This window comes from Hakea prostrata, chromosome 6, assembly GCF_041222555.1.
Source record: "Hakea prostrata isolate BN-2017 chromosome 6, UWA_Hpros_2, whole genome shotgun sequence".
In the NCBI taxonomy this organism is placed as follows: domain Eukaryota; kingdom Viridiplantae; phylum Streptophyta; class Magnoliopsida; order Proteales; family Proteaceae; genus Hakea; species Hakea prostrata.
In genome coordinates, this window is record NC_142605.1 from 1989549 (window position 1) to 2061637 (window position 72089).

Consider the following 72089-nt stretch of genomic DNA (forward strand, 5'->3'; position numbering starts at 1 on the left):
ATGAATGACTAAGATTGACTTTGATAAGTTATATATGTCATTTAAAGTACTATCAAAATGTTTTCCGCTTACTAAGGCTTTTTCTGTAGGAGTTGTTGTTTGTTTTTATTCAACATTCTTTGACTTCATTATGAAATTTATTAATTAATAAGATGGTTTTCTCGTTTTCATCTTGTGTAACGATTAATAGTAAATAATGTAGATTTATATTTGCTACATTTGATGTTCTAGTGACAATGGCAGTATTTAGCCAATGTTTTAATGACAATGACGGTATTTAGCCAAAGTTCTGATTTATGACGGTATTTAGTCAATGTTCAGATTTATGACGGTATTTAGATTAAATCCTGGTCAGGTTTTGATTTATGGCGGTATTTAGCCAATGTTCTGATTTATGACGGTATTTAGCCTAAATCCTAGTTAACAATTTTGCCACAGGCGGTTATGCCAATAGGCGGTTTTTGCTAATGGGCGGTTATGCCAATTGGCGATTTTGCTAAAGTCAGATATTAATGTTAGATGGATCAATAATGGTTTGCCAAATTATAATATCTAAGTATTCTACCTATGAGGTAATCTAAGGTAGGCTGATCATTGATCAGGAAATGACCCACAAGAGGGAATGCTTTTGTGATCACATAAGGTTTTGCATTATTTACCTCTTGTATACACCCCAAGGATTCATATCAGCAAGTTGTTAAAGACTGTAATGATAGATAGTTGTGTTTCGTATATTGAGGAGCATCTCTTGTTGTCGTTCACATTAATTGTTTGTTGGTTGAACAAGGTTTTTGAGTGATGAAGGATTATGGGCATTATGACCAAATACTTAGGTAAATGTACTTGTGTTAATGTAGCCCAAGTGGGAGATTGTTGGGTTTTGTGGGTGGTCCCTTTATTTGGGCCCATATTCATTCAAGGGTATTATTGACCTTTATTATTGTGAAAGTGGTTAAAGGTTAGGTTTTATATTATAGATAACTTCTTGGGTCCCTGTAGCCGTCACACGATACATTTGGGTTTGAGGTTGTTTCCACATACACTCAAACGAAGGATTCTAAAGAGTGAAAGGCTACGGAAGATTCAAGGAGAGCAAAATGAGGATCTACAACAAGAACGCACTACAAGTATTTATTTCTACACTTTCATGATTATATTCATAACTATGATTTAATTATTATAGGAACCATATAGATCCTAGTGGATTCAACACAGTACACCTATCAAAGGCATTTGTAGTCACCACCAAAAACTGTTTTAGCTTTCCAACAGTTGAAATTTCATAAAAGGCTGGCTAGATACCCACCATTTTCTTCAGCAGAGTTGGAGAGAAGTGGAACAATATATAGAAGTTACTTCTATATTCCTTATGGTTCAAGCCATTGAACTGGAGCAAACCATTCGAATCAAACCAAGCGCACAAATCTGGTCTAAGATGGTTCACCTGATGCTTGTATCTGGAGCACTATCAGTATCGTATGAGATGGGATCGGTATGTGAGTTTGTTGGGGGAGCATCAATAGAGATAGTCTAAGTCATAGGAGTTCAATCCACCTAGGCACAATACTTGGAATTGAGAGTTCGAGATTTTATATGGTTGAATGACTCTATGTACTTGTACAATGAATTGTAGATTTTAGATGATTTGGTTTTTATGAGTTTTTAGATTTCTACTTTCGCAACTTTCGCCCGCATACAGTAAGACATGGGTCGATTAAAAACATTAGTTTAGGTGATGTTTTAGGTCAAAATAACACTCCTAATGTGTTTATTGGCCTCAAATTAGGCTACATGTCAAATTTCAGGTCAAAATGACTCCAAACACCCTTTGGAATAGGGGGTCGATTTTTCATCGAACCCCTGCACAAAATCGGGCGACATGTCGGTCCATGGTTGCACCACAACTCAATCCAACCCTAAGAGGAAGCAAATCAACCAACAGATAAGAGATTGAGCTAGGAGCTCGAGAACCAAAAGGAAAGAATAGATCATTGCCTAGGCCAAAGGAAAGCTGATTGGGACAAAAAGCAAGAGGGGAAGCAAACTTGAGGGAATTAATCGAAACTCAAGAGAAGAATAGAGATATGCTTTGACAGTCCAAAGCGTGTCCTCAAACCTCATAATTGGAATTTGGAAATTCAAGATAAAAAACAACAGTGCACACTAACGAGGGTTGGTCCAAGTGGTAAGCAGCTTGGTCCGCTTAAGCAAGGTTCCGGTATCGAAACCTTGTGGATGCAAAAAATCCCTGCTGGGAGACTCACCCACCACAATCAGGTGTGTGACCCGGGTCGAACACCGGATTAGTCAGGGTAAAGCCTTGGAAACCGGGGTTGGCAAACCAAAAAAATAGCGGCGCACGACCATCCAATCCTGGAGGGGGGAGAGTTTTGGATAAGAAAGCTAACCCTTAAAAAGCAGCATTCAAATTTATTAGATCTAGATATCTTGATTAATAGCAACCAATTAAAAAAATAAAAACATTAAAAGGCACATATTCAACCATAGGTCTACATAAAATAAATGCCAAATATGCAAATCTCAGATCATAATAAATGAAGCTAAATATTTAGGGAATTTCAAAAGCATCAATTCTATTATGCGAACTTACAACTAACCTGATATATTGACCACACTGACACATTAATACAAGCCTGACAAGGTAATGCATGCGATTTTTGCCAACTAATAATGCTTAAAACCATCATAAGCTTATTAGAAACATACAACAATTAGCAGCACAAGAGAAAAATAGAAGTAGATTATGACAAACAAAATAATATCTCATCAACTCCCGATACTATATCTCTGAACGATCTTCATAAACCAGACTAAACCATAGAGAACTTGCAGCAAACTAGGAGCGAAGCTAATGTCGGAAGTTTTCACCCTTTTTGGGAGTCTAGTTCTCTTTTGATTTGAAAGAGGAATGTATGTCATGAACAACTCCCATAGTTGCTTTCGGTCGTGCCTCTTGGGAGTTGGGTGTTTGTACTTGGGGGAAAGACTTCTTCTTCCTTGCTATAGCTTCGGCGGGTGTTCAAGACTTCCGTGGTCTTATTATCTCTACATAGAAGGTTACCACCGATGTATTGTATTGAATTTGAGATTTACCCCTTCACTGTTGCATCCTCCTTGCTGCCCTCTTAACATTCAAACATGCTTGGTTGGCACTATTTCTTGTTATGCTCTTCTCTTAAATAGTTTGTGGGGGAGATCTTGGAAGGGACTTGAGATCTTGTCATCATTTTAATAATAGCAAAGGTATTACTCTAAGTTAACAAATAGGAGTATTTTGAGATTTTCACTAGATGAGAGGGGGTGTAATTGTTATTATCCAACTAAGAATGAATTTGAATGTCATTAACTAAATAAGAGAGGAGGTACTATCATTTACCCCAGGAATTTTCTCCCCATGCACGTGAAGAATCCGAAATTGTGATGGGCATGGGCTCTAGGTTCTAGCGCTGCAACGCAGGTTTGGAGGCTATAAAGGATGGTGATCGTAATTTTCGCAGTGTAAATAACCTTAATCTTCCTGGCATAATTGTAATTTAACTGGCTGTAAAATGTAAAAACCCTAAATCCAACCATCTTTCTCCAATTTTTCATATTTTCTGTTCTCCGGAGGGCTACTGGCCTACTGCCAATTCTATACGGCGGAAGTTCCATGAATCCCCTAAGCAGCATCAACCAGTACGTAGCTTCGAGGCCTGTGACTGCTTAGAGCTCCCCCACACTCGCGAAATTTGTTAGATTCTTAAAGCACTCATTCCTTCAGATTGTGACTACACTGCTACAGATACCTTCAGGTTTGTGGTTTGTAGTTTGTACTTCCAGATTGTCGCTTAAGTATTATTGTTCATCTTCGGATCATCATAGACATCCTTTCAGCATTTGCCTAACGTTTCAAATTTCTGAATATTCTAGTTTTGCCTGGTTTTACAAGCCAAAAACCTAAATAAAATTCTAAACTGAATATCCACAACCACTCTATCCCCCATTTCTGTAACTTCGGAATTTTGACATGGGAATTTGATTAAACTTCTGTTGGCGTGCTTTGATCTTTGTGTACGAAGTTCATCAAAATTTTGGATTTCGAGGGCCTGCGGGCCTTTTCTAAGTCTGTTGTCTGTGGGAGTCTACTCCTGCGTTGCATATCGTTCCATCGACTGAAAAATCTGGACAACATCTGCCTTCTTTTTGGTAGTTTTAGTTGTTTTAAAATGTGGATGCAGGAAATTAGATCGAATTTATAGATTTATGTTGTCTTTTTGGTCACCTATTGTTCGTATTTGAACGTCTAAGACTCTTTAACTGTCCGTTTTCAGCTTTTAGCTTTTTTGCTACTCTCAATTAGCTACAACCCATTTTTGACCATCCCCTTTCATTTTTTATCATTTAGAACATGCCCATACCGAACAACATTTGTATGCCGTTTTGTTAGTCCTAGCTGTTAAATGATCTTGCCTGACGGAATTCTGTAGGGGAATCTTTTGTGTTTAAGTCAAGGGAAAATGAATAGACAATGCCTTATTTGCTCATAAGACTAGAATGACCTGTAATTTCCTTTAATCCTGTGTTGGACTTATTCATGTGTCATTTAGAGCCCCACAATAGGTTGCTAAGCTGGTTTCCTTTTTGTTATCTTACATTCCATCTTGCCAATGTGTCCTTGCACCTTGAAGATTACCACGTGGCGTTGATCATAACTGTAACATTAGAAGTGGGTCCATATATCAAAGAAGGCTACATGCAGGAAGGAGTCCATTGGAAGGGCAAAATATCCATGTTTATGCTCAACAGTTGATCCTCTGAGACTTGTCTGAGTTTCATATGTTAGCATAAGATTCAACCCTTATACTATAATTGAGGTTCCAAAAGTTATCCTGTAATATTTCTCTTGCAGATATTGTATGGTGAGCACCCGTGAAACCAAACCCTTCACTTAATTGGTTCATCCAAGTTATTGTTGATATGGAGTTCCCAATAGAAAAATCTGCATCTACTCTATTGCCTTATAATGGAAAGGTGATTTTTCTTATTAAAGAGATTATAAATCATTGCTCCATCTAGTGATTTCAGTGTCATACTGTCATGCATGAAAGTGATAGTCTTCTTTCCATCTCAGCTTAATGATGACATCGAGGGTGTACAAACATATCGGATTAATGATTTACCAGGAGACTTAAAGGTTTGTCTATTCCTTTGCATGCAATTAATGAATTTTAAATTGAAATTTATATACTCTCTCTCTCTCTCTCTCTCTCTTCCCTCTCTCCATATGTGCATACACACACGCATATATTTACTGTCTGTCTATCCATCTATTGATGTGCATGAACAAACTGGGAACAGTTGATGTGCTTGTTGCAGATATTTCATAATTGTTTGCAAAACCTTTAGCAGAATTCCTGATGAAATTGGTTGGAATAAATTAGAAATTTGAAAATGAATAAAAAGTAGAAGATATAGTAGAAAATTAACCAGGACTGAGTTTCTTATTTCTTTCTTGGGCCTTTCAACCTCAACGTTGGTGGTTTCAACTTCAACCGAATTGATTCTTTTTTCTCAAACTTAAGTTGGCTGGTTATTGACTGGTTGTTGGCCTGTTCCTTGATCTATAGATTCCACTTTTGAATCATAGGTTCTGAAAATATTTCATAACAAAAATACTAGGGATGTAAACGAATTGATTGAGATTGGATGGTGGCAATACCATATTCGCCTTCTATTATACTTGTACGAATTCAAATGATATCCTATCAGTTTTCCTAAATGGGTTTGAACATAGTTTGGATGGATTTTCAACTACCAATTGACATTTTACCATTTTATTGGTGAGGATTAGGATTGACATTTGAGAATTTAGAAAATTTTCTTCTGCTCTTCTTAGTCTTTAATTTTCTAATGTTTTTACTGGTATTTTCTTCTATCATTGTATTAAATGAAAATCCCAAAAAATAGTCACATAATCTTAAATTAAAAATTTATAGAAGGGTTACTTAATGGATAATTAATTGGTCAGAGAAATCGATCATAAAGGGTAATTACCATGTCCCTTGGACTAAAACTCTTCAACAACTTGACCATGACATAATCAATTCAAAAAAGGAAAGTAGATCTAGACTCCTGATAGGACAAAAGATCTTACTGTTTTTTCATGAGACACCAAAGAGGGGTGTAAAATGACCAAAATACCCCTTAGGGCATTTGGCTAGTTCTTTGGTGCGCCAATTGCGCTTCGTTCTAGGGCCCATCTGCAGTGGTTCTTTGGGGGGTGGGGGTGGGTTGGGACTGGGCCTGGGTACATCATTGGCGCCGTTAAAACCAGATTATCATTGTTATTTTACTTGTTGATATTAATTCTTGCATTGGATTAGCGGGTTTTTATTATTCTCCCTCTAAACATGACTGGCCAGTGGCTTTTCTAGATTAGAATACAGGATGGGAAACTGGAACTAAAGTACCCTATAATATGTGCCAATGTACAATTCTGCATCAGTATACACTGTGGTACCTAATCCCTTGTTTGCATTCCTACATATTTCCCCTCTCCCATGTGCTCAATTCCTCTACCTTCTCTTGTAAGCCATTGCTCTCCCTCTCAATCTCTCCTTCTGAAATATCTGAAGTCCTGCTGTACTCAATCTGTGTTATTTCTCTTCGACCTCTATTTCTCTCTCAATTTTGCACAAAAGATAGGCACTAGATATTCTTATGTGTTGGTAGTCCATTGAGTAAGCCTACCCCAATTAGAGCAAAAAGGGAACCTGACACATCGATGTGTGCTTTTTTGCCGCTATATGATATTGCTCGTATTTGGTGTTAGTGTTCAAATTAGCTTCTCCTAGTTATTCATGTGAACTGTTTTTCCATGGAAGTATTCATTTGCCTTATTATGAAGTCTCATAACGTAGAGTTCACAATGGAGAGATTATAATATGAAGTTATGCTATAGCAGTCGTGCATGTGGTGGGGATATTGTGCATGCATAAATGTTCCAAGAGATTCAAAATTCATATGTCATTACAAGTAATAAAGTTTATTCAAACTGAATTAATACATAAATGTTAGCCATTGTTATTTTGGTGACAACTAAGCTTGAATTGAATAAGTGGGTAGGTTATGCCAAATGGAGAAGATGGTGCCTGGCTTATTAAATGGTTGGCTAAATTACTGATTTAGGAAGAAAATAAATGCTTGTAATACAAGCAATGCTGGTTGTACCCTCATCTCCTTTAATAGCTCTTCATCAAATTGGTGAAAAGCTAGTTGTGATGGTAGTTCAATGTTAGGATCCCCAGATAATGTTGGGCGTGGTTTGGGATGACAAATGAGGATTAGGAGGATGTCGGCTTAAGTTTTTTCAGAGGATTGGTGCTTGATGGTGTTACGAGGAGGTAGGAGGCTTAGAATTGTAAAATGCATTGATTTTATGATGAATATAACATGGTTAGAAGGGTCCCTTCTTTAAAGTTGTAAATTAACTCTCAATTTTAGGGGTGGAGTTGTACTACTTTTAGAATGTGGAAGTGACATGATAGTAAGGTACTACGGGGGATACTTGTTATTGACTCATAGAAATATAAAGTCAAATTGCCTCAGGTTAAGGTGGTGGAGCTTAAGTGGAGATTTCTAAAAACCTTCACTACCGAAGTAGTGAAACTAGGAAAGTGGTAGTTTGAGGGGGACACTAATATGAAGTGGAAGGTCACTTCTTGTATTAGGAAATATAAAGGTTGCTAAAGATGTATTAGGTGAATCGAAAGGAAAATACCATTCCATAGAGGGGCAGAGTGGTGGGATGACGAGGTTTAGACAACCATTAAGATTGAGAAAGCTAGTTTTAAGAAATGGCAAAAGACTAAGGATGAAGAGGATTTATAGAGGTATAAGTTCACCAAAAATGAAGTTAAGAAAGTTGTGGGAGAAGCAATGGAGAACAATAAATAGGAAGATCATTATAATAAGCTAGGACAAGGGAAAGGGGTAAACACTATTTATATGATAGCTAAAATGACAGTTCTAAAAGGTAAATAGTAAATGATCTAGAATTGCTTTGCAAAGTGAGCAATCGGTAATTAGTCTGATGGTGTTGTTGTTGACGATGTGATGCTGTTTTGTTGTTAACGGCGTTGAAGAATGAGGAGCAACAGAGGAGCAGGCTCTCTTTCTATGCTAGGGCTTGTTCAGGTTACACATCCCTTTCACCGTTAATATTATCTACCTTGCCCACATCATCATGCCATTTCCTCGCCGAGTTTGAACTTTGAAATGTCCAAAATATGTAAATCCCATATGTCCACTCCTTTATTTGAAAGTAATTTCTCAATCCACATAAAATTGTCATAGGGTTGGGTCAGGCCTACTTAACCCTGGCCCAACCCTTGGGATGTTTACCTAATCGAAGACCAACCCAGTCGGGGACCTGATATACTCTCAACCTATCCTTGGTTTGATCAAGTGTATTCTTACCCTAACTTAGTTGTGATTGGTGTTGATTGGGTTAGGTAAGATTGGGTTGGCCTTTACTAACATTGTCTCATCCCAAGCATCCAAACACATTTGCAGAATACTTAATTTCTGTTGACTTTTCCAAGTGGATCTGTTGATGAGATAAGATTCTAAGTATATGTTTGGTAATGTTTCCATTCTAGGGTACCAATTAAAGTATTGTTCGACTTGGTGTAAGATTAAGTCACACCCAACCTTAGCCAAGGGCAAGGAGTTACTAAAATCAATTCTGGAAAATCCGATAGAGGCAGGATTGGACTGAGAGTGGGTATGGGCAAGTTTTGGTCAAGTTAGGCTTGTTTGACACCATATATCTGGACTGGTATAATATTTGGATGGGAAGATGCTAGTTTGAATGACTTGACTATGTATTTAGTCATTGAATTTGAAAGGATGACGTTTAGAACAATTATTTAATAAAGGATATTTGGGAATGTCATGCACTTGTGATGTAACCCAATTATAGGGTTAAGAATTCTTCAAAATAATACCCTAGAATTTAGGGTTGGCCCTGAATCTTCTTTATGGAACCACCAAATAATTATAAAATCCGAAGGAATGGAGAATTTGCTATGGGTAGGTTTTGGGATGTCAAAGGTTTAACAAGAATCTAATGGGATGATGTAAGGTCACAAGGAACCTAGGGAAGGGTTAGGGTAGTGCTTGTGAGATGTTAGGGTTTTGACAATCTCCCATGGGATGATTTTGAGATGCCAAAACTCACCCTAGGATTGAAAGAGAATAGTGGGGATTGATCTTGGGAGGAAAAGGATTTAACAGAAGTGGTATTGGAGTGATCGGGGGAGGTTTTAGGGATGATGAAAAGGGACGGGAGGAGTTTCTTAGGTTTCTTGAATGGATCTTGGGCAGTCTTCTTGAATCTTTCTTTTCCTTTCTTTCTTCTCTTCTGTTTTCTGTTTTCAGACTTGCTGCAAGTCAGGGAAGGGGAAAGAGAGGGGGCCAAGAGAGCAATGAAAGGTAGAGGGGTGGGGAAGGGGCTTAGGGATGATCGCAGGGGGTTTCTTGGAGGCTGTGATAGGTGGGGGAGGTCTTCTAGGGGCTGCAATGGTGGCAGGGGGTTTCCTAGGGTTGTGATGGTAGGGCAGGGGTGGGGGAGGTCTGCAAGTGAGAGAGAGGAGGAAGGGAAGGGGGATGGCATGCTGTACTTACTTGAGAAGGGTGCTGTGACTGAAAGAATTCTGCTGGAACATGAGTGTTGACTTGTTTTGCACAAGAGTCAATTCTTTATTCAATTCAGTCTATCCTTAGAATGAGATGAGTGGCTTATTTGTAGCCTTTACTCAAGGAAAAAAGACTTAAACTCTAACAAGGAAATAAAAACTGACTCAACTGGGGTTTCCTTTATAGGCTAGGATCTGCCCTACACTTAAGTCAATAACAACGACACAATTTAAGGAATTTAACTTGTACTAAAAGACCTAATTATTCACAAGGAATCTTTAAAATAGATTCCTAGTGGCACTAGAACTCACTTAACTGACTCAAACAAGGAAGTAAAAACAGTATTGGACTCCAAAAATCGATATTAAGAAGAGTAGATTGCATTGGCACCCCAAAATGGAGGCCTTAAAGCACTGACACCCCACTTTATGTTTAAAAAGCATAGAGACCCTAAAATTGGATTTTCATTGGATATATTTGTCAAATTTATCATTGAAAACTGTTAAATCATTGTTTATTTTAAAAAATATCTCTATAATAAACAGTGTCTTAAATATTTTCAGTGATAAATTGGACAAATATATCCAATGAAAATCCAATTTTGGGGTCTCTGTGCTTTTTAAACATAAAGTGGGGGTGTCGGTGCAATTTGGTATGATAAAAATTATGAAACTAAAATATTTAACTAACTAAATGGGGAAAATGACCAAATTGCCCCTATTGCACCATCTCGGTTGGGCTTTGGGTCCATATTAGGATTTCGGCCGGGGGAGATTTTGTTTTTTCATCAACATGTGCACAGTGATGGGCTATGGCATGCAACTTTACCCAAACACAACTTAGTGTGTGTTTTCCTTGCTGTGTCCATGAAAATGCATGGGTAGGGCAGTAAACTTGTGTACAAATGTGTTCACACATATTCACGTGCCACAAGCCTATCACTGGTGGCATTCTTTTCTTCTTTAATCAAATATTCTGCTTAATCTCAATTGTTCACATATCCACATCTTAAGAGTTCATGGATATTTGAATTTTTCTGTAGGAATGTAAAAGGTGGATGAATGAGTTATGTTAGAAAAGACAAGAGGACAAGGAAATTTGAGGTCTCCTTTATTGCCAAATTTTAATTCAGTGACTTGAGTCAACAAACTCTTGAGCTAATCACAGTGGTGGTCTCACGTCTCTCACCTGCAATGTTTATTTGAAAAGTGTATATAGATTTTTTTGTGCAACCAACATAGAGATACATGAAAATAGTACATCAAAGACCATCATACATTGGAAGGCAATATAACCGTTTTCTTTGTAAAGAGGTTCTTGACTACTTAGTCCAACTCAACCCCCCCCCCCCCCCCCCCTTTTCAATTGATCATTTTAATCAGTTGACAAGACTAGCATTTAATAGGATCATCTATACCCCTTGAGGGGGGTTTAACTATATGTAGTAACACCTCTATTTTGAGAAACATCATTTCTAAGATCTGAATTATGGTTAAAATTCATGAAATGAAAACTTGACCAACGTGCAAAGGACATGCTACTAATGTACTGGGTGTTAGCACCATATGGGTTATTGATTCTCATAATTATGTGCCTAATATGAAGAAGTTTGACTTGACTAAAAAAAAATTTAAGAAAATTTCCTTAACGTTTCACCACCACTAAGACCCTTTTTAAGGAATTTTCAAGAAAAATGACATTAAAAATCGGCGATTTAATTGGATGCAACTAACAGAGTATCTATTCCTCTCGAGAAACACTAAATAGAAGTTTTTTAAAGGCTATGAGAGTTTTATATGGTTGAAATGTCTGCTGACCATAGTTGTCAAAGCGGCAAGACGACTAAACCGTTTGGGGCTCCTCCTAGGCAATTAGGCGACAAAGCGGCAATAAGGCAACCGAAGCAGTTGGGTCAAATTTTTTCAATATAACTGCTTTTAATTTACTTTTCAATACAACTACTTTCTATAATAAGCTAAACAAATATTCAATAGTCACATTCATCCAAAAAAAAGCATTCAAGAATCATAATTATGAAAAATTATTCAAAAAAAGAACATAAACATAAGTTCATCTCATCAAACCATGCTTGTCAAAATGTTTGCCTAGGGATTTATTGATTCATTGATTCTTGATGTTGAGTATGGCTTATGCTTCACATTCTGTTGCCGACGGGCACGAGGTCTCGCTCCTGGAGGGGGTGTGGGGGCAGCGCCCTAGAGCAAAAAATAGGTTCTATGTCACTTTGGGCCTTGGAGTTCCTTTGCAGATTGGTCGTCAATTAAGCAATTAAAAAAAAAAAAACCGGTTGAAAAACCGCTTTGCCGCCTAGGTGGACGCTTTGACAACTATGCTGCTGACAAGCTTGCTCAGAGGTGTACAAAAGCAAAATAGGAGAAACGTGTTTCTTGGAGTGTGAAATTCTTTTCTATACAAGAATGATAGTGAGAAGGTCAGAACGAGTAATTGCCAAAAAATGAGAGTGAGAGTGAAAGGGATGTAATAGTCCTTACGTATAAGGGGGGGGGAGGATCTGGGTGTGAGGGCGGAGGTGTAGACAATGTTGGAGTCTCAGATTGAGTGCTCCGTGAGATACCTTATTATTATTAGATTGTGAGGTTGGAAAACATTTCTTTGTTTTTCATATAGTTTCGTTTTTCTTTGTGCAATTTCAAGTTGTGATTTGTTTTGAGCTCTCAAGGTTTTTGTTAGTTTTCACTTTGATGAAAATGGAAATCTGTTTTTTGCTTTTTCCCCTGTTATACATCCTGTGTAGTTTGGATTTCATCCCATTCATCAAAATGGAGAACATGGCTTTATCTTTTTTGGTTCAATTATTATTTGGCTTTGGATTTGCTCTTATGCAATAATCTTATATATTAACCTCAGCTGAAGCAAACAACTTTCATGCTGCATTGTGGCACAAATGTGCTCGCCCCAGCATGTCAATTCCTTGCATTGGGGAGAAGGTCGTTTACTTTCCCCAAGGACATAACGAACAGGTTCTGTTCCCCCCTACAATTTCTTTCTTTCCTTCTTTTGTTTTTATTTATATTTTTATTGAATATTTGATCAAAAGGATTTCTTCAATAGTTAATTTGGTTTGTTTCAAATAGCAGATTTCTGATTTAATGTACTTTCTACATAATTTGTTTCTACCTGCTGAAATTGGATTTCTTATAGGTTAGTGCATCCACATGGAATTTGTGCCTTTAGCGAACCGCCGAAGATGCAGTGCAAAGTCGTTCACATCCAGCGAAAGGTATCCTTCGTTGTGGTTTCACTGAGGTTCCGAATCTTGTTTAATAGGCTTGAAAGTGCGGCCTGCCAGAACATGTTCTGTGTTTTCAACACTGGGTTTAGCCAGCCTCAAACTGAGACAACTTCAGGCTTGTGTATGTGTGTGTGCATGCTCCTGAATGTGTGTTTAAATTTAAATTGGTTTTTGTTAATGTATTAGAATCAGGTTTTTGTGTGCATGTATCTGCTATCCAGTCTGTTAAATCCAAATCTGATCTTACTCCAAATTTATATGATTTTGCAGGCCAGTTTTCAAAATGGATGTATTGCCTTCAGCATTATTGAGATTGGTTTAGTGTGTTTTAGCTGTATTTGTTATGCGTTTATGTTATTAATATTATGGATCCTTCAGCAAAAGGCACCTAATCTGGAAGTTTTGGCTAGTCCTCTACCTTGAAGAACCAAATTATACTCCTGCAAAAAATTGACTGCATCAGTTACTAGCATACATGGCGGATCATCTATTCCAAAGAAATATGCTGTGGAATGCCATCTCTGGTCAGTATTTAGGTATTCCTCTGTGGATATGAATTGACAAGTTTTAGTGAATAAACACTTGTTTTATTTTCTGTATAAGCTGCACCAGATTCTCCATTGTTGTCATTCCATAGTTCCATTCCAGTTGCGTTGCCCCTTAATTGTGTTCTTGTTTGATTGATGATAACAACAGTGAACCCAATGGGGCAGTGGAATGAACTCACTGATACAATGCTCTTATTGTTGCAGGTGTGCCTCATAAATCCTGGAAGGTGGATTTTTTGCCTTGTACATAAAAGGATCGTGCCATTCGATTCAGATGGAAAGTGCGCAGTTAGATGTTCAAATCACAACACGTTATCAGGGGCTCCAGATTGCATCCATGTTACAGCTCGATGTCCATTGTGTAGTGTTGGACTTCCCCCACTGGAATCAGTTACTTCCTAGACCATCTCTGAGGATCGTCTGTTACCTTTTGGTGATTATCCCAAGTATGCAAGTTATATAAAACGAACATAACTCACAGCCGGTTGTCTCCCTAGAATTTCAAACTCTGGACATTTTGTATGATGGTTTATTTCACTTCAATTGTCAAATGTTTTTTTGGGACTCATTTTAACTACACCTCCTTATCATTGTCATCCTTGCTGTTCGCTTCTGTTGTTCCATGTCCTAAATTGAAGCTGCCCATCCCAAGGGGTTGTAGTTCGCTTGGAGCAATAAAGGTTGGTATTTAGTCAACAAATTTAGTATTTGATATTTTCATCTTCAATATAAAAATTGCTTGGGTTTGAGTAACATTTCTTTGATATCAAATGGGTGCTACAAACTATACTTCAAATGTTTCTTTGCATTTCTGGAACTGTCGGTGTACATGTTCTCAAACTAAACTTCAATTCATATCATGGAGAGTAATTCCATTTTGAAGCACACACCAAACATGTATGTATGGAAGGTTTGGCTTCAGTCCTTTGCCATGTAAGCTTTGCATGTATCTGAGTTTTAACCTGCCTCCATAATCAGAAGATTTCAGAACTAAAAGAACTTAGTAACCATTGAGTGTGGTCAGATACTCGCAGCTAACTTCCGTATTGATAATCCCTTCCGACGGAACTCACCTGCTCCGGCAACAATCTGAACCCAGAATAGAGAAATGGTAGCAGCATGATCGCACACCATCTTTGCAGTCAACTAGAGCTCGGACATGAATTCTTAGTTCATCGGGAGCCCATGAGTCCCAACTTCGAACCCACCTGCTCCGGCAACAATCTGGTAAAGTTCTGAACTTCCTAGAGTCTTATTCGGCTGCATGTGTGGCGATGACTGCTCTGAACTGCTTAGTTTTACCGTATCACCAAGAGAGTAACTGAGTAAGGCTTTTGCTGGGTTTCCATGGATTTGATTCCCAAAAAAGGAATTAGTTTCCGCTTCTGTAACTTGGTGGCCTACGATCGGATCTTATGAGCTGTTCTTTTGGGCTATCTGTTTCCTTTTGTTTGTCTTTGTTTTCTCTTTTGTGTGTATCTGTAAAGAAGTGACTCCTCATTGGCCATGGTTTAAAATCCGATTGCCCAGCGGTCTGTCCGGCTACCTCCTACTCCATCTGTATGGTGTGATTTAAATGCTCTTTACCAACCCCACTGTTTCTTAACCAATTCCAAAGAACCACCTACCAACCATTAATGCCTCAACGTCTGAACATTAAAACTTAAACTTTTTTTTTTTTTGGTAATCACATTAAAACTTAAACCTAAAGGCTATCTTTACCCAACTAGAATTTGCAAAATCACCCGTTAACTCAAATTCTGACCGAACCGATCAATTTGTAAATAGTCCATGGCCCATCAAGCCCATTTGAACCAACCTTCATGAATTCACAGCAAAGCCCACAAATGTCCAACATGACCCAAAAATCTCTAACCCATAACCCTTCAAGTCCATAACCTATTCACCCTCATATTATATCAACTGAGATAACCCAAGCTTATTACCCACCTAGCCCATCTGCCATGTATGAGGAGAGCCCCAGTCTACAGCACCACGGGATACAATGAGAGCTCTCAGCTGGAACTCCCAAGGTTTGGGAAATCCCTCGACAGTTCGAGAGCTTAAGAACATTTCCAAGAATTTAAGGCCTGACCTGCTTTTTTTGATGGAGACCTAGTGTACAGATAAAAAACTTGTTAAGCTTTGCAGAAGGATAAAAATCAATTCTTTCTTTAGTATTCCTCCTGTAGGCAAAGCTGGTGGCTTATTGATGTGCTGGAGTGATAATGTTAATGTACATGTTGAACTCAGTGATAAAAGAATAATCGGTTGCAAAGTTAAAAGGGGAAAGGAAGAACCTTTTTGGGTGACATTTGTATATGGAGACCCTGGCAAGTCAAAAAGAGAAAGAGTATGGAAAAAACTTATTGAGACTGGAAGAAACAGAGATGCACCATGGCTCTGTATGGGAGATTTCAACTCACATCTCGGGTGGTTTGAGAAGGCTGGTGGCTCGAATAGAGGATCTTATGATGCCCGACAATTTAGAGACATGCTTGATAACTGCGGTTTCATGGACTTAGGGGCTTAGGGTCCTCTGTTTACCTGGAACAATAGGAGGAAAAGGCCATGCAAACATTAGAGTCCGCCTTGACCGAGCTCTGGCTAATGCACAATGGCGATGTAGATTTGAAAATGCTATTAATTTTGTCCAACCTGTAGTGGGATCTAACCACAACCCAATTTTGGTGGATACAAATGGTGGGAGATGTAGAGGCCCAAAACCCTTCAGCTTCGAAGCCATGTGGATGACCCATCCACAATGTCATGAAATTGCTCACAAAGCATGGCATACCCTTGCTTGTGGTTCAGCCAGTTTTCAGATTACCGAGAGAACTCAAAGCTGCCAAAAACAGTTCAAGAATTGGAACCAACAGGTGTTCGGAAACATAAAGAAAAAAAATCAAAGATCTAAGGAAGACACTCGAGGCCTTGCAATCCCAAGACCAGAGAGATTTCTCGATGGAAGTAGTCATAAGTGTGGAACATGAGCTAGCAGTTGAGCTAGAGGGGGAAATCTTCTGGGCTAAAAATCTTGGTTGGAATGGCTGAAATGGGGTGACAAGAATACAAAGTACTTCCATTCAACTACATTACAGAGGCGGATGTCGAACAAGATCCTTGCCATGAAGGACAGCAATGGCACCTGGATAAATTCTGAATATGAGGTGAAGTCTCTTATTGAAGCACATTTTCTAATCTTTTGTACTGGATCAAGTAGACCCTATCGTGTCAAATGACATGAATAATATCCTCTGTGCCACCCCTACCCTAGATGAAATTCACTCTACCATTAAAGCCATGGCCCCTTGGAAAAGCCCAGGCCCAGATGGGCTTCCCCTAGCCTTTTATTAGAAGTATTGGAACTCGGTCAAAGATGATGTGCTGCATTTTGTCTTAGAATTTTTCCACACAAGTGCTATGCCAAGGGATCTTAATGGGACCTTGATTTGTCTGATCCCAAAAGTCCCTGGACCTGAATCAGCGGACCAATTGAGACCCATCAGCCTCTGTGATGTTGTTTTCAGAATTGTAACCAAGATCATGGCTAATAGGTTACAGAAGGTTATGGATGAGATAGTTGGTATCACCCAGTCAGCCTTCATTCCTGGCTGACTCATAACTGATAATGCTCTAATTGCTCATGAGCTTTTCCATTACTTAAAGAAAAAGAAAAAAGGTAAACAAAAGTTTGTTGGTCTTAAAGTGGATATGAAAAAAGCATATGACAGACTTGACTGGGTATTTGTGGAAGGAATGCTTAAGAGATTGGGTTTCCATGAAAAGTGGGTCTCTCTCATCATGGCATGCATCACCTCAGCACATTACAAAATTCTTATTAATGGTGTTGCAGGAGACACAATCATCCCATCCAGAGGTATCCGACAAGGAGATCCTCTCTCCCCAGCCCTCTTTATTTTGTGCTCACAAGCTCTATCTTCTGTGATCATTAAGGCTGAAGAAGTAGGCTTGGTCCAAGGAGTGTCGATCCGAAACCGTGGCCCATCTATCACTCACCTTATGTTCACAGATGACTGCCTCTTGTTCTCAAAGTTGAAGCTAGACTCTGTGAGTAACTTGAAGGCATGCATTGATATTTATTGTCAGGCTAGTGGTCAAGTTGTAAATCTCAAGAAATCAACCTTGGTCTTTAGCTCAACCACTCACCAAAAATTCTGAAGGTGGTTTGGTAGAGTCCTAAAGATACCCTATGGTGAAGGTCCATCTAAGTACCTTGGACTTCCTACGAAATTTGGCATATCAAAGAAAAAAATATTTAAAGAAGTGGTGGACCGAGTTGAGAAGAAATTTCAAGGCTAGAAGAATGCTTTATTATCTCAGGAAGGCCGAGAAGTCCTACTAAAGTCAGTGGCTTTTTCTATACCAAGCTACCAAAGCTCACATTTCAAACTTCCAGTAGGAACTCATGATGAGATAAGAAAGAAAGCTGCATATTTTTATTGGGGTAAAAAGGAATTGGGGTAAAAAGGAAAATGGATCTAAGATCCATTGGATCTCCTGGGAGAGATTGAGCAAACCAAAATCAAAAGGGGGTTGGCCTTCAAAGATTCTTAAATCCAAAACAAAGCTCTCCTATGTAAGGTTGGGTGGAGGATTCTATCGCAGCCCAAAAGTCTTTGGGCCCAGGTAATCAAGAATACGTATTTCCCAAAGAATAGTTTTCTTGAAGCAAAGTTGGGTTAGCATCCATCATGGGCTTGGTGTAGTGTGATTGAGGGTAGAAATCATTTGATGACTGGGATTTGTTACAAAGTAGGTGATGGATCCAATATTCGAATATGGGATGATCCATGGATACCTTCAATTCTTGGTTTCAAATGACATACCTCGAAGCCTCTCAACTGTAATACTCTACTTGTAGCAGAACTGATAGACAAAGAAAACATCTACTGGAACTACCAAATCATTGAAGCCATGTTTGAGGAGAAAGATGTAATAGAAATTTAGAAGATCCAGCTTAGCCTTTTCAGCAAAGAGGATACTTTTTTTTGGGCTGCAGCCAAGAATGGAAACTTCTCAATGAGGTCATCCTACAATCTGATTCTGGGAGAAGAAGAACAAAAGAAAAAAAACAAGCCGTCATCCTCAAAAGTGCACACTTGGAATGTAGTCCCTGATAGTACATGGAAGAGTATTTGGGGCTGTTCGACCTTGCCAAAAATTCAGCAATTCTAATGGCGAGCTTGTGCGCGTGGATTGCCTACAACCCAAGCTTTGCAGCACCGAAATATCCCAGTGGATTTGATTTGTCTGAGATGTGGGAAGGGTCCAGAATCGGTTGAACATATTCTTCTTGAGTGTGAATTTGCAAGAATAGTCTGGTTCGGATCTGAATTAAGCCATAAGGCAAATCAAGAGCAGATGATACATGAGTTCATTGATTCGTGGGGTGTCTTCAAAGAAGAGAGTAGAGAAAGTTACAACTGGGTCGCTGGAAAGGCCTCTTTCTTGCTATGGTACCTCTGGATAGCTAGAAATGACCTCATCTTCAACAATAATACTTGGCAGACTATTGAAGTAATCACTAATGCAGAGAGAGCTCATCAGGAATTTGTGGATGCCCAACCAACCTCCACTCTCAGAGACTCTAATCCTCCCCATCGCAGGAATGAATGGGCAGCACCATATGAAATGTTGGGTTAAAATTAACTCCGATGCTGCAACCAAAAGAGGCTCGAATTCGGGTGGAATTGGTGTTGTTATTAGAGACCACATGGGTATTTGCAAGCTAGCTGTCTCCCTCCCAACCCAATTCACCTGTTCCTTTATTGGTGAAGCTTTGGGCCTTAGACATGGAGTGCTCCATGCCCTCGGTGAAGGCTATGATGCAGTAGTCGCTGAATCGGACTGTTTGGAGCTCATCACCTGCCTTAGGAACCAAGGAAGAGGTTGTAGAGCTGAAGCTCAAGTGATTATTGATGATATTTTGTACCTTGCATCTAAGTTCGTTAGATGCTCTTTCTCTTTTATTTATAGAGAGTCCAACTCAGTTGCGGATTTCCTCGCTAGGAAGGCTATTTCTCTCTCGAGCGAGTTGATTTGGCCGATTTCCACTTCTTGGCTCCAAGACGCTTGTGTCTTGGATGCCTTGGCTCTCGTTCTGTTTTATGAATGCATGTTTGTTTACCAAAAAAAAAAATAAACATGGGTGCTGCAATTTTACCCAAAAAAAAGAGGGAGCTACAAGCAATTTTACAAGCAATTTTAAAAGTTTAATTGATAGAAGTTTGAGAAACATCATACCTTTTAGGAGGTATGTGTATATTTTTCATTTCAAAGAAGGCTACAAAACCCCAAGTTGTCCTTGGGGAAGTTGTATTTTAAGTTCTAACCTTTTTATGAGGAGAGCTTTTTGACTTTCGTGGTATTAGACTATAAAGACCGGTTCGGGGCTTTTGAATAAACATTTTTACTTTTTCCATTCGGTGGGAATACAATTATGCTAGGGGAGTGGTGTGGGATATCATCCTTTTTTATTTCCAATTTGACTCACATAACGAGTCTCAATTCAAATGACTCACAATTGTCCTCTAATATAATTTCGAATTTTTGGATATACAAGTAAGATTTTGAGTTAGAATCTTAGAGGATTTTACAGTTTTATGTGAAAAGTCGATTTTTAATATTCCTAGTTACATCATAGGGAGCATCTACAATTTTAAGTAGTGCCAGATGATATGACTTAGCACAACCTAGTTTTTTATTTCTGTCCCAAATTTTCAGAAGGTAATTTAACAGACGATATACAAAACCGAGGTTAACTTGAATATTTAATTCTTTAGGTGGAGGGACTACTAAAAATATAAGGTTTGTGGGCTTTGTTACTTAAACCCACATCCGGAGCCCTGAATAGTCTGGAAATATATGCCAAAATAAGAATGAGGTTAGTAATTATTCAATGATGCTTTATTGGAATGTATGGGATTTAATTTTAATATTTAATAATTTTGCACCCAGGTTGGAACCTTGGAGGATGGTAGAAGATCTCGCTCTCGAGCTAGATTTCTCTATCTTGAAAACCAAGATTTCGACCATCTCAGTGAGATCTCGGTCGAGATATACAATTTTTTGGCGTCAATTCGGTGGCTCATCTCGGTGGGTTTTAGGGTTTCATTTAGGTTGAAACTTGATATTTAGCCTATGTAAGGCCTTTTGAATATATTGACGACCTTGGATTTGTCAGAAAACAACCCTAAATATGATTTCTAAATCTACCCACAGTGTGAAACCAAAATGTTATAGGATTAGGGAATGCAAAGTTATACAGCATGTAATATAGAACTTCTAAGGCATATAAATGAAAAGCAAATGTATCAAATGCATCAAGTAACTTAAATGTTATCAAAAATCCATCCATAAGATATCACAATCTCAATTTTCAAGAATAGAATAATAAAATTTTACAACCATTAGAAGTTCTATATATATCATTAAATCATAAGTTCACAAAACAAGTAGAGAATGATTAATCTTCCTTTGATGATGTAGATGTGTTAAGAGTAGTTGCAAGTGAAAATCTAGCCGAAATCCACAAAAAAAAGGCAAAAATTAAGAATTCCAGCGAAATTCATGGCGAAATATGACGAGATATAGAGAGGTATGGCGAGATCTCAAGTGAGATATCCCAACTCTCTGCTCTCGATCTCCATCTCGTCTTTGCCTATTTGAAAAAACGAGATATCTCGCTAGATCTCCCACCATGCCCTGGAGTGGGCTTGAGTGTTAATTCGGCCTGTTATAATGATTCTTAAATATTTAGTAATTAAATAAATGAAAATAAATAATAGTTAGAGTGGGAAGAAATAAAAATGAATATTAAAAAATTGATACTCCAGTTATACCCATGTCGGTGCAATACTCGCCGTACGAGCCATAACCCGACAAACCCTGATACATGGGACAATAATTCATAAATTGAACCAAGTCCACGTAATATTAATATCGTGTTGAATTGATAGATCCTGGCCAGTCCAATTAGGAACCTTGACTTAAGAAGTGTAAAATAGTCAGTTTGGCGCTAAGTGGACCTTGGGACCCAATTTTAACCTATAAATACTCACTCAAAGATGCCACTCACACATTTGAATGCAGGAGAAGGAGGAATGAAGAAGGAGGAGAAGCCCTAAGAGAGAGAAAGCTAAGTTTTTCAAGTATTTCAGATGTAGATAAACTCTAACCACATTTGGAAACCTTAGGTTAGGTAATTTCAAACTGAACTCCACGAATCAAGCCCTAGTTAATTCAAATCTCGTACTGGAAACCTGCAGATTTTTTTTTAAACCAAGATTTTCTTCAACTTCAAAAATCCACTCCAACTGGTTCCTTCTAAAAGATCGTCATCTTGTAGGCAATCAATAAAAAGAGAAACTTTTAACCCTGCCTGGATGTGTTTTAGTTCGATCAAGGTTTCGACTGAACCGTACTAATGCTCGACGGCCTCCTCATGTCTAGAGACGATGAGACCTGCAAGAAAGGTTAGATGCGGGCCGGCTAGGATGCCGGGCAGCCGCCTCCGATTGCAAAGTAAGTCGATGATCATAGTAAGGTCTTGTGCGAGTGTGACAGGAATTTGCTAAGAAGTGGTCATCTCTTACCAAAGGGGTGAGTCCTTTAAATGGTATGCAGATTACCTTTTTTGGTTATAGGTAGGCTTCCTTGATGGTGGTTCCACCCAATCAGCCTTGGACAGGCTCCCTCGATGGTTGTTCGGCATAATCAGCCCTAGAGTTGACCCATTTACGGTGATGTTGCCATATAGGTTTAGCATGAGTGGAGCCTTCCATATGTGCGGTCGGCTAAGATCCGGACTGTGTTGTCCATGTGTTGGTCTAGACCCAGTTGTCCATGTTTGGGTCCGGACCATTTTGCCCATGTTCAGGTTCAGACCAGGTTACCCATGTTTGAGTCTAGATCCATTTGGGTATGATCTTTCCGTGTCACTAGCCCCCAACCCGAGTGTTCGGGATAAGCCCCCAGACCGAATGTTTGGTTTGTTTCTCAGTCTCGATCAGATGAAACGTCTGCGTTGCTTTATTGGGTCTTACTTGTAAAGTCCGAGGCCCAATCTCTTACGTCTTAGTCGGTCGGAACCGAAGCCTTGTTGGAAGGTCTTAGTCGATCGGAACCATAGCCTTGTAGGAAAGTCTCATTCAGGAAGCCCAAAGCCTTAAAAATGTCATTTGAGAAATCCGAAGCCTTTATGGGGTCTCATTCTGTGAAACCCGGCCCTAACCTTAACTCAGATACTCTATTGTTTGTAGGTCTGAAGACCCGAAGTAGAAGTGAAAGTCAACTATGGGCCATATCAGTAGAAGACATGGTGTTCGACTCCGAACCCATGAAGATTGACGATGATGGCCCATATTTGAAGACCTTGATGGATTTGGAAAAGAGACTACACCTTGATGAAGAGAAGATTGGTTGATGACCTTAAACCTTAGTGGGACATGATTCGAAGGCATTTCCCCATGCTAGGTGAGTTATAGTTCATGTTGTGAAAAGATCGTTTGATTCCGATAAGAGATAGGCCCTCAATTCCTTGATTCAGGCTTTCCTTGTCGCCTGGGTCGACTGGGCCAATCGACCCAGCCAATTGACCTAAGGAGACAGAATTTGTGCAAGATCTCCTGTTTGGTCTGTGTTGCTACATTTATATAGGATTTCATATTTTTAGTTTCCTTTGCCTCCAAAACACTTAGAGAACGAAAGGAACTCCTCTTCAAGCCTCCAATAGTGTGGAAGAAGATCAACTCTTGCAATTTTCAAGTTTCCTCTCTTGTTCTTCAATCAAAGGTTAGTAATCACTCTTGTATGGTATTGATCTACTCTTAATATGATTTATTCTCTATACTGAGATTAGGAAAAAGATGTTGCATACTTGCAATCATATCTTCTACAATTTCCATTTATTCCTTCATGCCATGATCTTCATATTCAATCTCAACCATGATTCTTATGATGTTCTTCATGAATCTATGATCATACTCTTATTATGATTTCTCTAGCATTATAGATGCATCTTCATGATTGTTCATACTCTTTATTTACTGTGTTAATCTACTAGAATGAGATCTCATCATCTCTAGTTCTTCTCTTGAATTCATAGCTTGTTTTCATTGAAAACAAGGTTTTCTACCAAATTAGAAAGTATGATTCTAAAGTAGTAAGTATTAGTTTTTATCGTCGTTTGATGTCTAATTTGTGCTAGATAGTCTTAGATTATTGTGTTAGACATTCCCTCCAAGTTTCGTAACATTTCGGATCATGTAGAATAGGTTTCGGATAAAAAATCAGATTTTAGATGCGTACTATTCACTGGGTCGAATGCCAACCAAGCCAATCTTCCCAGCATGACAGTATGGGATTTCTTCGTCCGTTTCGATTCGTTTGATGCTTATTCTTTTAGGACTACTTCCTAATGATTGTATGATGCTTATCTAGGGTTTGTTTGCTAACTTTGGATCCATTCTCTTGTCCATCCGAAATATCTTCTAATCTATTTAAGGTAAGGACAATTGTTACCATATTAACATAGATTGTGTGAATCTTAGTTTCTAAATTGGGAATCACCTAGATTTACTACTGATGTTGTAGTTTCTATTATGATATGAATGCTCTAAGTACAATAGGATCTTATTTTCATATTTCCGTTATGTACTTGATCATGTATGAATACTTACTCATGTATGTTGCTTATCCAATTGATCTTGTCTTTCTGTATCCTTTCATATGATGTGATATCAGTTGTGCATGTTATGACTGAATTGGGATTGTGATTGATTAGGTATGATTTGGGATTGGGGAATGTCCTTCTGTCCTTGAACCTTAGTGGGAATAGTATGGGATATTTTCGATGGTGCCCTTTGACGCTTTCTCGGATTAGTGGTTGTCATACCTAGGACTATCTAGTGGTGTATGGCTAGGATGTCCTTGTTATATCAGACCCAATTCGGAAGGGTATTGAGACCGAACGACCCGTGGTAGCAATGGGAATGCATGAGCGCTCAAGACTAGTAACCAACCCGTGAGAGGACATGAATCACATTGTGGGGGGCCATTCATTGGTAGGGTTGCATTTAGTAGACTTGGGCTTATGGGCGCTCAAGACCGGTAGCCAATCTGTGAGAGGACATGAGAGCTTCCCATTTATTATTTGTTGATGACCAATAGGGTTGATGACTCCGTAGTCCGGGACTATGCTGACTCTAGTGTGAAGGATACCTGAAAGGATCGCCCGGGGCAAGGAATGGACGTATCTAGATTTGAGTTGATATAACAAAGTAGATGACTTGCATTTGGCTAGGCTTTACCCTAACATGCGCCAATACTTAGACCAATGGTGATGTGAGAGAGAGGTGACCAAAACCCCAACCATAGAATGTCTAAGAGGGATGCAAGACCCAACTACCACCGGCAGAGCCCAAGATACCAAGATGGTTGAGGGAGAGTGAATGACCTTCCCAAAGAAGTATGGTGCTATGATTTAAAGCATGTCTACCTTTAGAGACCAGCATACATAGAGTTAGACTCATACATGCATTGTCTATCTCATATCATATCACATCATGCTATGTTTCTGCTATCATGTTATTTATGTTGTTATGGAATAACTTGCCTTGCTGAGTTCTCTTGAACTCACTCCTTTTGTACAAATATCTTTTGTTAGATTACCCTATAGGTATAGATGACTATGAAGGCCAATATGAGGAAGCGCAAGTTGAAGAAGGGTACTACACGCAAGGTGTTGGCAGTTATGAAGATCTCGGTGATGATCCCTCGAGTGATCATGCTATGTACCATGATTAGCCCTACCATGGAGTGGGAGTGTCCGAGCTTAATTTCTGAAGTCTATGTCTATGAAGACGTTCTTTATAAAGTAGAATAAATTCTAGCTTAGTTTAATTATTTCTTCTATCTTTTCTTTTGGAACCGGTTGTAATCTTCTTTTGACTTTCAAACTACATTCCACTGTACTCGTGGAGTGAGATTCTTCCTCACTCTACATTTTAATCATATATATATATATATATTGGTATCATTTCCACACTCTAATGTAATTTCGTTACTTTAGTTTGATCTATTAATTAATATTGATAACCTTGATTTAGTCTTGTTATTGATTATATTATTGTGAATGTGGGAGGTTGATTTCCTCGATACTGATCTTTGGGGCTGTGGATCACACAATCGGGTATGCCAGGTAGGGTACCGGCTGGGTGGATGTGACAAAAGATATCTCACAATCATCCCACAAAAACCCAATCTATCAAATGGGTTCAAACCCATCGTTCTTAACCTAGTTTCCACGAAAAGTCAATATTTCGCCACTGATTCGAAGTCGAATCGAAACAAAACTTTGAGAATGTCTAATCGACAGCAATAAAGGTACCATCAATTTGACCCAATTCATTCTAAATAAGAAAGGCCTAAATTTGGCTCTCGCGAGTGACCGCAGGCGTCTCAGAGAACCAAAACGTGAAATTGTTTGCAATGATTCGCACAAACTACTCACAAACTATAGGGAAGCATAAATACAACTATTTATGAGCTTTCAATATACCTAATATGCTTTAACTACCAAAATCCCACATTCAAAGTGAAGAACCCCACAAACCTATGTTTAAAGAAGAGGGTTTGAAGTATTCTTACCTTTTTCAATGTTCTCGCGACGATCCGGGTCACAAAGTACCTTTGGATGGATGGGATCTACTCTTCTCCTTGGCTTCTCCTCTTCCCCAAGCCTTAGCCCCACTCTAGCATTAGAAAATGCGTTTAGAGATGAGTTGCAACATAAAATAGGGTTTTAAAACCCAAAATCCAGATTTTGCCACGTCACTGGGGAGGGGCTGGCGGTTGAGTCACCCAACTGACCACTCAACCGGTCCATGCTTGGACGCCCATCCAGGGTCTAATTTTGGAGATTTTTGTCTTGAGAGAAAGGTCTTTCGATTATCTAAGTTTGGATATATTTACCTCGTCAATCGGACTCTTCATCGTCGGTCTACGGACGTGCCAAAATCTACTTTTAATGCCGTCGTGATTGACCTTCTCTCTCCTCTTAAACTCTAGGAGAGATGTCGAGTTATCACTAGGGTCATCCACCATCATTGGGTCCACTTCTGAACCTTTGGGCTCTACTCGAATGGCCCACAGTTGTTGCAGACTCAAGGCCCGGGTTTGTGGTCCTAAAACTATGGGTTTAATGGTTAGAAATCTGGGGGATTCCATAGATACTCTTAGATAGAAGGGGTTGATTATAGTGAGGTATTTTCATCTATTGCAAAATCAAATTCCATAAGACTTGTTCTATCTGTAGCAACTGCATATGTGAAATCCCTCGGATTTCTAACCCGTTAACCCATAATTTCAAGACAGCAAACCCGGGCCTCAAGTTGGCGACAACTGTGGGAAATTCGAGTCGAGCCTGAAGGTTTGGAAGTAGATCCAATGATTGTGGATGACCCTTGTGATGACTCGACAACTCTCCCAGAGTTTAAAAGAAGAGAGAAGATTAATCACGATGGTGTTAAAGGGCAATTTTGGCAAGTCCGTAGATCGGCAATGGAGAGCCCGATTGACGACGTTAGGTATCCAAATGAAGATCATCGAAAGCCTTTCCAACAAACCAAAAATCACCGCAATCGGAGTTTGGATGGGGGTCCAACTTGGACCGGTTGGTTGGACCGATCGACCACCCAAACCCCCATCCCTTTTCGAGCTCCGGGACAGAATAAGGATTTTGGGTTTTTAAACCCTATTTTATGTTTTAACTCACCTTTAAACTCATTTTTTTAATGCTAGAACGAGGTTGAGGCTTTGGGAAGAGGAGAAACCAAGGAGAAGAGTGAATCTCATCCAATCGAAGATGCTTTGTGACTCGGATCTTTGCAGGAACGTTAAGAAAGGTTAGAATTCTTAAACTGTTCTCTTAGATAGTTTTGTGGGAGCTTCTCTTCTCTCTAATGGTGAGATTGTGGTAGTGGGAGCATGTTAGGTTTATTGGTTTCTCTTGATTTCTTGTTTTGAGGTTGCTCTTTTGTATAAGTGATAATGGTACGAATCCTTGCGAAAGATTTCACATTTTGACTCTCTGAGACACTCACGGACGATTTAGGAGAGCCAATTGGAGGTACCCTTAGGATCCTTTTTCTGCCAATTAGACTTTCCAAAGTTTCGTTTCGATTCGACCTCGAATCGGTGGTGAAATAGTGACCATTTACGATTGAGGTTGATAACTACCTTTTTTAAACCTAGTTTTTAGATTGGGTTTTGTGGGAAGATTTTTGAGATATCCCTCGAACCCCAAATTGACTCTAATTTATGACTATTAATTCTCTTGCATGAATAGGTTTATTTACCTTTTAGTCACCAACTTGCGAGAGTGAATTTTGGGCTTTAAAGAAAAGAATCAAGTGAAAGGTGAGGAATGACTAACCATGTTTTATATAATTAATTGTTGGTATTTTAAATTCTATTGTTGATAGAATTTTTTGTAAATTTCTATCTACCATGATATGCTTGTGTGCGACTTTGAGCGAATGGAAGGTAGGATTTATTGTTTCAGTATTTCTCTTTGCTTTTGAATCCTCGATTATTGATATGAAGATGGTATGGCAATGTATGAAATGAAAGAGGAAGGATGATATTATTCTCCTTACCTTGTATTATCAACTAGAGTTGTGGGTTCTCCCATTACCCTAGTGACCTTATGTGGTTGAATTTAGACCCAAATTACATGATTGATAGGTGTTTAGATGTGTTAGGCTAGGAATCTCTATGAGTACTACTACCCTTCTGGTAGGGGTATTGAAGCCGGTTAACCCGTGATGCTAGTGGCTGAGTCATGGATGTTGAATAGGCCCACTAACATCATAAAGAGGTAGGGTTACATATAATAGATAAGGGCTCCTGGGTGCTCAAGATTGGTAACCAACCCGTGAGAGGACATGGAGAGCATCATGTCCATTATATGTGGATGACTGCTGGATTAAGGAATGGGGTCCAACAGATGCCTACCGTTGAGGATTCCATTCATAGGTGGGAAGGTATTGAACCAAAAGGACACTAGGCATGAGGGGAGATATCCAGACCATATGTAGTACAAGACCGTATAATCTTGCACCGGGATTAAGATTATCGTTGACACGCGCCAAATCACATACCTAATGGTGATGTGAGAGAGTGATGACCTATACTCCAACCACGGTTCGATAGGAATTTACCCAACAACCACAGAGAACCCAATAGACGTCTCTTGTTGAGGGAGAGTGACTGAGACCACCCATAGGAGATTGGTGTTTACATATAATGTGTCTACCTTAGAGACTACATGATAGAGTTAGGAACATCATATCATCATCATGCATTTGTCTATTTATATTACAATTATAGGGTTGTCTTATGAATTAATGTGGAAATGAGATGAATGTGTGACAGGGATGTTAGTTAACCTCAATGATTTTTGTCAATTCATTCCTTTATTTTGTGTATGTTTCTTAGATTTTCCTACAGATTATGCAACCCCTTTTCAAGTGGAGGATTCGTTGCAAGGAAGCTTTTTGGAAAGTACAAATGAGGAGGAGGTGGAAGCATGAAGCTACATGTCATGCCTCGACTACTCCTACGGAGCCGACTTTTATTGGTAAAGACCTTTTGTCACATCCATACTATTTTGTCACATCCACCTAGCCAGTACCCTATTTGGAATACCCAAGTGTGTGATCCATCGCCCCGAAGATCAAGTTTAGGAATGATCATATCCACTTAGCACAATAATATAATAAAAGCAAGAACAAATCATTGTATTCAAGAAATTTAATAATAGAAGTCAAGAAAGGATCTCAGAAGGATCACAAAAGAATATAAGAGTGCAGATAACAAGATACCAATCAAAAAATAACAGTAGAGTATAGCGGAAATATACTCCACAAACAAAGTGGAAGGTAGATCAGAAATCTACAGCAAGTTCTATGCTATCACAACTGAAGGAAAAGGAAAGGAAATTAAGAGTCATTCTAATACTAAACAAAATAATAAAGCTTCAAGATCCGGCTAATTCCGATGCGCTCCATCATCACACGAGTATGCTTCACTGCATTGCTCGTAGTCACCAACATCTTGGAAACCCAACAAGTCACCCACCGAGGCTTCATAGTTTTGGTTCTCAAAGTCATTGGTACTTGCAATAACATCTAAAAACATGTTCCCTGGAGGGTAAGCTCAAAAAGAACTTAGCAAGTAATCCAATCACAATAAACATCTTCACACACAATCAAAGGCAAATATAAATGCAATGATATGAAACAATATATGCAAGTATGCTTCTAACTCTATATATGTATGCTAGTCTCTATTGGTAGACACACTTTAAGTCATAGCACCATACTCCTCTGGGTGAGTCTCAAATCACTCTCCCTCAGCCTTCCCTGCATCTTGGGTTCTCCGTTTGGTAAATGGGTCTTGAAACCTTCTCGAAAATCCTTGGCTAGGGTTTAGGTCAACACTCTCTCACATCACCATTTGGCCTGAGTATTGGCGTATACAGGGATAATCTTAGCCCAATGCAAGTCATCTACTGAGTCACATCTACTTAGGGTTAGATATGTCCATTCTTCGCTTCCCGCAATCCTTTCCGGTACCTTTCCCACTAAAGTCACCGTCTCCTTCCTGGCTAAGTAGACTCTTAACCCTATTGTTATCCACATAGTAAACAGGAAGCTCTCATGTCTTCTCATGCTTCCCGCGATCTCGAGCGCCCACGAGCCTAAGTCTACCACATGCAACCCTACCAATGAATGGCCCCCACAATGTGATTCATGTTGTCACATCCACCCAGCCGTTACCCTACCTGGCATACCCGGGTTTGTGATCCACAGTCCAAGGATCAAGCATCGAGGGACCATGCCTCCCACATACGCGATAACACAATCATGAACAATGATAATCAAGGTAAAAGCAATAAATAACAAATATCATGAATAAGATACGAACAGATAATCAAAGTGCGGAAATAAATGATACCAAGTGTATAAGTATAATCAAAAGAAAGAGAAAATGAGTGGAAGTCACTCTCTCAGTGGCAGCAGAAAAGTAGTAAAAATCAAGTTAAGTTACAATCCAACATCTAAAGAGTAACTCAGTGAAAGTTAATTACATATCCTAGTGTTTAACAAAAATCCAGGGGGTGGGGGACTAGACTAGGGTTTCTTCTACTCTAATAAGCACATCCTCATAAGTGTGGACGAAGAAAGCCCAACACGGCCGCTCCCTCACCACAGAGGGGCTAACCTTGGTACGCAGTGTAATCCTCCTCGGCACCATAACCCTGATCTTCATAGTAGCTACCACCCGGAGGGTAGTATGTGGAATCATAGTCCGTCTTGTAGGTTGCACCATCGGAGTCTTCAACACCTGCGGGATAATCTAACAAACATTTGTACAACAGGAATGAGTTCAAAAGAACTCAGCAAGGCAGTTATTCTATAATTCATAACCATATAAGTACAAATCATAACATGATGCAATATGATATGAAACACATGATGCAAGTATGATTCTAACTCTATGAATGCCGGTCTCTAGGGTAGACATGCTTTAAGTCATAGCACCATACTTCTTTAGGTAAGTCTCAGTCACTCAATACCGGGGGGAATTGGGTCCTACATCCCTCTCGGACAATCCATGGCTGGGGTTTCGGTCACCGCTCTCTCACATCACCATTTGGTCTAAGTATTGGCGCATGTCAAGGTAAAACCTAGCCCAATGCAAGTCATCTACTCAGTTGTATCAAGTCAGATCCAGATACTTCCATTTCTCCCATCCCGGGATCCTTTCCGGTATCCTTTTGTTGCTTGTGTATCAAGATGTTACGCAAGTGCACGTGTCGCAATCAAGTAATAAATGATAAGTAGAGTATCGATCCCATGGAGAATTCTATCATTAACTTTCAATGTAAAAGTAAAATTGATTTAAACGAGATTAACAAGGTTGATTTGTCATTGACTAACTAAATAACCAAATGACAGGTAATAAAACTAAGGAACTAAAATGGAGATTAAGCAATAGAGGGAACTTAGTGAGTGAAAAGAATGTTGGGAATCAAGTTTCCCCTCCCTTGAATTTTAAAATGCAAATTCTAAAGTAATATTACAACCCCAACATATATCAAGAACTTGGAATGAATGGCAATATGGTATTTTTCAATACACATAAGCTAGCATCCTAAATCAACATCTGCATATTCCTATGAAGAATTGAAATATGAATGCCATTTAAACCCAATCCCAATCATGGCCATGTGAGGTAAATGGATATTCCTACCCAACCTACTAATTAACACAAACTAATTAAAGATTATGCTAACTCACACAATTCAACAAACATCTAGGCTGCATTAACTTTCCAGTTAACTAAATCATAGCATTCGTTCATGAAAGATCATTCAAGAACCGAAATCAATCAATATATATCATGCTGAATTCATTGACAAAAGGTTGTATTGTAGTAAGACTAAAGAACACATGATAAGTACATCTCAAAATTCAGATTTAGGTACTACTATCATCCCAACACAACACAAGTTTAGCCCATAACAGACATTAAAAACACAACAGTAGTTATAGTTAACATTAAGCTAGAAGATGAGAAAATAAGTTTATAAAAATGAAAAGAACTAAAGCTTCAATGCTTCCACAAGAGCTCCAACCTTCTTCTTGCTTCAGATCAATTTCTCCAGCAGCCTTCCCTAGCTTCCGTAATCAGTCTAGCTCTGGTTCTTCCTCTCCTTGCTTCAGCCGTGTCCTCTATTCCCCTTAGCCGTGTGTTGCAATCTTTTTTGCTCCCCTTTTGTCTCTCTTTCCTCTATAGATGTATTCAATCATTAGGGTAGAACCTGGCCGTGGGATTAGAACATGCCTCTTGAGATCAAGGGTTGAGAACCATCATGTATTTACAAGAATATTGTCCACTTAAGTTAGCCCTTTCTGGTCATTTCCATTTGAATTGGATCTAAGAATATTCTACTCCGTTGTTGTAGCAATGCTGCAGCAATTCTACAACAAAGTTAGAGGACAGGTTCTTCTTCTATTATGGATCTTCACCTACATTTTCAAGGGAAAGAGGATTAATCAAATTCATCCATTAATCTGAAGAAAAAATCATGTAAGAGTGACAATAATGACCTTCATAAGATGCAACATGTTAAGACTCAATAAAACAAAATCTAATTACTACTAACACTAAAACAAAGATAAAACTACTCCTAAATCAAGCCATCTCAAGTATAAAGTTATCAATCTTAACTTTATTTCATAGAGTTATCACATTCACACTAGAGTCACGGATATTACCCACCGGAATCACCAACCCTATTGGTCATCCACAAATAGTAGACGGGAAGCTCTCACGTCCTCTCACGGATATGACTCACTGATCTTCGAGCGCCCGTGAGCCCAAGTCTAGCTATTTGCAACCCTACCAATAAATGGCCCATTTCGGGTATCTGTAGGATGGTTTATGTCCTCTCACGAGTTGGTTACTGGTCTTGAGCACCCATCAAACCATACACTACCACGGGTCGTTCGGTCTCAATGCCCTTCCGATTCGGGTCTGACACGACAAGGACATCCTAGCCACACAACTAGACAATCCTATGTATGTCATCCAATAACCCGGGAAAGTGTTGATAGGCACCTTCAGAGAACATCCCATACTATTCCCTCTGATGCTCAAGGACAGAAGAGTCAGTAGGACACTCCCCGATCCCAAGTTATACCAAAGCAATCACATGCTCAAGTCCATCATACCATAAACAAATGATACGTCATCATAACAGAACTTAAGTCATAACATTGAAATGATTCATCATATATATAAGTAACAAGAATAACTAATCATTATAACAAGAGTATATGAAATCACAATACTACTGTTCTAAAACATGTATAGCAGTCCTATGATATTCAAAAGCAAATAAGAGACTATGTTCACTAACTTATGAACATCAAGACATAAGCACATAGCCTATGTAATTATGGCAATAACCATCCTTACCTTAAGTTGAGTTGATAATGATCCAAGAGTCACAAATGAATGATCCAATAATAGTGTTAAGACCCTAAACAAACATAAATGAAAGATTAGAGAAGAAATCGGGAAAATCGGAGGTCGAACGGGTCAAAACTTGGTGAAGTTGCAGTCAGCAACATCTTTGGTCGATGCTCTTGGTTGATTTCATCGACCAAAGAGGATCGACCAAGACAGTCTCGGGGCTGCATAGTGGATTTTGGGATTTTGGTCCGAAATCGGTCTTCCGGGGCTCGGATCGATCTGGAACTTGGAGGGATGCTTAAGAACAGTATAAGAACACTACTAATCAAGGAATTAACACAATCTAAAGGTCTAAATAGAAAGCCCCAAATTGGACTACTAAGTTCTATAGACATGAATCATAGCATGGATTGAAATCAATTGCATTTGCATTGGAAAGGCATGAATTGGCTAGGGGACTAATAGGAATTTGGTTAGAATCATATGCTAGTAATAAACATATACATAGCATACTATATACCTCAGTTTAGGACAAGAATGCATGAAGTTAAGAAGAGAATCAAAGGAATGCATATGCAAGGCTTGAAATGAGAGCATAGCATCAATGGACATGGGAGAGGATCATAGGTTAAGCAAGAGTGAACACTTGGAGTGATGGTTGCAAGGTTGCAGCATCAACTCCAAGGTTTCAACAGCAAGAAAAATGAATAGAAAAGAATAGAATAGAGAGTGGGAGTGATGAATCATACCTTGTAGTTGGTGATGGAGATAAAGAACAATGATTGACAATGATTTGGGTGGAATCTTCTTCACCAATGTCAAGGAGGAGCTTTGGGGAACCTTCTCCACGTTCTCAGGTGTGGTAATGATTAGAATAGGGCTCAAAACATGAGGCTAGCATAAATAGGGTAGGGAATGTTCCAAAGAATCATTAGCTTCGAGTTTGGGAAACTTTGGTCGATGCTCTTGGTTGATGGCATCGACCAAGGAGGATCAACCAAAGGCAGTTCAGCAGAAAAATCTAAAAATAGTTCAGCAACTTCGGATAGGGATTCAGAGGGCTATAAGGGTCAAATTGAGTGGGGTTTTCTTCTACAAGTCAATCAAGAAGTCTAGTTTCGGGAAATACCTTTGGATTGTGCACAGGAGTCCATTAGGTACTTCAACTAATTCACTCTTCTTCGATGCGCAGGTTCTCACTAAACACCGACAATGTACTCAAGTAAGGGGTATCATCGTCAATGTCCATGGGCTCAGACTTCGACTCAAAATTATCAATCAAAAGGGTCCACAAGTCTCTTCTACCACCGCTTCGGGTCTTCGGACCTATAAACAACAATGGATCTCGATCAGGGTAAGGATAGGGCTAGATTTTACACATGTCCTCTCATGGGTTGGTTACCAGTCTTAAGCGCCCACAAATCCCCATTGCTGCCACGGGCCACTTGGTCTCAATTCCCCTTCTGATGGGGTCAAATATGATAAGGGTTTCCTAGCCAAATACTTTTAGACCAATCCTAGATATGTCACCCAATAGTTAGGGAAAGCGCCAAGGGGCACCATAGGAAAGCGTCCCATACCACCTCCACTGGTGTCCAAAGACAGAAACGCCGAAAGGTAATTCCCCATTCCACAACTACAACCTAGGGATTCACATCACATCATGCATTCATACATATCAGAATCAAGTCCAAATCACATTCAACATCATTTATGATTCATTCCAATATGTAAATCACAATATAAGTAACCTATAGTAATTGCAGAAGTAATGTAATGTAAAGAAAGTAAAACAACAGTAGTTAAATCACGCATTTGAATCATATCATAACAAGGTATGTAAATATGCATATTGTTAGTGGAGTACTCCCCTCATATTCGACTTCGTAAATTTCGAGAAAGAGATCAATGGGCAAGTCCAAGATCACCAAAATAACCCTAAATAAACATGTATTGAACATAAGGAACAAACCCTAACGATTGGAGACAAAACGGAAGCAAAACAAAGCAAAAATGTGGTCACTAATTGTGTGGGTTGATTGGTTGGCAGCTTGGCCCAGTCGACCAACCAGTTGACCCAAGGAACAATACGGGGCAGAAAACCCTAAATCGGTCATAACTTCTTCGTTTAAAGTCCGATTGTTCCGAAATTCGAAGGGAGAGTTCCCCAAAAACATACTAAGACTATCTAAAAAGGTCTAAGCATCAAATATGGTCAAAAAGATCGAATCCTAATTGAACCATGAAATTAGGGTTTTACCGCAGACAATCCGTGTATCCCACGGAGAGACTAGAGAGAATGGGGATTCACTCTAGGGAAAGAGAGAATAGTATTTCAAAATCAAGGAAAGGAATTGGGTAGGGTCTAACACTGAGAGAAAACAAGGTTTTCAATTGGATACCCTTTCCTGAAGGTTACCCTAAAATTTCCTTAAAAAAAAAAAAAAAACCTAGGGTAGATTCACAAAGTAGAAAGGGAAAAGGAATTCACCCACAAATTATGGGGAACAAATAAAAATAAGTCTTTTGTAGGAATAAAAAAAAGAGTAAATCTAACATGCTTTGAAATCAGAAACAATTAGAAGGGTTAACAAATCATGAAGATCACACTTTATTTCCCTTTAAAATCATCATGTGGAGAATTGACAAAGTTATAGAGTGTATGGAGATCCACTCTAGAACAACATGGATAGAAGGATCAGTCATGGGAATGACTTAAGATCACCCTCCTATCAAAGGGAAAAGGCACTGGAAGGAATAGGAGAGAGAATAGATGTTGCTTGTGTACCAAGATGTTACGCAAGGCACACCCAAACAAAAAAAAAAAAAAAAACCAGAAGGAATAGGAGAGAGAATAGATGTTGCATTGTGTGGTACAACCAACGTAACTAAGACGGGGGGGCAGGGCTGTGAGTGCAAGAGTGTTGGGCAAGTCATTTCCCCCATTAAAAAAAAACCCAATCATGTCAGCCGGAATGAAATGGCACAAAGGTATTTTCCAATACACATATGCTTAGAATTCTTATTCAACATTTGCATATTCCTATGAAGAGATGAAATACAAATGCAGTTTAAACCCAATCCCAATCATGGAAATGTGAGGTAATTGAGTATTCCTATCCAACCTACTAATTAACACAATCTAATTAAAGATTAAGCTAACTCACACAATTCAGCAAGCATCTAGACTCCATTAACTTTCCAGTTAACTAAATCATAACAATCGTTCATGAAAGATCAATCAAGAACCAAAATTAATCAATATATAAATGCTAAATTCATTGACAATAAATTGTATTGCAACAAAACTAAAGAACACATGATAGTTACATCTCAAAATTCAGGTTTAGGTACTATTATCATCCCAACACAACACAAGTTTAGCCCATAACAAAAATCAAATACAAAGAGATAGATATAGTTATCATTAAGCTAGAAGATAAGAAGATAGAGTTATAAAATTGAAAAGAAACTAAGAGCTTCAATGCTTCCACAAGAGCTCCAGCCTTCTTCTCCAGCATATAGTCTTCTTCAGCAACTCTCCCACGAGTTCAGCTCCAGCCCTCTCCTCCTCCTCCGTTCTCTTCCTTTTCTCCTCTTTATTCCCTTCTTTTCCCCCAAAGTCCTAGGTTAAAAGTGGCTTGTAGGATTAGAACATTTTCTTTTGATATCAACAACTGAGATCTTTCATGGAATGACAAGAAGAAAGTCCATTAAGTTAGCCCTTTTTAGTCATTTCATTTTATGATGCTACGTGTGTCCAATCTAGGAGTATTTTGCGCTGGATGCTGCAGCATCCTTTACACAAAAGTTATGGTTCTTCACCTACAATGCCAAGAGAAAGAGGGCTGATCAAAATAATCCATTAATTGAAGAGAAATTCATGCAAGAATGACATAAAGGACCTTTACAAGATGCAACATGTTAAGACTTAATAAAACAACATCTAATGACTACTAACACTAAAACAAAGATAAAAATACTCCTAAATCAAGCCATCTCAAGTATACAGTTACCAATCTTAACTCTATTTCATAGAGTTATCACACCCCCAAACTTAAGACATTGCTTGACCTCGAGCAATAAAGAAAAATGAAAACACCAACTAACTACTAATGAAAGCATTAAGAGAACAAAAGAAAAGAAAAGCAAATAACCTGGCTTAATCATGCAATAGGATGGGTGTTAGACAGAAGTTGCCTCTTAATCTTTTTCTAATTTTTCAGATCCAACACGTCTGGCCAATAACACTTAGATGCCATACTTTACTCATAAGGATGCCCTCAAGTGTGTGTGTGAAAGTTAAGAATCTTGCCCCATATTACCCTAGTTGTGAAACCCGACCCTAACCTTAACCCGAATACTCTTTGACTGTAGGTCCGAAGACCCGAAGTAACAGTGAAAGTCAACTATGGGCCATATTGTAGAAGACATAGTGTTCGACTCCGAACCTATGGAGATTGAAGATGATGCTCATACTTGAAGACATTGTTGGATATAGAGAAGAGACTACGCCTTGATGAAGAGAAGATTAGTTGATGACCTTAGAGCTTGGTGGGATATGATTTAAAGCCATTTTTTCCATGCTAGGTATGTTAAAGTATATGTGTTTAATGTTTCGTTTGATTTCGAGTAGTGGAAGACCCTCAAATCCCTGTCTTTGGATTTGCTGTCTGCCTGGGTCGACTGCTTGGGTCGACTGGGCCAGGCTACCCAGCCAATCGACCTAGAGATGCTGAACTTGAGCAGAATCTTCTGTTTAGGTTATGTTGCTATATATACCCCATGACTTCGTGATTTTAGTATCCCTAGCCTCCAAAGCACTTAGAGAATGAAGGGAAACCATCTCCAAGCCTCCAAAAGTGTAGAAGAAGATCTAACCTTGCAAACTTGCAAGTTCTCTCTCTTGTTCTTCAATCAAAGGTTAGTATTCAATCTTTTGTGTTCTTGATTTATTCTTTCCATGATCACTCTCATCTTTGAACTGAGATTATGATGAAAATGCTGCAACCTTGTAGTCATATCTTTACAATCTCTTTTCATTCTCTTATGCCAAGATCATCTCAGTCATTCTTAACATGATTTTTATGATTTTCTTCTTAAACTATGATCATATTCTTATTTCGATTTATTCTAGCATTATAGATGCTTCTCTATGATTAATCATACCTCTGATCTACTGTGTTCTTGTACTAGAATGAGATCTTATCATCTCTAGTTCATCTCTTTCATTCATAGCATGTTTCCAATGAAAACCATGATTTTTACCAAAATAGAAACTATGATTTCAAATTAGTAAGTAATGGTTTTAATGGTTGTTTGATGTCTAAATTATGCTTTTTAGTCTTAGACTACTGTGTTAGACATTCTCTCCAAGTTTCGTCACATTTCGAATTGTGTAACATAGGTTTTGGATCAAGATTCTCTTTTTATTTTCGGATTTGCTCTTGGGCAGACTGCCTGGGTCGACTGGCTCAATCAACCCAGCCAATCAACCCGCAAGAATGGAATCTGATTTCTTTGTCCGATTCGATTTGATTGATGCTTATTCTTTTAGGACTACTTCCTAATGATTGTGTGATGCTACTCTAGGGTTTGTTTGCTAACTTTGGATTCATCCTCTTGTCCATCCGGAATATACTCGAATCTATTTAAGGTAAGGAAAGTTGTTACCATATTAACGTAGATTGCATAGATTTAGTTTCTAATTTGGGAACTACTTAGATTTGCTATTGTTATGTTAGTTTCTATTATGATATGAATGCTGCAAGTACATTAGGATCTTATTTCCTTATTTACTTTATGTACTTGATCATGTATGAATACTTATTCATGTATGTTTCTTATTTATTTGATCTTGTCTTATTATACTCTTTCATATGATGAGATATCTATCATGGATGATATGACTGAATTATGATTGTGATTGTTTATGTATGATTTGGGATTGGGGAATGTCCTTTTGACATTTCTGTCCTTGGACTTCATTGGGAGTAGTATGGGATATTTCCAATGTTGCCCTTTGACACTTTCCCGGATTATTGGTTGTCATACCTAGGACTTGTCTAGCAGTGTTTGGCTAGGTTATACCCCTGTTATATCAGACCCGATTCGGAAGGGTATTGAGACTGAACGACCCGTGGTAGCAATGGGGATTCATGGGTGCTCAAGACCAGTGAGTTATATTCATGAGGGGACATAAATCACATTGTGGGGGCCATTTATGAGTAGAGTTGTATATGGATAGACTTAGGCTCATGGGCGTTCAAGACCGGTAACCAACCCGTGAGAGGACATGAGAGCTTCCTGTTTACTATATGTGGATGACCTATAGGGTTGATGAGTCCGTATTTGAGAGAGTTGGATACGCTAACTCTAGTGTGAAGGATACTGGAAAGGATCCCGAGAGGGGAGGAATGGACGTATTCGGATCTGAGTTGATGTAACTAAGTAGAAGACTTGCATTGGGCTAGGCTTTACCCTGACATGCGCCAATACTTAGACCGAATGGTGATGTGAGAGAGAGGTGACTTAACCCCCAGCCATGGATTGTCCAAGATGGATGAAGGACCCTTTGCCAACCGAGGATGAGTGAATTGAGACCTTCCCAAAGAAGTATGGTGCTATAACTTAAAGCATGTTTGCCTATAGAGACCAGCATATATAGAGTTAGATTCATACATGCATTGTCTGTCTCATATCATATCACATTATCTTTGTTTATGTTACTATGTTATTTATGCTATTATGGAATAATTTGCCTTGCTGAGTTTCTTTTGAAACTCACTCCTTTTTGTACAACATCTTTTGTTAGATTATTCTACAGGTCTTGATGGCTATGAAGCGCAATATGAGGAAGCGCAAGATGAAGAAGCGTACCATACGCAAGGTGTTGGCGACTATGAAGATTACTTTGAGGATTCCTTGAGTGGTCTCACTGGCTACCAAGATTAGCTCTACTGTGGAGTGGGAGCGTCTGAGCGTAATTGATGAAGTCTATGTTTATGAAGACGTTCTTTATAAAGTAGAAAAGACTCTAGCTTAGTTAGATTATATCTTTCTTTCTTGTCTTTAGAATTAGTTGTAATCTCCTTTGATTTTCGAACTACATTCCGCTGTACTCGTGGAGTGAGATTCCGCCTAACTCTATATTTGATTTTATATATCTATTGGTATCTTTTCTGCCACTCGATGATTATCCCGTTACTTTACTTTGATTCATTTGAATAATATTGTTAACCTTGATTTAGTCTTGTTCTTGATTATATTATTGTGAATGTGGGAGGTTGATTTCACTAACTACTGGATCTTGTGGACTGTGGATCACACACTTGGGTATGCCAGATAGGGTACCGGCTGGGTGGATGTGACACTAGTCCAGCTGAATCATGGTCCTCAAGTTTAGTTCGTTGATCTCATATGTTGACCAAATGATTACCTCTCCACTAATTAGGGACCCATATCTATTTACACCCCAAAAACTTGTTTCACACTATTTTGAGCATTTGACCCCCAAACTTATTCTTTATGAACCAATTTTTTTTTTCTTCTATATATGCTGCTATTGTCATCCTGCCTTTTTACACGAATATCACGCATTTGTGATGAAGATACCCAGTTACTCAACAATATCACAATCAATAGTGCCTTTGCATGCTCATATTCCGGGCCACTGTTGACGTAAAAAATACACATGGGTTACATGCATAGTCCTGGTTACTAGGCAGCCCAAATTAGCGGAGCATTATTCTTTCTTTCTTTCTCTCATCTTTTTTTTAATTTATTTATTTTTAAATATGCTCATATTCCAGGCCCTATTGACGTAAAAAATACACATGGGTTACATGCATATTTCTGGTTACTAGGCAACCTAAATCAGCGGAGCATTATTCTTGTGGGGGAAGGGAAGGGGTCAAATCTCAGCCAACTTACAATGCACAAAAATTCTTGGAAACACCCAAATGGGGACCCCTAATGTGTAAGTCTCAAGGCTCTCATTCAACCAATTCTAAAATCCTAAACTTTCACATTGGTTCAATTGTTCTCAGGTTCTCCAGAGCTTGAAACCTCACTTGATGTTCAATGATATGACACCACAAAAATGAGTAAATGCAGACATCATAACAATATAGCAGACTTGTGCTAAGATCTCCAACAAAATCAGATTAAGAAGCACTAACATTCTCATTAACTAACAACCATCCAAATTAAATGACAACCCAGATTGACTACACAAAACATTTACCCAAAACATCTATTAATATTGTTTTCAGCATCAAACAGGAAAAATATAGCAGAATAGAATGACCCAACAATAAACAAAATCCTAACTCTAAAATGCTGGACAACAACTCACAAATTAGCAACTAGAACAACATATGCAACATTTAAAGTAAACCACAAAAGAAAGTTAAAGAAAATTAAGCAACTAAGAACATCTATAAAATAATGATGACAAGATGACACATGCAATGATTGGAACAGGGCAAAGCTTACCCCCAAACTTAAAATAAGCAGTGTCCTCACAGCGAGAAAATAATGGAAAAACAAGGAAGAAGAAAGAGTAGAATAGGACTTCCCTGAACCAGTGACATATTGGCTGCATCATTTGGATTGGTGTCTGCTGTGTTGTAGCTAGGCTAGATTGCAACTCGAGCAACCCTAATATGTAAAAACAACCTGGAATGGAAGATCGTTCCAGCAAGGATGAACCACAGAGAAAGAAATCGAAATGGGAATGTGGGAGGAATTTAGGGGTTTGGTTAGGTAGGCAGTTATGTGAAGAAGGCAGCACAAGGGTGGGCGAAGGTGGGTAACGATGCAAATGGAGGTAGAATTGAGGTTGAGAGCAGATGATGGAGGAAGAAATGCAGAGGAATCGCAGTGGAGAACTCGAAGGTTCCGTTAGGTTTTGGTTTTTTGGTGGGTTTTGGTTTTGAAAAAGATGGGTTTAATGGGTTTGGGTCAGTATTGGTTTAAGATGGTTGAAAAATGGGTTTGAGTCACTATGGGTCAGCAATGGTTTGAGATGGTTTTAGAGGTATGGGAATTATGGGTTGGTTGGGTTTGAGGTTAAACCAAGTCGGGTTAATGGTTTTATCCTTGTTGCGGTGCTATAGCAATTGCTGCAGCAACGAACACAAAATGCTATTTGTAACAGAGAATGCATGACCCGTAGCTAGCTGAAAAAACTTTGTTGTGGCGTTGCTGCAGCAATGCTGTGACAACAAACACAAAACACAATTTGTAGCAGAGGATGCGAAACCCATAGCTATTGAACAAAACTTATTGCAGCAAAGCTGTGACAAAGATAGTGAATTCTCCTGGGTACTGACACATGCTCTGTTCAACAGTTGGGTTTACTGCCCAATTTGGCAAAACAACCACTCAATCTCTTTATTTTCCCCACACTCCCTGCACATAAAAAATATATGTCATCAAGTCATCTTCTAATTTTATTATCAAGAGAAGATTAACAAAATTGGAAACTACCCACTAACTTTATTAAACAACTACTTAACTAATGACCAAAAACATAACTAAAAACAATTAAATTGGGTTCCCTCCCTTTTTAGGCATCTTGAAGGATGATTGAAGATTTGTCACGCTCCAATGGTGCACCCCAATAATGTTGGATTCACTGCATGCTCTAGTTCCCAAGGACATTTAATGATGTCTCCTTGCGCACCTTCCATAATTGGACTCAAACTCCTTTACTGCTTCACATACCTGTTGCAACATTTCTCCAACCAAATTTTAAGCTTGTACAATGAAGGGTTGATCCCTTTGATCTCTATTATATTCCATCCCAATGCTCTTCTACACTTCTTCAGCACTTCAAATAGCATATCTTCCTGCTCCTTTGTTAGCAATGCTAAAACAATAACATGGAGTGTCATGGATGCATCCAAATAGGCATACTGAAGGTGTTTTGAAAGAGGTGTGAACTCTAACACAGGTGGCTCTTCAACTGATGGTTTAGGGGGTTTACTTTCACATTTAGCTAACCCAAGAGGCTCGAATGCACTCCCTCTAAATGCCTTAGTTGGTCTTGGCTCTAACCAAGCCATATATCTACTTGCTTCATCATCCACTTGTTCAATTTTTATTGCTAATGAAAGCTCTATTGGGTTTTTAATACACTCTTTCTCCAACTCTTCTAAAACCAGCTCTTCAATGAATCCACAACAAAGCACTCTTCTATTGCATATGGAGATCTCATTGTCTTCAAAACATTGAATGTGACTTGTTCTTCATTAACCCTCATTGTCAATTCTCCTCTCTCTACATCAATTAATATTCTCCCAGTTGCTAAGAATGGCCTTTCTAGAATTATGGGCACATCTCTATCCGCTTCAAAGTCCAAAACAATGAAATCAGCTGGAAAGATAAATTTATCTACTTTTACCAAAACATTTTCAAATTTTCCTTCTGGGTAAGCAAGAGATCTATCAGCTAATTGTAAGGTCACTGTTGTTGGCCATGCTTCTTCAACTCCAAGCTTCTTGAAAATTGACATTGACATAAGGTTGATACTTGCTCCAAGATCACAAAGGGCTCTTCCAATGTAATTATCTCCAATAGCACAAGGAATGGTGAAACTTCCAGGATCTTTTAATTTTGGAGGAAACTTGTTCAGCAAGAAGGCACTACTCTCTTGTGTCATGGCCACTGTCTCAAACTCTCCGAATCTCTTTTTCTTTGAAAGGATGTCTTTCATGAATTTCACATAATTTGGCATTTGTTCAAGTGCTTCTACCAATGGTATATTGATGTGAAGCTGCATCAGAACATCTAAGAATTTCTTGAATTGATGGTTTTGCTGCTGCTTATGAAATCTTTGAGGAAAAGGAGGTGGTTTATAACTCTGTTTTGTTGAAGAACTCTGTTGCATTGGTGCTGTAACCATGGGTGTAGCACTATGTTTTGCAGAATCAGAGTGTTCCTTTTGAATAGCAACTGAATCTTCCTTCTCCCCTTCTTCTTGGATAGAAATAGGTCCCTTCTGTTGGCTAGACTTTGAATGAGGTGGCTCTAGAGGTTTTCTGCTCCTTAATGAAATAACTTTGCAATGCTCTTTGCTTTCATGCCTAGGATTTTCTGTATCACTTGGCAATGATCCTTGAGGTCGATTACTTAAAGCACTAGCCAACTGTCCTACTTGATTTTCCAGATTCCTCAATGAAGATGCTTGACTCCTAATAATTGCATCATTCTTTGCCATATACTCCTTCAATAGAAGCTCTATTGATGAAGAGGGTTCCATAGAATGAATCTTCACTTGCTATTGAGCACTTGGAAGCTGATGAGGTCGAGTTGGGATAGAAGATGGGCCTACATTCTGTCCTTGAGCATTCCAGGAGAAGTTAGGGTGCTGCATCCAACCAAGATTATAGGTGTTGGAATATGGGTTATTGGCATTGCTGAAATTACCAACATAGTAAGCAGATTCTGGGTTAGATGGACAATTATCAAAGACATGCTCCCCACCACAATATGTACACGAGACTGCTGTTTTTTGTTGAGTTTGTACAACTGCAGCCAAGTTTACAGATTTTAGCACACTAGTTAGGGATGACATTTGTGCAGTTAAAGCTGTCACTGCATCCAACTCATAAATCCCTGCCACTCTCTTATTTGCAGAACCTCTTTCAGCTGGCCATTGATAGTTGTTGTTGGCCATTCTCTCTAAAATCTCATAAGCTTCATTGTAAGACTTTTCCAATATAGCCCCATTTGCTGATGCATCCACTATGGACCGAGTTTGTCCACTTAAGCCATTGTAGAAAGTCTCCATTTGAATCCAATGAGGACTGCCATGATGAGGACATTTACGCAAGAGCTCCTTAAATCTTTCCCATGCCTCATGCAAAGATTCACTATCCATTTGTTGAAAACCAGTGATATCATTTCTGAGTTTGGCATTCTTTGTTGGAGGGAAGTACTTCATCAAGAACTTCTCTACTAAATCATTCAATATGGCTACTAATTGTGGAGGTAAGGAGTTCAACCATGCTCTTGCTCTATCCCGCAATGAGTAAGGGAATAGCTTCAATCTCAAGGCCTCTTCAATTGCTCCAGGTATCTTGAAAGAATCACTTACTTCCATGAAGAGTCTAAGATGGAGATGAGGATCTTCTGTTGGCATCCCACTGAACTGTCCTACAATTTGAAGCATTTGGAACATCACAGGCTTAAGTTCAAAATGTAATGCTTGGATTTCTGGACTTACTATACTTGGATTCAGCTCATGCAACATTGGGACAACATATGCTCTAATGGCCCTATCTCTATCATCATCCTCAGCTGCCATATTATTCTCATTATTATTCAACCCATTTCTCACTGCTTCAGCCATTGTTTGACTTGCTGCTAAACCTCGTTGCTCCTTTCTTCTAGCCCGAAATGTCCTTTCAATTTCAAAGTCAAAGGGTATCAACTCTCGATCAGGCAGTGGACTCATACAAGGGTAAAAGCACATGAGAATAAAAGAAAACTAATATCAAAGTAAAGAAATTTCAGTAGATAAAACAAAAACTTACTTCTACACTAATTATCAATGACAAAACTCCCCGGCAACGGCGCCAAAAATTTGTTGCTTGTGTACCAAGATGTTTACGCAAGTGCACATGTCGCAATCAAGTAATAAATGATAAGTAGAGTATGGATCCCACGGAGAATTCTATCCTTGACTTTCATTGTAAAAGTAAAACTGAACTAAACAAGATTAACAAGATTGATTTGTGATTGACTAACTAAATAATCAAATAACAGGTAATTAAATTAAAGAACCGAAATGGAGGATGAGCAATAGAAGGAACTTAGTGAGTGAAAAGAGTGTTGGGAATCAATTTCCCTTCCCCTGAATTTTATAATGCAAATACTAAAGTAATACTATAGCCCAAAATATATCAAGAACCTGGAATGAAATGGCACAAAGGGCACAAAGGTATTTTCCAATACACATATGCTTAGCATTCTAATTCAACATCTGCATATTCCTATGAAGAGATGAAATACGAATGCAATTTAAACCCAATCCCAATCATGGAAATGTGAGGTAATTGAGTATTCCTACCCAACCTACTAATTAACACAATCTAATTAAATATTAAGCTAACTCACACAATTCAGCAAGCATCTAGACTCCATTAACTTTCCAGTTAATTAAATCATAACAATCGTTCATGAAAGATCAATCAAGAACCAAAATTAATCAATATATAAATGCTAAATTCATTGACAATAAATTGTATTGCAATAAAACTAAAGAACACATGATAGTTACATCTCAAAATTCAGGTTTAGGTACTATTATCATCCCAATACAACACAAGTTTAGCCCATAACAGAAATCAAATACAAAGAGATAGATAGAGTTATCATTAAGCTAGAAGATAAGAAGATAGAGTTATAAAATTGAAAAGAAACTAAGAGCTTCAATGCTTCCACAAGAGCTCCAACCTTCTTCTCCAGCATATAGTCTTCTCCAGCAACTCTCCCACGAGTTCAGCTTCAGCCCTCTCCTCCTCCTCCGTTCTCTTCCTTTTCTCCTCTTTATTCCCTTCTTTTCCCCCAAAGTCCTAGGTTAAAAGTGGCTTGTAGGATTAGAACATTTTCTTTTGATATCAACAACTGAGATCTTTCATGGAATGACAAGAAGAAAGTCCATTAAGTTAGCCCTTTTAGTTATTTCACTTTATGATGCTACGTGTGTCCAATCTAGGAGTATTCTGTGCCGGGATGCTACAGCATCGTTACAGCAAAGTTATGGTTCTTCACCTACAATGCCAAGAGAAAGAGGGCTGATCAAAATCATCCATTAATTGAAGAGAAATTCATGCAAGAATGACATAAAGGACCTTTACAAGATGCAACATGTTAAGACTTAATAAAACAACATCTAATGACTACTAACACTAAATCAAAGATAAAAATTCTCCTAAATCAAGCCATTAAAGTATAAAGTTACCAATCTTAACTCTATTTCATAGAGTTATCAATAGACCAAAGAAGAAACAGATCGATTTATTAACCTTGTAGAAGAAGATTCGATGGAGAAACTCTAACGGATGCTTGGGGATCTTCCTTGGCTTCAAAGAGGAGGTTCTAAGGTCCTTCCCACGTTCTCTAGAGGCTTAGGAACATAATGGGTCTGATAACCATGAAATTCCAATAAATAGAGCTTCAAAACCCTAAAAAAATAGAGTTTTACCAAACTATCCTTGCCTGGGCGGCTTGCCCAAAAATAGGGATTTCAAGCTCTAAACTTCAAAATTTTCAATGGGGCTTCTCCCAACTCAACAAGAAACTTACCTAGCATAGAGGGACCTTCCAAAACATGTTCAACTAGGCCTCAAGTCCATCAACCAAGCTCTTCAACATCAAGATGCAGTTCAACTCCCAAACAAATAAGGTTTCCAAAAGGGAACTCCATCATCAAAATCCATGAGTTTTGGGTCAAACACCATGTCTTCTACTGAGATGGCCGACAAAGACTTCTTCCTTCACTTTGGGACTTCGGATCTACACTAAGGGAGAGGTCTGACTTGACTTCCTAGGACCTTCGAAGGATAACAACATTGTATTTAAGGTCCAACTTCAAGGTCAAACATCAAACAAGCCCTTCTTCACCCAAAACAAACAGGGTGTCCAGGTTAGGGAAAGGTTTGACCTGACTTCCTAGGACCTTCCAAAGATGACAACATTGAACTCAAGGTCCACTTTCCAGGTCAAACATCATTCAAGTCACTTCTTCATCCAAAACAAATAGGGTCTTTAGGGTGGGGTTAGGTGGGGTTTCATAATTACTAGGTGGAGAAAGATACGATACCAAAATGGCATTAGACATGAGGAAAGGTATCAGGACCACATATAGCACGAGATGTAGTTGACATTGCATTTGGGTTAGACTTATCCTTGACACATGCCAGTTCTCAAACCAAATGTCGTTGGAGAGAGAGTGGTGACCTAATCCCCAGCCACGGTATGATGTGACTTAATCCCATTGCCGCAATCCAAAAGACGGCTTGAGTGCCGTGAGGGAGAGTGATGAGACTGCCTAGAGGAAGCTGGTGTTGTAACTTAATGCGTGCTACCATAGAGACTACATTTGCTAGAGTTTAGGAACATAACTGCATATTCATTTGTTATCATATATTTATATATTGTTTTCTGATGTGTGTGATAGATGCACGATATATGATTATGTTGATCTCACTATATATATATATATATATATATATATATATATATATATATATATATATATATATATATTCCTCTTAGATTCTATTGCAAGTTATGAGGACTCTTTCGACCTAGAGAGTTCATTGCCGACAGAGTCCTATGAGGGACCGGTGGGAGAGGACATGGAGGTACATGGAGGTCATGTCCCTAATCGTACTACACTTATAGAGTCCAGCCCTTCCGAGGCTTTGGAGACATCATTGGAGAAAGTAGTTGCCTTAGTCATGATTAGTTACATCCTCTATTTGTTTGTTAGGTAAGGGTGCTACTTAAATTCTTAACTTTCTTTGATAACAATACTTAGACTTCCAGTATTAAACAATTTCTTCCTTTCATACTCTAATTTGGAATTCATTGACTTTGATAATGAATTAAGGATGACTATCATAACTTAATTATTTGATACTTTTAATTCCTTTGCTCTTAGATTATGATATGTGGTATCGTGAAATCTAGCCCTAACCCGAAAACTCTGTTGTTTGTAGATCTGAAGACCCGAAGTGAAGGTAGAAGGAAACTATGGGCCATCTCAATGGAAAACATGGTGTTTGACCCAGAACCCATGGAAATTGATGATGGTGTTCCATACTTGGAAACTTTGTCTGAGTTGGAGAAGAAAATGCACATTAATGAAGGAGAGCCTGGTTGTTGGACCTAACGCCTATTTAGACATGGTTTGAAGGCATCCCTCCATGCTAAGTAAGTTGTTTGATGAGTTGTGAGAAGCCAATCCAAAGATATTGAGGTTTGGACCTTGATTTCCATAAATTGGACTTGTTGACAGCATTGGTCGACCGTCCAGTCGACCAACCAATCGACCAACAGTGACAATAAGGTCAAAAGTGTAAAAACTCTTATTTTTTTAAGGGTTTTTGATCTATTTAAAGGGGAACTCCATGTTTTTCACTTATTATCAATTCTAAACCTCTGGAGACTGTAGGAAGAACCCTAGAACCTCTTCTTTGAAGGCAAGGAAGATCCCCAAGCATCCGTTCGAATTTCTTCATCGAATCTTCTTCTAAAAAGGTTAGTAATCGATTTGTTTCTTCTTTGATCTATTCTCTCTTCTATTATTCTGATCTCTTGACTATGAGAAAGGTATTACACTACTATAATGGCCTCTTCTCTGATTCTATTAGCCCTAGAGTGAATCCCCCAATTCACTCTATGTTATTGAAGCCATTTGGTGATGTTCTTGAAATTGATCTTACTTGAGATCTTGATTACTCCCTCATTATTTTTCTACCTATCATGGTGATTGTGGGAAAGGTCTCACACCATTGTTACAACCTTTCCTTGTATCCCAATGATTGTTGGGTGGTTTTCTTTTCCCTTTCAACCTTGGAAATCTGTTAGTGGTTGATTTGGGAGGAAACTCTTGGGTAACCCTCATGAGAGGGTAATTGGGAACCATGATTTATCTTGTATTTGTTGGATCCTCCCTAACACCTTTCTTGATTTTGAATTTATATTATTCTTTCCCTAGAGTGAATCATTATTCTCTCTAGTCTTTCCATGAGATCCATGGATTGTCTATGATGAAACCCTAATTTTATGGTTCAACTAGAACTCTGTATTTTTTACCATGCTTAGACCTTTTTAGATAGTCTTAGTATGTTTCTAGGGAACTTCCCTTCGAATTTCGGAGCAATCGGACTTCAAACGAAGAAGTTATGATCAATTTAGGGTTTTATACCCCGTGGTTGGTTGACTGACCCAATCGACCAACCAAACTGCCAATACTGACAGCAGCTTGTTTCTTCGTCCGATTTGATCCATTTGACTTCTAATCTTTTAGAGCTTATTCCTAATGATTGTTATATGCTTGTTTAGGGTTTATTTGCTACTTGGACCTCTCCTCTTATTTCTCCGGAATTCTTCGAAGATTGTTTAAGGTAAGGACGGTTGATCCCTAATAATCTAATATACATATTTACTTGTAATTGATTGGATTACATGATCATACTATTGTTGTATTAGTTTTCTTATAATTCTATTATTGCTATAGTTTCTCAACTATAGTAGTTCTTGTTTATGTGATTCAATTATTGTTTCAGTTATGTATGAATGATCTTACTTATGTTTTGTATTATCATTTGTGCTTGTGAATGACTGATTTGGGATTGTGATTACTTATGTTGTGATTGGGGAATGGGGAATGCCCTTTTGGCATTTCTGTTGTTGGACACCATTGGAGGTGGTATGAGACATTTTCCTATGGTGCCCCTTGGCGCTTTTCCTGATTACTGGTTGACATACCTAGGGCATGTCTAGAAGTGTTTGGCTAGGATGTCCCTATTATATCAAACCTGATCGGAAGGGTATTGAGACTGAGCAACCCGTGGTAGCAATGGGGATTTGTGGGTGCTCAAGACCGGTAACCAACCTATGAGAGGACATGGATTACATTGTGAGGGGCCATTCATCGATAGGGTTGCAGTGGTAGACGTGGGCTCATGGGTGCTCAAGACTGGTATCCAACCCATGAGAGGACGTGAGAGCTACCTGTTTACTATTTTTGGATGACCAATAGGGTTGATGAGTCTGTAGTCCGAGTTGGTTGTAGCCATAAGATATGCTGACTTTAGGGTGAAGGATATCGGAAAGAATCCCGAGAGGGGAGGAATGTAAGTATCTGGATTTAAGTTGATATAACTAAGTAGAAGACTTGCACTTGGATTGGCTTAACCTTGACATGCGCCAGTACTCAGACCAAACGGAGGCATGAGAGAGTGTTGACCTAAACCCCAGCCATGGAATGTTCGAGAGGGATGCATGACCCATTACCAACTGGAGAACTCAAGATACCGAAATGGTTGAGGGAGAGTGATTTAGACCCTACCCAGAGGAGTATGGTGCTATGACTTAAAGCATGTCTGCCAATAGAGACCAGCATACATAGAGTTAGAAGCATATATGCATTGTCTATTTCATATCATATTGCATTCTGTATGATTTGCTATCATGTGTTATTATGTTATTATGGAATGAACTGCCTTGCTGAGTTCTTTTGAACTCACTCCTTTTTGCAACATCTTTGTTAGACTTATCTGCAGGAACTGATGATTATGATGGTCAATACTATGAAGACCAAGTTGATGAATCATACGGTACCCAAGGTACTGGCGACGGCGACTACGACGGTGAAGACTACCAGTACGAGACTGATAAGTCCGACTCTAGCACTTGGGTGCCAACGATGGGACATCATCTCTTTCTCTTTTGGATATTTTACTTGATAGATTTGATGAGACCTTAGTTTAGTTTAGTTTTCCCTTTCATTTTGGGAGCCAATTGTAATCTTTCTTTTACTTTTGATCTACTTTTCTATTGCTACTGTAGAGTATATTTTCCGCTACACTCTACATTTGATTTATTCAATTAGTATCAATTTTCCACACTCTGATTGTATTCTTGAACCTTATCTTGATCTCTTGATTAATACAGTTAATTTTGATTTAATGTTGTTCTCGATTATATTATTGCAAATGTGAGAGGTTGATTTCCTCGATCATGTAGTGTTATCACCCCACGGATATTCGAGTGTGTCCGGAACCAGTTGGGTGGGGTGTTACATTAGTTCTCCAATGCTCCAAGACTGAAGAGAAAGAAGAAGTGATGGCATCAATTCCCTATGCAAGTGTAGTTGGGAGTTTGATGTACGCCATGATTTATACTCGTCCAGATATTGCCCAAGCACTAGGAGTATTGAGAAGATATATGTCCAAGCAAAGAGCATTGGATGGCAGCAAAGCATGTATTTTGCTATCTTCATGGTACATCTGATTTTGAATCATGATATGAAGGCATGAAGAGCTTAATGGGTTAGCCACCATTAGAACTACAGTGTTCTATGGATGCTGAGTAGGTAGGTGACATTGCTAGTAGAAGATCTACCAATGGATATGTTGTTTCCTTATTTGGCAAAGCAGTCAGTTGGACAAGCAAGACGTAAAGCACAGTTGCCTTATCTACTACAGAGGTAGAATACAACAAACAAACAAACTCTTATCTTAGATCTTCCAAACACAATGGCAGAGACAAAATATATACTAAACATATTCATAGAAACAATCACCAGATAAATTAGATACCAATCCAAAGCACAGCACTTGAATTAGAAGATAAGAGAACCACAAACAAGACTCAATAGTATCAACACTACAAATGAACAAACGTAATCCAATTTAGAACTAAGAGAATTATGTACACAACGATGGATGATTCAAATCATACAAGACTCACACAACCACATCTGGGATTGGGTAAGTGTGCCAAAAAGAGGGCACCAAAGTAGACTGAAGACATCATAAAGTCCAACAATTTCGACAAAAGCCAGTTAACAAAAGAGGACAAAAGACATTATGCGTCCAAGGAAGAGGATAGCAACAAAGGTACATAGGATATGAGTTGGCCTAACTCTGCGTTGAACAAAAGGGATAAAGAGCCATCTAAGAGCCTTCTTTTTTTACCTGGTGGAGGAAGCAAAGGGGTTGAAGGGTACTTGGACCTCCAATCAAAGTATTCATCGACAACATATCAAAACTAAACTCCACTTTTGCCTTTGATGAAAAGGAGGGAGCACACATTCTGAAACGTGGTTTTCTAGAGGGTTGTGGTTAGAAGAAAAAAGCACTCCAAACAAATCCATTGCAAAGTGAAGCAGTTCCTTCATGGACAATGTTGATATGAAATCCTGCTCATCCTTCCCTGTCACGTTCCTGCAAAACACTTGCTCGACCTTGGGTGGTCGAGGTACGTCTCCGATGAGCAAGTCAGTACCAATGAGATATGATCACAACTACACAATCGAGAATTTAAGTAATTGATCACACAGAATATGAATACTTACTTTCTTATGCCATCTTGTGGTGTTTATATAATTCTAGATATCAGAGTTAGATTTTGAATATTACTCTAAGAAGAGTTGTATTAGAAAGGTTGTATTAGAAAGGTAACTCTAGGAAGAATTATTTTACCAAACTTAGTCTTCTAGGTAGTTGATAGGTATAGAAGAAGTTCACCTTGGTCGGGGTGCTTGATTTGATGGTTGAACCAATAATTGACACACTGGTCATATCGACCACATTCACCGTAATGATCAGACCAGTTAGGGTAGGATGATTATTTTAGTCATCAACATAAGCCCCCCAGTCCATTGGAGTCGAGATATATGTTCAGCCCAATGGTTTAATATCCCTGTGCAACAAATATTTGGTCAGTTCAACCAGGCCCTTTCATTGGAAAACGTAACGTCCTCATCATGATTAGCCGTCACTGGCACACGAATATCAATGCATGTTTTACAAAATCCACGTGGGAACTGCCTCGTGTCTCTCTCATCATGTCACATTTAATAGTTGCTGTGAATTCGAAAAGTTGCTCTTTTGATCACCGTCCATTTGTAGTTTTGAAGGACGTTGGATCAAAATGTGATGCTGTTTATTTCAAGACCATTGATGTTGATCCCGTAGATGTCTTTGGTTTGGAATCTTATTTGTCTATAAATATTTTCCATATCTTCTTCTTCGCTTTTCACTTTGCTTCATTTCTTCTCTGGAACATCCTCTTTTCTACAATTTGTGAAGAACAGACGTTTGTATTGCCTTTGAAGTGTTCTTCATTCTTCTTTTCATATCGTCATTCTCTTCAGGAGGTCTTGGAACAAGTAAGTCACTGTTACTTATCTTTTCTTTCATGTATTTTTTTATACGATTTGCAGAATCTTATTTTTGTCTTTACTTCTGCCTGCATTTTTCCTTCTTATTTTTCCTTCACATTTTCCCATTATTAGAGAGCTATGGTAGTGGTGAAGAGAAACCTTGAAGCTAGAAATCCCAGTAGGAACGTAGATGAGAATCCTGCTGATTTTGGGTCTATGTCTTGTCATGATACTGACCAAACTAAAAATCTCAGCCATAGTTCCAGTGGTCGAACCGATGATGTTTCCGAGACCCACTCTAGTCGTGATCCTTCTAGTAATGATGGTGAGGAAATCACTGTTGAGTCCAGACCTAGAGTGGCCGTTTTAAGTGCCCGACCTCGTTTTAAGGCTGAAAGAAAGAGATGGAAAGATAGTCTGACCTTAGAAGAATATACCCTTGAGAAGAACAAAGACCTCACTCCCGACCATATAGATTATGATATGTATTCTACTGGTCCAGATTTCTTGCCTTCCCAAATGAGTGAGGACCGACTAGATTACCTTCGGCAGAAATATGAGGTACCCTCCGATCATATTCTTTGAGTACCGACCCCGGATGAAAGGGCTAACTCTCCTCATCCCAAGGTGTTCGCTCTTTACGAGGATGCTTTAAAAGTGGCTTTCGTCTTCCCGTTCATCCCCTCTTCCGTGAAATAATGTTTCATTTTCGAATGTGTCCGGGTATGTTTGTATCGAACAGTTGGAGGAATGTTATATGTTTCTGGGGGTTTTGTCAAGGGAAAAACTTTAAGGCCCGGCCATCTTTAGCTTTATTTCTTCACTTTTTCATGGCGAAAAAGCAAGAATAGGATAGGTGGTTTTATTTGTCCAAAAGAACAACTTCTCAATGTTGTTGGGGCGAAAATTTTGTCGGGACTAGGATGCTCCAGTCCAATACGATTGGGTGGCGTCCCAAATTTTTCTTTGTCCAACCACCTTCCTAACCGTCTTTCCCGGTGTATTGAGTGCGTGGTCCAGCTCCAAGATCCAACGACTTTCCCATTTTGACTGAGGTCGAGGAGTGTGCAAAGGAGTGGATACTATGACTCCCTACCAAGGATAAGAATATGTTTGCCATACATGGGCATTGTCCGGAATACCCCAATGTACTGAGTTATTGGGGGTTCCTTCCCGGTGAGTCAACCACGTCTTTGATTTTTTCTTTCTTTTGTGTCCATATACTCTTGGTCGGTTATTCATAGTTTTGACTAGTGAAGCTTAGACCCGAAGACTATGCTCATGCGGTTGATGAAGAAACTGAAGATGCCGAGGCAAGAGTTCCTACCAAACCGGAACGTGTTCGTTCTGAAAAGAGTAAAGCACCATCCTCGTCAGGCTCAAAGAGAACAAAAGACATTTTTGATTTGCCTCCTCGGGTACCAAAAAAGAAAGCATCGATCACTTTTTCTGAGGGCTCAAGGGTGGATGTGGACGCCTCTGCTTCTTTTCTTCCCAAGGTTAAGTCGACCAGCTCTTCACCGAACACACAATTTTTGGTACATCATCCTTCTTGGTCGCTCTATTCTGATTCGCATGTGATAAACAATCAAGTTGATGGTACTGCAGTGGCCAAGGAATGGTTGCCGGGAGTTTTACTACCAGCCAATTAGAAATTTCTCTAGGGCATTGGTTCTAGTAAGACCCAAGATTTGATGACCAGGTATGTTTTTAACAGGAGACCAATTTTGGGTGTAGTTGATATTTTTCCCGACTAACTTTCTTCTTCTTAGGCTTCTTTGTGCTCTGACTCAAGCTTGGGGAGGCAATGTGGAAGCTGCTCGGAGAGATGAGTTTTCCATCCATCACCTTGAGGACCGACTTAAAGACATGGGTGCCCGGATGGAAAACCTGATTTGTGAGAAAGCCATTTCTGATGCTCAAGCAAATTATGCCGAAGAGCTTGCTTCTAAACTTAGATCTGAAATAGAAGAGCTTAAGAAGTCGTCGAAAGAAAAAGATCTGGCTATTTCAACTGCCGAGCAAGAGAAGATAGAGAAAGATCGTTTTATTAAGGACTTAACTGATTAGTTGGCTCAGGCATGTCCGACCACATTTGAAAATCTTTCCAACGATTTGCGCCATGAAGTGATTAGAAAATGCGTTCGGACACATGGGTGCCGCGAGTTTATGGCTAAAGTTGCTACTCCGAGCTTCAAATATGGTCATCGGTATGCTTTTGCTAGTGTGATCGGAGAGGACTTGATCTTCAGAAGTTGGAGAAGTTTATTGATCCTGGTACTTATGACAATCTCAAAATTCCAAGGCCGACGTGGGCGGTTGGTAAGAAGCCATTCCCAATACCAAAAGAAGTGGACGTTCAGGATTTTCTTGACTCCGACTGGGAGCCGGCCCTTGAGGAGGAAGACGATGCCGGTCCTTCATCCAAAGCTGTGGCTACCAATCATATATCCGACCAAAAAGCTTATGAGGATTAATTACCGGTCATTCTTTTGAATTTTCTGCTTGTGGCATGTGAAAACAATTATCTTTATTTTTTTATATTTCTCTGTTCGGTAGCTTTGCTACAAGGACCAACTTTGTTCGGTAGTACCATATCCTCGATATTCAAGTAACCTTGTTCTATATCCTTAACAAGTAACTTTGCTCGGTATTTGCTACATGAAGTATCTTTGATCGGGATCATATTTAATATAGTTTTCAAATATACTCGATTGACATTGTATAAATTGTGTATGTTGGTCGGTTTCATCGGGAGTCTCGACCCTTGTCTTTGTTGATACCGAACATGTGAAGTATTTTTCAGTGTTTGTTATTGAGTACTTTGTTCATCATTCAAGCCATACTGTTTGATAAGGGTTTTATCCGATCATATGCCCAAATAACTGTTCGTCAACAATTGTTAGGTTATAACCAGCTACCCCCCCCGGGCATGAGAACTTGAGTATGATGACAGTCATCAAAGTTTTTATGCCTAAGGATCTTAGGTCTTTTTTGCCTAAGAATCTTAGGTATTTTCTGCCTAAGTATCTTAGGTCTTTCTGCCTAAGTATCTTAGGTCTTTTCTGCCTAACTATCTTAGGTCTTTTCCACAAACGGCGCCAATTGTTGATATGAAATCTTGCTTGTCCTTCCCTGTCATGTTCCTGCAAAACACATGCTCGACCTTGGGTGGTCGAGGTACGTCTCCAACGAGCAAGTCAGTACCAATGAGATATGATCACAACTACTCAATCGAGAATTCAAGTAATTGATCACACAGAATATGAATACTTACTTTCTTATGCCAGCTTGTGGTGTTTATACAATTCTAGATATCAGAGTGAGACTCTGAATATTACTCTAAGAAGAGTTGTATTAGAAAGGTAACTATAGGAAGAGTTGTTTTACCTGACTTATTCTTCTAGGTAGTTGCTAGGTATAGAAGAAGTTCACCCTGGTTGGGGTGCCTGATATGATGGTCGAACCGATAACTGACACACTGATCATATCGACCACATTCACCGTAATGGTCGGACCGGTTAGGGTAGGAAGACTATTTTAGTCATCAACAAACAAAGATTTTAGAAGACCTCCATTGGGCCAGGCCCAATAGAAATAGGATCAAGAACTAAATTGTTCTCAAGAACCTGATCGAGAAAACCTTATTTTCATTGAAGCCTTCCCATTCTTTAAAGTCCATGACATCACTTGTGAAGCCTATAGGCTCCTGCAATATTCCCATTCATACTTGCCTTCTATCCGAAGTTATTTGATCCAAATCCACTAGAATATCTAGCATTCTTCTTTAACCAACTCCTGATTTTAAGCCACCTATTCAACCATAATCTCTTTTATTCCTTCAACTTACACTCCATTTAACATGGGAAGAGTATCAATTATTCCATTAACTTCACCAATTTCATGGGAAGAAATATCCATGTCCATTGCCTCCTTCATTAAAATCTAAATTAACCAAGGATGAAATATCTGCAAGGAAGATTTCAGCCACTCTAGCTGCCACCATAAAGGGAGCATTAATGAAGATCGGCTCAATCACAATATCCGAGAATGCAAAATCAACTTCTTTCTTTTCCATGTTCTCCTCCAGATTATTCTTTTTCTTTTTGAGTGATCAACATCTATGAGTTTGATGAAAAATTCTATAAGGCAGAGTTCATATTTGATGTGGATGGGGAATAACTTGCCCTCAGAGTTTTGAATGGAGGTGGCTAGTATAATTGGTGTTTTGCTTTTGAATATAACTTCAAAATCTGGCAGCTTCTATAGGAAAATCCTTGCCAATGGGGTGAAACTGAATTTCCAATACTTGACCCAAACACGAAGCAACTTGCAAGATAAAAGTAGTAAATAAACATTCAAAAGGGAACCCAAGCAACTGAATTCAAATAGGAAGCCTATTATCAAAGTCAAAGAAGTTCAGGTTGTTTAGAAGAGAAGCCATAAGATAAAGGAGGACATTCCCACACCACCAAGGCCCAAGCTAGACAAGACGATTGAGCTAGTCTTGATTTTTAATTGAGCAAAGAAGGACCCTTATCAAAACATACGATATTAATGGCACCCATCCCGCCCCAACTAACCGACAACATGGAACTCTACTAAGTCTGTCAATGTTCAAGTTAGATCTTCCTCCAAATTCTGACAAAACTCCCAACTCACCAATGCTCCATCTAATTCCATTGGTTTGGAAACCAATATAATGTTCTCTACCTGGATGGCCCACAGTTTCCTTCTTCCTGCACTTCGGGTTTTCAGACCTACAATATGGATTTCTAGGTTAGGATATTGAGGGATTTCACATCATCCCCCCCCCCTAAAAGAAATTTGTTTCCAAAATTGGAAGCAGGGTTTACAAAAAGATATGGATACTTCGATCTCATCTCATCTCATCTTCTTTCTCCCAAGAAGCTTCATCGGGGGTATGGTATGGTTCTTCCACTTGATCTTTACAAAAGGTATGTTCCTGTTACGCAACTATTTGTCTTTCTTATCCAAAATCTCGGCTGGTTCTTCGTTATAGATAAGATCAGCACCTAGACCTTCTGGTTCCTACTAGAGGAGATGCTCAGTATTTTCCACACATTGACGTAGCATCGATACATGGAACACATTATGGACATGAGGGTAAGGCTAATTAGTATGCAAGCGGTCCAGCCTTTTCAACGATCTGGTAAGGTCCGATGTACCGAGGGCTAAGTTGTCCTTTGATGTTGAACATCATTACTCCATTCATAGGTGATACGTTCAGAAAAGCTCTTTCCCTAACCTACAACTCCAGATCAGTCCTTCTTATGTCTGCATAAGACTTCTGCCTTAATTGTGTTGTTTTGATTCTTTCTCTGATCATATCAGCCATTGCACTTCTAGCTTCTATCATCTCTGGACCTAGAATTCCTCTTTCATCAGTTTCAATCCAATACAATGGAGTTCTACAAGTATGTCCATACAATGCTTTGAAAGGAGCCATGCCTATCGATGATTGGTAATTGTTGTTATAGGAAAATTCTACCAAAGCTAAATCTCATCCCAATTTCCTCCATATCCATTACACAAGATCTGAGCATGTCTTCTAAGATCTAAATTGTTTGCTCAAACTATCCGTTGGTTTGTGGATGATAAGCTACAGTTAAATTCAACTGAGTTCCCAAAGCTTTCTGCAGACTATTCAAGAATCTATAAGTAAATCTTGGATCTCTGTCCAATACTATACTTCTTGGAACTCCGTGCAGATGCACTAAATTGTCCAAATACAACCTTGCCAGCTTATTCATAGTGTACGTGATCTTCATGGGAATAAAATGTGTTGATTTAGTCAATCTATCAATGATCACCCATACAATATCATTCCCTTTGCTGGTAGGAGGTAAGCCAGTGACAAAGTCCATAGTGATGTCTTCCCACTTCCAATTGGGAACGGGAAGTGGCGGTAGAAGTCCTATCGACGGTTGTTGGATAGCTTTAACTCGCTGAAAAGTGTCACACTTGGCCACAACTCTTCCACATCATTCTTTAGTCCAATCCACCAATAGTGTTCCTTCAGATCCCTATACATCTTGGTGCTTCTGGGATGTATAGTGAATATTGATCAATGTGCTTCTCTCAGGATTTCTTCTTTAAGTTCTTCAACTGCTTGAAACACAAGTCTTCCTTTATAAGTCAAAGCACCATCAGTAGACATAAGGAAATCGGACTTTTCATGGACTAGAAGCAATCTTCTCAATCTTTTCCTTCAATTCAGGGTCCAAAACTTGTAGGACAATTATCCTATCTCTCAAGGTTGACCGTGTTGTTATAGCTGCAAGTATTACTTCAGATCCTTTTGAAATAATCTTGAGTCCAAACATTAAGATGGAGTATAGAAGTGATTTGTTGAGAGCATTCAAATCCACTTCTTCCCGCTTACTCTTCCTACTCAGGGCTTTTGCAACTACATTGGCTTTCCTAGGGTGATATTGAATATCATAGTCATAATCTTTTACCAATTCCAAGCACCTACATTGCCTCATGCTCAACTCCTTTTGGGTGAAGAAGTACTTTAAACTCTTATGATTAGTGTAGATGGCAATTCGTTCTCCGAATAAATTGTGACGCCAAATCTGTAAGGCTAAGACCATTGCTGCTAACTCCAGATCGTGAGTATAGTATTTTCACTCATAATCTTTCAATTGCCTCGAGTCATATGCCGCTACCTTTCTGTGTTGCATCAAAACAAAACCTAAACCAATCTTCGAAGCATTAGTGTAGAATGTCAATCCTCTAGAGTCATCTGGTATGGTCAACACTGGGGCACATCTTAATCTCTCCTTCAATTCCTGGAAATTCTTCTCACAAGCATCATTCTAGATGAACTTCTCACCTTTTCTATTAAGCTTAGTCATTGGAGAAGCTAATCTATAAAAGTTCTCTATGAAACTTTTATAGTATCCTACCATTGCCACAAAGTTTTTGATCTAGGTCACAATCTTAGGTCTATCCCATTTTGTGACTACCTTAACCTTATCAGGATCAACTCGGATTCCTTCAATTTAAAATAACATGGCCGAGGAAAACTACTTTAGACAACCATAAATTGCATTTACTGAATTTAGCAAAAAGCTTCTTCTCCCTTAGTCTCTGTAAAGTAAAATGAAGATGTTCAACATGCTCTTCTTCATTCTTTGAGTAAATCAGGATATCATCTATGAATACAATAACAAACTTATCCAATACATCATGGAATACTCGATTCATCAGATCGTAAACATCATAGGAGCATTCTTCAAGCCAAAAGGCATTACTCTTAACTCGTAGTGTCCATACCGAGTCCTGAATGATGTCTTGCATATATCACTTGCCTTCACTCTAAGTTGATGATACCCTGATCTCAAATCTATCTTTGAGAATTTTGTTGTTCCCTTCAACTGATCAAAGAGATCATCTATCCTTGGCAACGGGTACTTATTCTTAATGGTCAACTTATTCAGCCTCCAGTAGTCAATGCGTAGATATATGCTACCATCCTTATTCTTCCCAAACAGAACTGGAGCTCCCCAAGGGGAAACACTTGGTTGGATAAATCCCTTCTCTAGGAGCTCGTTCAGTTGGTTATGCAGTTCTTTTAACTCAGTGGGTGCCATCCTATACAGTGCCTTTAACAGAGGAGCCGCTCCTGGAATTAATTCTATCGTGAATTCTAATTCTCTTATTAGTGGCAAACCCGATAAGTCTTCTAGAAAGACGTCCACGAAGTCTCTTAATAATTTAACTTCTTCAATTCTCTTCTCTTACTTGCTTCCGTTCCTCGATGAAGTATTGAGTGATGCACTTTCCACCAATGCCTTTACTTGCATAACTGCAGTCAAGGTCTTTGAACTACGCCTTCCTTGATCACCTTAAATTTCAAAAGATAAAATTCCATCAAGTTGGAACTGCACCCTTCTCAAGCAGTAGAGAAAAACTGCTTTGTGTGCAATAAGCCAATCCATTCCCAAGATTACATCAAAATCATTCATATCAAGGATCACAAAATCAACTTCCAAGTTTCTTCTATTTATGGTAATAGGCAAGCTTCTATTACTTAATCTAGTTGAACTACCAATCTAGTGGGTGTACTAATCACTAGACACTTAGGCAACTTATTTGATATTACCATAGTTCTCCTGAAGAATGCAGATGATATGAAGGAATGAGATGCACCAGTATCAAACAAAATGAAAGTGGGAACTGAAGCTACGAGTAGCATACCTGTCACGACATTGTGACTCTGATCTTGCTCAGTCCTAGTGATACTGTACATTTTTCCAACTGGAGGGGCTTGTGCTAGCTTAGCCACAGTTGTTGTCGGCTGACTAGTCCTTCAAGGGCAAGTACAAGCATAGTGTCATGTCGGATGGCAGAAGAAACAAATAGGTTCTTTCTATCCCACAGTAGTTACTGGCGTCGGAGGTCTTTGATTCACTGGCCTTAGATTAGCATAAAATGGCCTTGGGGCTTGAGTAGCACCAACTGGCGATTGATACCACTAGGACCATACTATCCATTATGTGCATTCCCACATCCATGTCCCATACTCCTAAGTTGAAATGATGGAGTAGGGTATAGAGCCGCAATGTGGTTGTGTCCTCTCACAGGTTGGTTACCGGTCTTGAGCGCCCACCACCCCACATTGCTGCCACGAGTCACTCAGCATCAATACCCACGCCGATAGGGTGTGATATGACGGGGTTTCTAACCAAACTCCACTAGACTTCGTAGTTATAGCATCTGGTAATCGTGAAAAGTGACGAGGAGTATCATAGGATTGTGTCCCATACCACCTCCACTGATGTCCCAACATAGAAACACCCATATAGGTATTCTCCAATTCACAATCATGACTTGCATTCACATAACAAGAGGATTCAATCACATTCTCAATTCTCAAGTCAATCAAAGTCCATATAGTCACATGTTGATCCATATATCAAGAACATCATTAATCACTTATATACTGAAATTTCATAGTCATAATAATCATTCATAAACCCTAACACAAAAACACGTAAACATACAAGCACGTTTCATAACAATCAATAATGTAACAGTGATTATGTGCAAGTGAACGTCCTCACCTTGTTATTGATTTGTAAGCTCGTAAAATAGGTCAAAGAGTATTTCACACTTACCAAAAAGCTATTAATATGTTGGTTCAAAGTTAGAAATAACCCTAGAAGTATGAGATTTAAAAGAAAAAAAAATGACTAACACAACAGGGTGTGGTTCGTCGGGCTGATTGCCTAGGTCAACCAGGGCAAGCAATCAGCCAGAGCATGGGTTGGTCGCCCAGGGCGACCCGGCCATTCAACCAGCCTCTGTGTATGGACAAATTTGACTCAAATCGTCAGAAAGCTTCTCGTTTGGGTTCTAAACTACTCCCAAAATACTTAGAAATTCTGAAATCATACTAGAACATGATCTATCATAGTTTAGAGAACAAAAAAAGATTCACGGATGGGCCAAAGTGAATGGGGATTCACTATAGAGTAAAGAAAATAGAAGAATTAGGTCGATACAACAACTAGAAACCTTCAACTGGGTCTTGGCAGTTGGAAGAATCAATCATAGAAGATAACTAGAACAGAGAAGATGAATACTAACATTTAAGAAAGCAAATCGCCATTCGAAAACCTTGACAGTTGCTCTGCACATAGTCTTTCACCTTGGGGAGTGTTCTCTGATGAGCTCTAACGTTCTCTAACGACTTTAGAACATAATAACACATTTTAGAAAGAAAACACATTAAATAGGCTTCAAAATCACTTTTTCCAAAATTGCCCTTTTTCCATGAAACCAGGCTGGTCACCTGGGCAACGAGAGCAAGCAACCAGCCCCTACAACTTTTGTTCCAAGAGTAAAGTTAAGGCCCTAAATGCCCTAGCTCTGCCTTAGTTCTTATTATATGCTATAGAATAGTCCTACTTGATTTTTTCGAGACTTTCTACATGTGTCATCACCTTATACTTGATTCATCTACCAAGTGTGTCAATGCCCGAGTTAGATCTTCTTCCAAATTTTGACAGAACTCCCAACTCAGCATCATCTACATTTAATTCCATTGGTTTGGAAACCAATCCAATAGCCTCTACCTGGATGGCCCACAATTGTCTTCTTCCCGCACTTGGAGTTTTTGGACTTACAATATGGATTTTTAGGTTAGGATTTTGGTGGATTTCACAGGAATAACTTGAGCAACTTTCGTCTTCCCTTTATCAATGGAACCTGGCTTCAATTTGCTTGATATACCCTCTGTTGTGGGCTGATTCAAAGAAATAGAGAGTAGTGTCATTCTCAAAAAATCAAGAAGAGAAGACCTAGCAAGAGTATTCATGCTAGTTGCCCCAAAACTCAATCTAGCCTTGAGAGGAAGCAAATTGTAGGTAATAACTCCATTTATCTCATTTCGATTAATTGATGGAAAGATCCTTACCTGGATTCGCTTTCCTAAATTATGGAGTATCTGCAGCGGAAGTAAATTGGATCCACATCCTCGTTCCTCCACCAAAGCTCCACCGGGGTGATTCCACAATCACTAGGAAAGAGAACAAGTTCCACAACCCAAATGTCGTGTGGAAAGGATGGAAGAGTGATCTAAAGCAAGGAACTCTTTCCAGCGTTTCTAGGAAAGAGGGAGAGAGATGGGAGCCACCGTTTTTGGAAAACTTACGTTATGCAATCACTTTCTATCTCGTGCGGTGGTTACCAAAATATATAACCTTATTTTGTACCGCCCTAATAGTGAGTTTCCAATATTGCCCTTGGGCATATAATTAAATTAATAATTATAAAATCCCAGCATCTCCCACTTGCACAAGGGCAAGTATTAATCTTTCTTTCATAGTGTGTCTCAGACACAGCTGTATATCCCAGATATACACATTCAATCTATCTGCTATGTATCCCAGATACATAGACCTCTTGTGTCCCAGACACATGTATATCCCAGATATACATATATATTGATCTCTTCACTATGTATCCCAGATGCATAGATCTCTTGTGTCCCAGACACAAACATCCACAAGTCATACTGGCAAAATGGGTTGTGTGACCGGTGATATACCTACACGCGTGAGCCCCAAACTAAAAACTTTCCCAAAAGGCCAAAATGGCTCATCACTCAAAGAAACATATCAAATAAGCATTAGTATAACACAGTGTCCTAGGTTTATTCAAACTCACCAGACTAAAGGTATCTCGATCCCTCTGGGAGATCACCTTCTTGTCCTTAAAATGTTCACTACTGTAACACATATAGTTGGCGCCAGCAAACACTTTTAGGGTGCAGTTGAATCAAACCTTTCCTTTCACCCCAGACCATCACTACATTTAGGATTGACTCCTTTCCTGGTAGTGCCCCTTTAGGTCGAATCTATCATGACCATAGGTAACACCCCAAAGTTGCCACATCAACCCTTCATTTCATGATGTCGTCGAAAGTCACTAAGAACACTAAAGAACCATAAAGTCCAGGACTCACACAATGAGAGGAGCAGGGATCCATCCTCTCATTTCCAATGATCACTAAGCACACATAGTATGATATACGTGCTATGGTGGAGCATTCTATATACAATAGAATGTATGTCCATCTCAACACCATTCAGGTCTTAGTCTAGTCGCAACCTCTTGCACCTAACCCGAGTTTCTTTATTGTCTCCACCCTAGCGCCACATAAAGTACTCGCACTGGCTCCTATAAGCAACATGAATAGTGGGAACATTCATGTCGATTCTCTTCACAATAGAGAAACTCATCTTGATTCCAAATCAAGGCAACATCATGATTATGAATTGACCTACACAAAGTCATTCACAATCCATCTCATCTCTGCTCGCCTCCAAGGCGCCAGAGGCGAATGCTCGTGTGAGTGAGCCATTCTCTTGCCTATTGACATATCTTGTTTTATGCTAGAAGAAACACAATCACATAGAAAGTGAATAAAATAAATGATGGAATGAACTCATATTACTCAATAATAAGAAAGTTTCAGTACAAAAGTAAGTCACAATCTATGCAAGCCCAATGATTTTACATGAGAAATAAAAACATCCTTGGCTATAGATTTGGTAAGAGGGTCAGCTACCATCTAACTAGTAGATATGTGCTTAAGTACAACTTTCTTCCTTGATATAATGTCTCTAACAAAGTGATATCTCAACTGTATATGTTTGGTCTTCCCATGATACTTGGGGTCCTTGACATAGAGAGCTGCCGTACTATCATAATAGACAAGGGCAGCCTCTTTGGATGTCATCACAATTCCAGTATGTCGAAGGAATCTCCTCAACTAAACAGCCTCTTATACCGCAGCAAAGCATGCCACATACTTTGCTTCCATGGTCGAGAGGGATATACAAGTCTGCTTCTTGCTACACCACGAAATGGCCCCGCCATTCAACAAGAAAGCATATCTAGAGGTTGATTTGCGCTCATCAATCTCTCTAGCCCAGTCGGCATCGCTATAGCCAACTACCGCAAATCCGATCCTTGGTAACACAACATGTAGTTACTCATTCCTCTGAGATATCTCAATATCCTCTTGACTGCTTTCCAGTGCTCTATGCCTGGGTATGATTGGTATCGACTAACCAAACCCACTACATAACAAATATCCGGCCTAGTACTGTCACACCCCACCCGCCGGTCTTGGTTACCTGCTCGACAACCCGTGGGAGTGATCCGTCACAAGATCCACGGTTTTAGTCTATCAACAATAATAAATACAAATAAAGACAATCAATAGCAATAATAGTTCAATTAATGAATTAAAGGATTACAGGAGTCCAAATACTCCAATAAAATAATCAATGAAAGAATAATAAATCAAAAGAATATGAGTTCAGCGGAAGCAATCAAAAAGAGTTAAATTATTTTCTTTCCAGTTTCTTTTTCTAAAGCTAAAAACTTAGACTCAAGTTTATCAAGATGAGGTGTCCTCCAATTATCCTCTATACGGTGAGCAAACTGTTCGGCAACTTGTCTCCTCCACCCATCAATGGGTGCGATAAGCGCATTCCATGCACTCATAGGAGCTCCCGCAGAGGCTATCTCCATTTCCCATTATCGGTGCCACATTTTCTTCATACGGGAAGGTTCCTTCATAGGAAACCAATCCATCTTCCGACACATTTCCTCCATCTGCGCAGACTAATAAAACATATACAAATAAATGAAAGAGTTATGGAGAACTCAGTAAGAACAATAACAATTCCCATCCATATGTCCAAATAAATAAGAAATGCATATATGATATGTATGAGTGCGGTATGAATCCTGCTAAGATCTAACTATGCAAGTCTCTAACAGTTGACATGCTTTAAGATATAACACCAGCCCTCCTCTGGGTAGGTCTAGTCACTCTGATCCGGCAAGGACTAGTTACCTCTGTAGGGATCCTGGGTAGAATGGAAAGTCCACACCTGGTTCTCAAACCATGGCTGGGGTTAAGTCAACACTCTCTCACCACGACCATTGGCAATGAGTACTGGCGCATGTCGGGGTTTCTAATCCAATGCAAGGTCATATAGGTAACATACTACATGAAATCTAGATACATCCCCTATGGCACCAACCAACTCGGTTCAGTATCCTTCGCAACCTAGGAATGAGAATCCTCACGAACTGGCTACCGCTATTGGACTTCATTCCATAACCCTATGGTCATTCACATATTGTTGGGGCGGAATGCTCTCATGACTCCTCACAACACCCAGTCCGTTCCTTGGACGTCCATGAGCCCAACCCTAGCATATGCAAACCTACCATTTATATGACTAACAGTGAACCATCGTCACATCACTGTCATCATGGGTCATCCGGTTTCAATTCCCCTACTGAAAGAGTAGTAGCATGTGGTGTGAAATCCCCCGGATTTCTACCCCTTTAACCCATGGTTTTAAGACCGAGAACCTGGGCCTTGATTCGGCGACAATCGTGGACCATTCAATTCGAGCCCGAAGGTTTGGAAATTGAACAAATGTTGGTAGATGACCCTTATAATGACTCAAAAACTCTCTTAGAGTTTAAGTGAAGAGAGAAGATTAGTCTCGATAGTGTAAAAAGGGTAATTTTGGAATATCTGTAGATCAGTGATGGAGAATCCGATTGACGCAAATAAGGTATCAAATTGAAGATCGTTGAAAGACCTTTCCAACGAGCCAAAAATCATCAAAATCGGAGTTCGTTTGGGAGTCCAACCATGGACTAGAAGTTTTGACCATTTAGGTGAACCAACCCTCACCCCATTTTCTATTTAGGGGCAAAATTGGAAATTCGGATTTTTAAACCCTATTTATGTTTTATCTCAGCCGTAAACGCATTTTTGGAGGCTAGAAAGAGGCGGAGGCTTTGGGAAGAGGAGAAAGGAAGGAGAAAAGTATTTCTCATCCAATCAAAGGTGTTCTGCAACTCGAATCATTGCGGGAATTTTATGAAAGGTTAGTTTTCTTTAATCCTTCTCTTATACATGGTTTTGGGAGCAATTTCTCTTCTTTCCTTTTGAGAGATCTTAAAGGAATGCATGTTTGGTATATTGGATGATCCTCTTTTATTGTATTAAGGTTCCCCTTGAGTTTGGGAGTAATGGTTTATTCCCTTGCAAAAGATTTTAGACTTTGACTCCCCGGGTCACCCACGGGTGATTTATGAGAGCCAAATTTGGGGCATTTTGATTTTGGTCAAATTGGATAAAATTGAAGGTACCCGTAAGATCCTTTTGTTGTCAATTAGCTTTCCCCAAAATTTCGTTTCGTTTAGACTTCGAATTGGTGACGAATTAAAGACCATTCACTAGTGAGGTTGAGAACTACCCTTTTTAACCTAGTTTTCAGATTTGGGTTTTTGTGGGAAGATTTTAGAATATCTTTTGAAATCCAAATGGGCTCTAATTTGTGATAATTATTTCTTTTGCATAAATAGGTTAATATATCTTTAATCACTAATTTGTGGGAGTGGATTCTTGGATTTGGAGGAAGAACAAAGTAAAAGGGGAGGAATATACTTAACTTTATATTACATGTGTAATGATGTTAGTTACTTTTCATTATTGATATATTGTATTGCTTTAGTATTATCTTGTGGTTATTTTATGTCTTTTGTTAAATATGAATTGTTATAATTTATGTTTATTATTACTTCTGATGTTGCTCCTTGCTTTGAAATCTATTATTGTTGTTATGAAATGGAATGTAATTGTATGAGAGGAGAAATATTATTATTTCTTCTACCTTGTATTTTCTACTAGGGTTGTGGGTTCACCCATTGCCCTAGTAATATTATATGATTGTTTATATTGTGGTTGGGAATGGGGAATGCCCTTTTGGCATTTCTGCCATAGGATACCAGAGGAGGCGGTATGGGAAGCATTCTTATGGTGTCCTTGGCTCTTTCCTGATTACTAATTTACATATTTAGGGCATGTCTAGAAGTGTTTGGTTAGGTGACCTCATGAGTACTACTACCCTTTCGGCAGGGATATTGAAGCCAGTTAACCAGTGATGTTAGTGGTTGAGTCCTGTATGTCAAGATGGCCCACTATCATCATAGAGAGGTAGGGTTGCATATAATAGATAAGGGCTCATGGACGCTCAAGACCGGTGAAATGACCCGTGAGAGGACATGGAGATCATCCTGTCCATTATATGTGGATGACCACTTGGTTAATGAATGGGGTCCAACAGATGCCTCCATTGAGGATTCCATTCATAGGTGGGAAGGTATTGAACCAACAGAGCACTAGGCGTGAGGGGAAATATCCGGACCATATGTAGTACGAGACCATATGACTTTGCATTGGGCCTAAGATTATCCTTGACACATGCCAGATCTTATACCAATGGTGATGTGAGAGAGTGGTGACCTAATCCCCGACCATGGCTTGACAGGACTTTACACAACAACCACGGAGAACCCAACAGACATGCTTGAGTTCCGTGAGGGAAGAGTGCTGAGACCGCCCAAAGAAGACTGGTGTGTGACTTAATGCGTGTCTACCATAGAGACTTCATGATAGAGTTATGAGCATAATCATTCATATATCATATCATTGTCATTAATCACATTATCGATATTCATGTTGTATGTGTGGTGTGGAATCTTGTGAATGAATGCATGATATGATGTTGAGTTGACCTCACTGAGTTCTGTTGAACTCATTCCTTTTATATGTCTTTTTCTATTAGATTATACTGCAGGTTATGAGAACTTTCAAATGGAGGATTCGTTGCTAGTATATCTTCTTGAAGGAGTGACCAAAGAAGAAGTGGATGCACATGGAGCTTCACGCAAGTGTTAAGACTATTCTTTTGGGTGGGATTCCATTAGAGAACTAGTTTAATTTATTTTTCCGCTACGAATAAAATTACTCTCTTTTCATTTCAAAACTCTGATCTTATACTTTTATTTTGAAGTAATGGATGATTGTAACCATTATTTCGGTTTTGATAACTTAATATGATAAACTTGATTTATTCTTGTCCATTTAATTATGCTATATCATGCTTTGTATGGATTTGTCACTGAACCTAGATCTTGCTATGTATCACCCCCATGGGCATTTGGGTAATGACCGGATCCGGCTGGGTGGGGTGTGACATGTGGGGTACCTAACCATGCAACTCTAAACTCTACCTAAAAATGTTATCCAATAGTTATGACAGTGCTGGAGACATCAGCAGGAAAGTGTCCCATACCACAGCCTTCTGATATCCCAAGCTAAGATATCCAATTAGAATATCTATTCCATCAGAACCACGTACTATCAACCAACATCATATCACATTCATAATCAACAAAGTGCATGTATAAACAATACAAACAGCAGTTATATAACAAGATCAGCAGATGAAACATGGTTATAGCCTCATATGAAAAGAATGATTAATCATAACAGACACTAGCATGTTCAAGTCAATTCATAAAGACAGGATTGTATGCCCTTGCCTGCATATAAGTAATTTGTCCGTGAAAAGTAATCCGTAAACAATTATAAAACTTTCTCTTCAAACAGAGGACACCTATACACAGGGTTACAATAAGGTATAAGTCAAATGAATCAAATCGGATCAAAACCAAAAGCCATTTGGTCACTGGAAATCAGCCGGTCGCTTGAGCCAGTCGCTTAGGTTAAGCGACCACCACTAGTGACCGCCCCAAAAATAGAGAGTTTCAATCCGAAACTCAGGGCTTCGATCATCCGTTTTCAATCCGAATTTTGAATGATCATAGTCCAAATTTCAGATCTATTACTCCCATAACCACGGGTGATACTAAACCTAAACAAAGACATCAAATTGGTTATCTAGAAACCTCCCTCTTGATTAGATCAGCCCTTTTTGCAAAAGCAGGGTTTCGTTTTCGGATCTGATCTCACCAAGATTAACAAAAAGGTAGGCGGTGCAATAGAAGGATCAAGAACAACCAAAGGGAAATACTAATCTACTTCTATCATAGCAAGTGGTGAAGCATGAGTGAACAGGGAATCACTTACCTCAACCAGATCAACTATGAATGACAGTAGAACCTTTTGGGACTCTAACAGCACTCCAGATCTGCTTTCAGCACTTCTCCA

General features: G+C 39.0%; 1 protein-coding gene and 1 non-coding gene across 3 annotated transcripts; both read left to right on the top strand.

The window, feature by feature from the left end:
• Positions 1–3625: 3625 nt before the first annotated feature.
• Positions 3626–14839, top strand: LOC149012094 (uncharacterized). 2 transcript variants are annotated; one of them, XM_089160007.1, is made up of 7 exons: positions 3626–3812; positions 4910–5031; positions 5132–5194; positions 12589–12701; positions 12883–12961; positions 13244–13509; positions 13726–14839. In XM_089160007.1, exons 2-6 carry the CDS (start codon positions 4978–4980, stop codon positions 13394–13396), a joined length of 462 nt encoding a protein of 153 aa, XP_089016133.1. In that variant the 5' UTR covers positions 3626–3812; positions 4910–4977; the 3' UTR covers positions 13397–13509; positions 13726–14839. The 2 variants fall into 2 exon arrangements, with proteins under 2 accessions (XP_089016133.1, XP_089016132.1); XM_089160006.1 differs by having other exon boundaries at positions 13244–13497.
• A 30565-nt stretch (positions 14840–45404) lies between these two features.
• Positions 45405–45511, top strand: LOC149012095 (small nucleolar RNA R71). The gene has a single exon (XR_016174186.1). It is a non-coding gene; the product is annotated as a small nucleolar RNA R71 (small nucleolar RNA).
• Positions 45512–72089: the final 26578 nt, after the last annotated feature.

What these genes read in the sequence shown, in the direction of transcription:
- LOC149012094 (XM_089160007.1), top strand. Translation starts at nt 4,978, where the DNA reads ATGGAGTTCCCAATAGAAAAATCTGCATCTACTCTATTGCCTTATAAT. An exon ending in ATTTACCAGGAGACTTAAAG is followed by an intron (nt 5,195 to 12,588) that starts GTTTGTCTATTC and finishes TATTAACCTCAG; the next exon opens with CTGAAGCAAACAACTTTCAT. An exon ending in TCGTTCACATCCAGCGAAAG is followed by an intron (nt 12,962 to 13,243) that starts GTATCCTTCGTT and finishes ATGATTTTGCAG; the next exon opens with GCCAGTTTTCAAAATGGATG.